The sequence below is a fragment of the Phalaenopsis equestris genome, unplaced genomic scaffold, assembly GCF_001263595.1.
Source record: "Phalaenopsis equestris unplaced genomic scaffold, ASM126359v1 Scaffold000216, whole genome shotgun sequence".
Taxonomy (NCBI): Eukaryota; Viridiplantae; Streptophyta; class Magnoliopsida; order Asparagales; family Orchidaceae; genus Phalaenopsis; species Phalaenopsis equestris.
The window spans coordinates 606,605-678,693 of record NW_018164658.1 but is presented as its reverse complement, the minus strand read 5'-3'; the positions used below and the strand labels follow the sequence as shown (position 1 = coordinate 678,693).

The 72,089-nt window shown below is 34.1% G+C and overlaps 1 protein-coding gene across 2 annotated transcripts; it reads right to left on the bottom strand.

Moving 5' to 3' along the window:
- Window positions 1-40,935: 40,935 nt before the first annotated feature.
- On the bottom strand, window positions 40,936-49,799 carry LOC110023137 (30S ribosomal protein S17-like). Of its 2 annotated transcripts, XM_020722398.1 has the most exons (3): window positions 49,635-49,799; window positions 49,399-49,565; window positions 40,936-41,361 (listed from the first exon to the last, which is right to left on the bottom strand). In XM_020722398.1, the coding sequence occupies exons 2-3, from the start codon at window positions 49,558-49,560 to the stop codon at window positions 41,209-41,211; spliced, it is 315 nt and encodes a 104-aa protein (XP_020578057.1). In that variant the 5' UTR covers window positions 49,561-49,565; window positions 49,635-49,799; the 3' UTR covers window positions 40,936-41,208. The 2 variants fall into 2 exon arrangements, with proteins under 2 accessions (XP_020578057.1, XP_020578056.1); XM_020722397.1 differs by having other exon boundaries at window positions 49,399-49,799.
- Window positions 49,800-72,089: the final 22,290 nt, after the last annotated feature.

Below are 72,089 nucleotides of genomic sequence, written 5' to 3'. Positions count from 1 at the left end.
GAACTGATTACTAGTTTAATAGTTATTCTATTTTATCCAAAAAGTTAAATTATGAAAGAGTTTCTAAAAATCCTAAATGGTATAAGGTGAAACTAAATTTTCTTTTTGGTTATAAATTAAGAAACTCCTTTTGAATTAGTTATTTTGAAAATATTTTGTTGATCAATAAAGTTCTTCCAAGTTTGTTGATAATCTGGGATGACAATCTTTGCAAGACTTAAGAAACATTGGAGTCTTATATTATTTCTTAGTTTTTCAAACTTTTCTAAACCCTACAAAGACTCAGAAGCTTGCCTATTCCCTTAATTGATTACAACACTTTAATTGAAGAAATGACTACTAATAATTTTCAATGGCCTTATGAGAGGGTTAATCCTAAGAAAGTAACCAACATGCATGAATCTGATGCATTTATCATGTTAGCAAATCAAGTTGCTGCAATTTCAAGGAAGTTAGACCAATTTGGAATGAATTTTTCTCAACCAATTTCCATGATCAAACAGAATTCATTATGCCAAATGGTAAATTCTCAAGCATCATTAGAAAATTTGAATTCCATAAATAATAAGCAAATTAACCCATATTTTTATTATTATAACCCAGGTTGGAAGAACCATCCCAACTTTAACTGGAATAACAATTCGGGTAGTAATAATCAGCAACGGGGGAACAAACAAGAAAACCCATTAGGAAACTGGAACAACCAAGGGAATAATATTTATAGATCTACTTATTCTCCAAGTTTCAACAGTAATACACAGTTTAAAGAGAAGAAGTTATCTATAGAAGAAGTGGTGTTACAAATGGGAAATCAATTACAAAGTCAAGAAGGTATAATTAGAAAGAACGGTAATCAACTTGGGAAAATAGAAAATTCATTAAGTAATAGATCCCAAAGAATACTTTCTAGTAATAATGAATCAAATCCAAAAGAAAAAAAGAACAAGTAAAAGCCATTCAACTTAGAAGCGGAAGAGAGTTGGAAAGTTGGGTTCAAAAAGAAATTGAAGTAGAGAGAGAAGAAATTGAAGAATCAAAAGAGGACGCTCCAAAAGATTTTGAGAGACCCATTTCTCCATTGAAATTTGATTTGGAAAAACCACCACCTCCATTTCCTTAGAGAATTTGTCAGCAGAAGTTGGATAAGCAATTTTCAAAATTTCTGGCAATATTTAAGAAGCTTACAATTAATATTCCATTTGCTGAAGCCTTAGGACAAATGGCGAGATATGTAAAGTTTATGAAGGATATTCTTAACAGAAAAAAGAAGTTTGAAGATAATGAGACTATTAAACTTAGTGAGGAGTGCAGTGCGATAATTCAGAATATGCTTCCTAAAAAGCTTAAAGATCCTGGTAGCTTTATAATTCCATATGCAATAGGAAACATATTTTATGGGAAAGCTTTATGTGATTTAGGTGCAAGCATTAACCTTATGCCATTATCAATATTTAAAAAATTTGGATTAGGAGAAATAACCCCTACTACTATAACTCTGCAGTTAGCAGATCGTTTGATAACATACCCTAAAGGAGTTATAAAAGATGTCCTAGTGAAAGTGGATCAATTTATCTTTCCTGTTGATTTCATTGTGCTAGATATGGAGAAAGTTAAAGAGATACTTATCATTTTGGGGAGACCTTTCCTAGCCACAGGAAGAGCAATGATAGATGTGCAAAAAGGGGAATTAACAATGAGCGTCAATGATAAAACTGTTACTTTTAACATTTCAAGATCAAAGAAATACCCTGCAAAAGGTAAAGATGATGAATGTTTTAGAATGAATATTATAAGATACCTAAGTGAATGTCATTTCAAGACTACTTATGAAGAAAAATTTGAAGAAAAAGATTTGGAATACGAGAAAGAAGAGGAATTAGATCAATATGAAGATCTTTTTAAGGATGATTCAAACTATGCTCGAGAAGGTTTTGAAATTCTGGACATGGTAGACAAAGATAAATCATTTTGTCCATCTATTAAAAAACCTCCAGAACTTGAGTTGAAGTTACTCCACGATCATTTAAAATATACCTTTTTGGGAGATGTTACTGTACTTGTTATAATTTCCTCAAAATTAACAATATAAGAAGAAGAAGGGTTGATGGAAATTCTAAAAAAATTTAAGAAAGCCTTTGGATGGATAATTGCTCATATTAAAGGAATCAGTCCTTCAATTTGTATGGATAGAATTCATATGGAAAAGAACTACAAACCCAGGGCTAATCCGCAAAGGAGACTGAATCCTGTTATGAAAGAAGTTGTTAAGAAAGAAATTTTAAAGTTGTTAGATGCTGGAATTATCTACCATATTTCAAATAGTGCATCAATTAGTCCAATTCATTGCGTTCCTAAGAAGGAGGAGTAACTATAACTGTAAATGAATATAATGAGTTAATACCTACTAGATAAGTTACAGGGTGGTGAATATGCATTGATTATAGAAAATTAAATCTTGCCACTAGGGAAGATCATTTTCCATTACCCTTTCTAAATCAAATGCTGGATAGACTAGCTGGGCATAAATACATTTATTTCTGGATGGATATACTGGTTATCACCATATCTCCTAAATATCTCCTAAGAATCAAGAGAAAACAACATTTACTAGTCCTTATGGTACTTTTGCTCTTAGAAGAATGCCCTTTGGCTTCTGTAATGCCCCTGCTACATTTTAAAGATGTATGATGACATTTTTTTTGTGATTTAATTGAAAAAGGGATTTAAGTATTCATAGATGACTTTTCAGTGTTTGAAACTTCATTTGACTCATTTCTAGAACATTTATCTAAAGTTCTTAAGTGTTGTGAAGAAACAAATTTAGTCCTTAATTGGGAAAATGACAATTTATGATAGCAGGAGGAATTGTATTTGGTCATCAAATATCAGAAAATGGTATGGAAGTAGATCCTGCTAAATCCAAGTGATTGCTAATTTGTCTTATCCAACAAATGTAAGGGAAATTAGGAGTTTTTTTAGGACATGCTAGATTCTACAGATGATATATTAAAGACTTTTCAAAGATTGTTAAGCCTTTATGCCATTTACTGGAGACAAATGTAATTTTCAATTTTGATGAGGAATGCCTAAAAGCTTTTAAATTATTAAACGAAAAATTAATCACTGCACCAATTATAGTTTCACCAAACTAGGAAAAACCTTTTGAATTGATGAGTGACGCTAGTGGTTATGCTTTAGGAGCTGTTTTAGGATAAAGATATGATAAAATTTTCAAAGTTATTTACTATGCTAATAAACTCTTAATGAAACTCAAATTAATTATACAACTAAAAAAGAGTTATTAGCAATAGTATATGCTTTTGATAAATTTAGATCATACTTAATTGGAACTCATTGTATAGTGCATACAGGTCATTCTGCTATTAAGTATTTAATGAAAAAGAAGGATGTCAAACCTAGACTTATAAGATGGATTCTTCTTTTACAAGAATTTGATTTTGCAATAGTAGATCAGAAGGGGTTTGAAAATCAAATTGCTGATCATTTATCCAGGCTTGAATTAGAAAACCACTCTGTTTTGAAAATGAAATTAATGAACATTTTTCAGATGAAAAATTGTTCACTATTAATGAGTGGCGTGTTCCGTGGTATGCCGACATTGTGAACTTTATTCTTAGTGATATTATACCCTATGGAATGACATACCAACAGAAGTGGAAATTTATTTCTGAAGCTAAGACTTATTTTTAGGATGACCCATTTTTATATAAACAAGGAAAAGATCTGATTATTTGAAGATGTGTATCGTTAGAAGAAACTTATAATATTATCCAAAAATGTCATAATTCTAATTTTGGGGGACATTTTTGTGTTGATAAAACAACATACAAAATTTTACAATCTGGATTTTATTGGCCTACAATTTTTAGAGCTGTTAATGCTTATATCAAAACTTGTGATAGATGTCAAAGAGTAGACAATATTTCTAGAAGAAAAGAGATGCCCCTCAATTATATGCTATAAGTTGAAATATTTGATGTTTGGGGATTAGATTTCATGGGACCATTTATACCAACTTTCAAAAATTTATATATTTTGTTAGCAGTAGACTATTTATCCAAATGGATAGAAGATGTTGCTTTACCTCAATGTGATGCTCAAAGTGTTGCAAATTTTTTTTAAAATGAATATATTTTGTAGATTTGGGATGCCAAGAGTTATCATTATTCATGGGGGAGGTCATTTCAAAAATTCCATAATGGAGAAGTTATTAAAGAAATATCATATAAATCACAGGATTGTTATAACTTATCATCCTCAGATAAGTGGTTTGGCTGAATTATCCAATCGAGAAATTAAAAAAATTATGAAAAATCTGTGAATCCAACAAAAATAGTTTGGTCAATCAAACTTGACTATGCTTTGTGGGCTTATAGGACTGCATATAGAACTCCTATAGGAATGTCCCCATATAGGTTAATATTTAGGAAAACTTGTCACTTACCAGTTAAACTTGAGCATAAAGCATATTTGGCAATTAAAGAGTTAAATTATAATTTGAAAGATGCTGGTGAGAAAAGATTATTATAATTAAATGAGCTTGAAGAGATATGGAATGAGTCTTATGTAAGTGCCAAAATTTATAAAAAAAAGATGAAGATGTGGCATGATCGAATGTTTCTTACTAAAAATTTTAAGCCAGGACAACAATTTTTGCTATATAATTCAAGCTTAAGATTATTTCCAGGCAAACTTAAGTCCAGGTGGATGGGTCCATTTATTGTGATTAAAGTTTATCCTTATGGTGATGTGGATATTAAAGATCCTAAGTCTGAGAAAATATTTAAAGTGAATGGGCATAGACTGAAACCTTATTATATAGGGGATCAGTAGAAGTTTAATTATGGAATGATGTTGGGTCAATCAGAGTAAGCATTGGTTACGTCGGGCTGACGACATAAAACCAGGTTGTTACTAATGATTTTAAGACTTTATTTTGTGATCTAGACATGCTAGAATGAGAATTTGGACGTTAAGTTGAATGGTGCAAAATTGAGCACTGGTGTTTAAGCTCTAATATTCGATGCTTAACTGCAGGAGTTATAAACCATGTATGAAATTAATGTTCTAGAATGTTTAACAGCTAATTGGTTGACTAAAACATGCCAAGGCTGTTTTAGAACGTGCCTAGAAGTTATTGGAAGGATTTGGGCCTATAAATATAAGGGTTTTGTGATGGAACTTCACCCCAAAAATATTTTCATCCCTAAAGTCTAAGAGAAAGAGAGATTTAGAGAAAATGACTTCATGGGAGATGGATTTGAAGAAAACAGGAAGAGGTCATGAGGAAGAAATTTATTAGTCAAAGTGCACAAGAGATGTATAACAGTTTCTTAGTCGTTATTATTGGAGGAATAGCGGAAAAGATCAATAAAATTGAGGCTAGCGTGGCTTTACTTGAGACAAAGGTAAATAAAATTAATGCCCATCTAGAGCATATTGGATGACATTTAAAAATGTAATTTAGCCACACTATTTATATAGAAGAAGCGGATAAGAAGATGTTTATTAAGCAAAAGTGGATTGAAGAAGATTGCATCAGCGCACATCACCACCGTCCGTTTTATCAACTTTATATTCCAGTTGCCCCAGGAGAGACTAATGAAAGACCTGAATTTGTTCATTCTAATGAAGAATGGAATTAAGTTCTATGTTTTCTCTTGTGTGATTAAAGTTGTTGTCTTCAAGTGTTTTTAGTATTTAAGACATGTGTTATTGTTTATGTTACTTATGTGTGTAATTGTGAATGTGTGTTAAGTGTTTTGTACTTACGAAAATTTTCTCATCCGATACTATTTGGAGTGAGAATTAAGTGTCAATAGTATTTGTACTTTTCTGTGAATTAATATAAGTTTGTTTTAGTGTGAAATGTTGTGTTGTTTTAGCCTCGAATTGAAATAGTTATTAAAGAAAATTTTGAGAGAGAGGGGAGTTATAGGAAGTTGAAAATATTCAATGAAGTGCTATGAGACCATTTAGGGGTGGTTTACTTAGGAAAATAGTGCATTTTACTTAAATTTGAAGATTTTAAAAATAATGCACTAGTGCCTAAGAGCCACATCTCTTGCTTAAGCGTGAGCTAACCCGAGAGGCACGCGCCTAAGAGCAACTTACCCGCGCTTAAGCGCCAGTTCACGAAAACCAATTCACTAATGGTTAAAAGTGAAATTTCGGTCCGACAACACCATTTTTAAAGCCTCCTATCGTCTTCTACCTCTCAAAATCGTGATTTTAAGGGCTAGGGCACATCTAAAGTTAAGAATTCTTGGTGGAATCCAGTGAAATTTGCTAGATCCGAGTTCCTTGAAGTAAGAGCTTTATTCTATGCAAAAATTTTGGATTTTCACCATGTATTTTGAGCACATTTGGAGAAATTTGAAAATTCACTATTCGGAGAAATTTGAAATTGGAGAAATTTGAAAATTCACTATTCATGGTGAAAAGTGAGGAAAAATCTATGGAAATTGCATAGGAAGTGTAGTTTAAGCTTTTGAAAGTTTACTTTAGTGGTTTAGACTTGATTTTTGAAGTTATTTTTGGAATTTTTAAAATTTATAGAGTGACTCCAAGAATGAAGAGGAGTAAAGGAAAAAAGCTCGTTTGATTCGAGCAAATTTGTTAGTTAAAAAGCTCAAGATCGGTATAGTGATGCATTGTAATCACACAAACTGATTCAGGAGCAATGTTTTAGAAATTAGAGTGGAGACGTGGAAGATTAAATTATTCGCCGACAGTGGGAACAATTTTGTTATTTCTCTACCATGGCAGTTATTTCTCTTGTGAGGGAGTTTTATGCAAATCTCCCTGAAGTTGAAGACAATCAAGTTATGGTTCGAGGAAATTTGGTACCTTTTTCATCAGAGGTAATCAACTTGTTTTATCATTTACCACCAGATATGTTATGTTTTTATGCAAATTATAGCTCAACTGAAGTGGAGTTAAACGAGAATATCTCTTACTTGACAGTTGGGAGAGGACTTTAGAAGATTAACAATGAGAGGAGAGTAAATTTCCCAACTTCAAAGTTATGTGCACCTTCAAAGGCTTGACACTATTTCATTTATGCTCATCTGCTTCCATCCAATCATCTCAGTGAAGTGACCAGAGAAAGAGCGACGTTGAACTATTGTATTGAAGAGGGAAAGCTCGTCAACATTGGAGCTTTGATCTGTCAGACTATCATCAGTTCTGCTACAGCAGTTACAACTACAGATATGGGATTTGCTTCCTTGATCTTTTCTTTGTGTGAGCAGGCTGGAGTTAAATATGATAGCTGAGAGGAAGTACTATTACCTCTAAAGCACATCACTAAGGTGAATGTGAAGACTTATTCTGAGCATTCAATTTTTGGATGGAGAGGAGGATTATCCAGGAGCTATGGAATGGAAACATCTACTGCGTCTACCTCTACTGCTTTTTCGTCTAGACCATCTACTTCACGTGCGTCTACATCTCGAGGTGAGTCTACTAAGACCCATAATCAATTATTGCAAAGGATGATGGATAATTTCAATGTTACCGCTGATAACGTACAAAATTTAGAGATTTTTGCAGTGCACACTGATATGTATAATAGGAGAAAAAGTGATTATGAAAAGAAATTTTAATCATCTATGGAGAGCCTCATTAGGGATAACCAAGGAGTGCAATTTCCTCCATATCCTAGATACCCTGATTATGAGCCTGTAAAATTTTGGGATAGCGGTGATTCAGAGGATGAAGAGTAAAGCTGAGAGATTTATTTTATCATTGTAATATGATATGAACTATGTGATCTGGGCTTGCTACATTTGCATCTGTATGGTGATTTGAACTATGTGATGTGGTTTGGACTCTTATGTTTAAGTGAGAATTGTGATGTGATGTGTTTTCATGTTTTGGACTTAAGACATCTATGTTTGTGTACTTGTTTAGACATTGTGATGTGTGAGACTTTTATTTTTAATTGTATTGTAATGTTTGTGTTAGTTAGTAGTTTGTTTTAAAATTCTAGGGTAGTAACTATTGTGAGTTTTATGATTTAGTTAGTTCAGAACACAACTTAATTCTATATTTGTTGTAAAGTTGAAAATCTTGTTAACTTAGATCTTAAATTTAAATTTTTGAAACTTCTACCCTATAATTTTCATTTTATCATGTTAGCGTGTTTGTTTTTATGCTGAGATCATGAAATCAAGTTAGTGTGTTAGTTTACTTTTATGTTTATACCCACTGCTTAAAAGTCTATTGCCACTGTTTACTTTTATGTTTATACCCACTGCTTAAAAGTCTATTGAATCTCTACATGTTAAATTGAAATGAAAATATAGAAAATTTGATCAAAAATAAATTTTACTCCTATTTTTTAGTTTTATACGTGTACATTAAGGTTTAAAATTCTTGTTGGCAGGTTATTTTTAAATTATGCTATTTTAAATTTTCATTCCTGCTTATATATATCTGATGCTAAACTGTTTAATCTGCTAAAAATTTAAGTTTGGGGGGATGAAAAATAGTTTTAAAAAACTGGAATTTTATTTGTTTTCAAATGTGCTACAAGTGAATTTGATTTGAAAAGAAAAAAATTGATTATGTATATGAAGTTATATTAGGGAAGTAAAATTTGATTTTAGAAATGAGTAAGAAAATTTAGTTAAAATTTTTAGTCAGGAAGAAAAATTTGAAGTTAAAAGTTTTTAGATGAGAAAATGATTAATATAAGTAGCTATCTTTAGTAAGAAAAATAGTATTTTTGAAAAATTTAGATAATTTAGACTTTTATTTTTTTTCAAAACTATTATTATATTTATAAGTAAAAGACTTATATCAAGACTTTACTTTAGGAAAGGAGAAGTGGAATTCAAAATCATTAAAGGTTTATCCAGATATAGTAATCCTTGCCTGAAAAAGAAAAGAAAAAAAGAAAGAAAAGAAAAAGAAAAGTAGAAAAGGAAAATAATGGATTAAGAGAAAGAAAAGAAAAAAAAGAAAAGAAAAAGAGAGAGAGAAAAAAAATAGGAAGGAAAAGCTTGAGGATTAGTGCCTAATCAAAAAATTGGTTCTACATTTAATCTTTTTAAAGTATAAGACTTGAGAAACTCTTATGCTTATAGATATAATATAGTAAGTAAAATTTTTTTTAATGAAAATTTTTAAGTGGAGATAATAAAAGAACTAAATTCTAAATTTGGAAAATCTACAATTTCTGAATTAGATAGAAACTCATATTTTCATCTTTCTTAACTTTAAGTTGGTCTCATTTACTGAATTTTTTTGAAAATTATTCTGCTATATTTCTAAATCAAAATTTTAGTAACTCCTAAAAAAACTCATATACATATCATACATATGTAGTTTTTAAAGATTGATATGTCACGTGAGGACAAGTAATATTTTAAGTTTAGGAAATTTGATACACCTAAAATATATAGCGTTTTAGACACATTTTTATACCTACTTTTGAGATATTGCGCTTTAATGAAAGAGATATTTTATACCTACTTTTGAGATATTGCGCTTTAATGAAAGGTATTTTTATGTTTTTCTTGCAGATACAAATAAAAAGGTGAAAAATGCTTAAAAGAGTGAAAAAGGACTAAATTTTGGGTAAAAGGTGAAAAATGTGCAAATGAGTTTTGGCGCCTAAGCGCCAGATCTGGCGCTTACGCGCCGGTTAAAAAGAGAAGGCCACCCTAAGTGCCAGAGGTCCCGCGCTTAAGCTCTAGTGGCAGTTACTAGACAAGTAAAGTCGGTTTCTGCGAATTTCGAAGAGGTTTTTGAGGCACACATAGAGTTTTTTGAGGCCCACATTGGCTTAATAGGTGGTTATAACCACCATGGACGAAAATTGTCATGAAAGGATGTTTCAGGTTAATCTAAAAATAATGACTTAACATCGAATTGGGACACATTTTGAAGAGTTTCCAAAACACCTCTTGGAAAACTATAAAAGAAAGAAGAGATGACTTTGAAAAGAGTCCTGAAAATACTTGGAAAGTTTTGAAAGTTCATCATTTAGGGAGTTAGTTCGGAGAGATTTTCAGGCACCACTTTTGCTTTTATTTTATCCTTTTTGTTATTTTATTTTGACTGATTGTAAAGAGAAGAGATTCAAAGAAATTTTATGAGTTTGGTGGAGGACTTGAGATAAGTTTTCATCTTTCTGTTTTGAGACTACTTTTGGTTTTACTTGAGACTTATTGTTGGTTTGATACTCATTTATACTTTTAAACTAAAGTGTGGTTTTATTTTCGTCATGGATTCTGAGTGGTTTTCTTCATCTTTCTTATTAAAATGATAAGTAATTAAGTTTTGGATGGAAATTGTGCAGTGTATTGATCTTTAATATTGGAAGTAGTTGTGATGATTTAAATCCATTCACTTCATTTATTTCTTGGTTTGGCCAATTCAGATGTTAAAATTTGTTGTGAGAACATGTAAGAACCGGGTTGGTATTGTCTCAGTCAACAATTGGAAAGAATCACATGAGGTTGTACGAATGAGAATGTAGTTCATATGATTGAGTGCAACTAGATAGAGAAATATTCATTGAAGGGTATAGAGTTAGAGGACTTTAAAGTGACAGGTCTTCAGAACGAGAGTGAGAGCTAGTATCTTCCCTTCCTAGCCGGTCTTCAGAACTATTCAAACTTTAAATTAGCCAATATTCTTTATAGCAACTCTAGTAAGGGTAAAGAATATTATTTCTCCTATTTGGCACAACACAATTTGCATACTTTCACAACAGAATTCCTATACTTATTACTGATTCATGATAAGAAGAAAGATATTTTTCTTATTAAGTGCTTTTCATCTACAAAACTCTAGTTATCTTTTTAAATTGTTACTGTTTTGTCAAAATATCAAAAATACCAAAAATATTTGAATTTTTATTACTTCAAAATATATTCAGTTTAAGTATCTGTCTTTTTAAAAATAGAAAGTTTTCTAAAAGTGCATATTGTATAAATTCCCAGTAGGTTCGATATTCAGGTCTTAATCAAAAAGTTCTATATTACTTGATAACGATACATATACTTGAGTAGTATTCCAATAAATATAAATTAAAAGTTAAATTCTTATTTTTCTGCAGAATCAAGTTTTTAGTTTTATTGCAAAGTAATGAAATATAAGTGAAATATAATTTGAATTACTGTTGTACTTTGCATATTAGCAGTATCAAGGGATCAATAAGCATGTGATTACTTGGGGAAGAAGGTGAGCAGCTCATGATGGCTGGAGATAAGTTTCTGGCTAAGGATAGCCATGGTTGAGCTTCCCTAAGTCATATCCATTTTGAGCTTCCATTAAGGTGAAGATTTGGCCATGGATTTGGCTTCCTTCCATTGAGGGGATGGTGAGTTTCAATGGGGCCCATAGATGAGTTGGATTGAACCCATCAACATAAGCTTAAAATATATGATAAGGATTTGAGAAGGAATGACACATAGCCCTCCCATCATGATGGTCTTTGACTTAGGTCAACAACTATGGCTTGATGCATTTAATGGGTTGTCCATGGGTCTTAGGTATGCCATGATGGGTTTCATGGGTCATGGGTGACTCATTAACAATCATTCATGGGTAGGATTTGGGGTCTAAGTTCAAAACATGGACTTAGAGTTGTCATGGCTTATTTTGCTATGAACTTAGGCCATGATTTTGGTCTTAAGTCCTAGGTCTAATAACCTTTAATTTCACTCTCTTCAATTAATTAAATGATTAATTAATTAAAAAAATAAAAAAAAAAATGATTAAAAGGCTATGTTTTGACCAAAAATGGTGGAGTTGACCAAGTTTGACCAGTTGACCAAGGTTGATCAATTTGACCCAGGTTAACCATGATGACTCATTTGAACATGTGATAGTTGAGTTTGTTATGGGGATATTGAATTTGATAATATAGTTTGGTTGGGCCATGTTGACCAAAAGGTTGACCATTAAGGTCAATTTGACCATATGGTGATTGGAATAATCTTAAGGTTAATATGGTGATCATTTGGGTCTAAGGTTGACCAAATGATCAATGTGGTGACTATTGGGTCTAAGATCAATCATTTTGACCAAAGTTTGACCAAGGTTGACTAATTTGACCAAGGTTGACCAATTTGACTATGGTTGATCAATTGAATCAAAATTGACCTCGGTAATGTAGTGTTGACCATGATGGTCTGTGGTTGACCAATTTTGACCAAGGTTGACCAAATTGACCAAGATAGATAGATTTGACCAAGGTTAACCAAATGGATCCCAAGGTTGACGAAATGGTCAATGTGGTGATCATAGGATCTAGATGAACATAAATCAGGGTTTGTTGTAATTTATGTAACCACCGTAGAGTGTCACCAAGATTTTGGCTTAAAAGAGCACATTAAGATTTTATCCTAAATATTAGGGTTTAGGGACCCGTGATGAGATTTAAGGAGTAAATGTTGGTAGACTTCTTTCCTAAGATGGATCATGAATTTCATTCAAAATGGACCTTTACAAAAGTGAGGGCAACAATGCCTAGTCGTCGTGATTGCAGTGCCAAGGCCCTACTTGTCTGAGTGAGCAACGCCTTGGTGCTTGACCTAAATTGGCCTGATGACTTTTATTTGCAATATTCATCCCCCCTAAGTCCTAAATTACACATAATACCCGATAATTAAGGATAAATAAGGTCACTCATCCTCTTTCTCATCGCATTTCTCTCTTCTATTTTCTTAGCCTCCAATAAGATTTTCCTATATTTACTCTCAGATGCTTTCACACATTTTTTTAAGAAAAATGTTCTAGAACAAATAACACATTAACTATTCAAATTGGCTTACATGTTCCCAGCCTTTAAGTACTATTCTATCTGATAAAGTATACATCTTGAACTATGCAATGGAGGAATCATCCACCAGCCCATCTAATCTATGGACACAAAGACCAGCTTAATAGAAAAACATGGTAAAAAATAAGAAGTATCAACGTGAGATGGACCCGTCCCTTGTCTAAAATTAGTTTGTCTTGTGCATATCCTTATGTTCGATTCATAACTAGGCTGTAGAGGACATAGTTGCTCCTACTACCACAAAAAGACACATTGAAGTCCAAACACAACTAAAAAACTAAGGATTCATCTCCCTCAAATCACACAATTCTAATCATAGCAAAGCAATCACACGAACACACCGATACAAACACTCAATACAACAATAAAAACAACAAACACAAACACAAAAACAAACTTAGGTTGCCTCCCAAGAAGCGCTTAGTTTAACATCCTCAACTCGACGAATCCAGATATTTACTTAGGATGACCTAACATTACAACCTCATTTATCAAAGTTCTCTCACCACCTAAGTAGGTTTTAATCTCTGTCGATTAACTTTAAAAACTCTACCACTCTTAGGATCTTTAATATCAAATGCACCAAAAGGATAAACCATTACTACAGTAAATAATTCTGACCATCTGGATTTAAGTTTTCTGAGAGATAACTTCAATCGTGTATTACACAATAAAACATTCTTTCCAGTTTTAAAATTTTTCTTAAGAATTATTTGATCCTATCATTTTTTCATTTTCTCTTTATAATTTTTTTTCTTTTCATAAGATTCTTGTTTAATTTCATCAAGTTCATTTAACTTTAGTAATCTTTTCTCACCAACTTCTTTCATATTATTATTGAACTCTCCAACAACCCAACATACTTTAGACTCTAATTTAATTGTTAAGTGACAAGGTTTTTCAATAATATGAGCCTATATGGAGACATTCGTATAGGTGTTTTATATGAAGTCATATAAGCCCACAGTACATCATTTAATCTTAAAGTCCAATCCTTTCTACTAAGATTGACTATTTTTTCCAAAATCCTTCTGATTTATCTATTAAATACTTCTGCTAAACCACATATCATGGAATGATATGCTATGGAAATCCTATGTTTAATTCCATGTGTTGTAACTAATGCCTTCATCCTTCTTTTCTTAAAGTAGTTCCCCTCATCACTAATGACCACTCTACGCATACCATATCTGTAAAATGTATTATTTTCTAAGAATTTAGATACAATTTGAGCTTCACAATTAGGCAGGGCCACTGCATTTATCCACTTTGAGACATAGTCCACAACTATCAGAATATGCAGATTCCCTAATGAGGATACAAATGGTCTTATGAAGTTTAAACCCCAAACATCAAAAATTTTAATCTCCAAAGTCAAATTCAAAGTCATTTCATTTCACTTGAAAATATTACCTACTCTCTGGCATCTGTCATAATTTTTGATATATCCATTTACATCCTTAAATAGAGTAGGCCAATAAAATTGAGAGTGTAAAATCCTAGCAGCAGTTTTATAAACTCCAACATGATCCCCAAATTCAGAATCGTAACATTTCCTAATAATTTAAAAGGTTCTTCTATGGGTATACATCTTCTAATCACTCGATCCTTATAGTTTCTATAAAGGTGTGGGTCATCCCTAAAATAATATCTACAGTCATGTATGAATTTCTTTCATTGATGGTATGTCAGATCATATGACATAATATCACTAACTATGTAAATTACTATGTTAGCATACCTCAAAATATGTCATTCAGTAACAACAAACAATTGCTCATCAGAAAAATTCTCATTGATTTACTCTTCATAAACACATGAATTCCTCTGATCTAGTCTTGATAAGTGGTTCGTTGTTTGATTATCACTACCTTTCTTATCAACTATTTTAATATCAAACTCTTGAAGCAACAAAACCCATCTGATCAAACTTGATTTTGCATCCTTTTTCTACATCAGATATCAAATAGCCGAATGGTCAGTATGAACAATACATTTAGTTCCAATCAAATAAAGCCTAATGTATCAAAAGCATATACTATAGCTAATAGCTCCTTCTCAGTAGTATAGTTAACTTGAGCTTCATTAAGGTCTTATTGGTATAGTATATAGCTTTAAACAACTTATCGTGTTGTTTTCTTAAAATTGCCCCAATAACATAGTCACTCGCACCGCAAAGTTATTCAAATGGTCTCCCTGTTGACCTCACTTTTGTGAGGCCTCACTCTACCTACTTTATTTGTAATCATAGACTAGGATTATGCCCTTTTGGGATCTTATGAAGTCATGATTTGGGCCCAAAGCTTATTAGTTTAATCAAGTAGAGAACCTAAGTTGACCTGCATTGGTAAGACATACCCCAATTCACTTACATCTACCTAGAACCCTAAAATCCTTCTTAGGGGAGGGTTCTACCAACATTGATCCCTAACCTCACCAGAGGTCCCTAAAACCTAAAAATTAGATCAAACCCTAAAGTGGCTCTTTTTGATCCAAAATCTTGGTGACACCCTAGATTGATCAAACCAACCATGCCAAACCCTAATTTAGACCAAAATTGACCAAATTGACCCTTTTTGACCAAATGTTCAACCCATGGTCAAATGATCGACTCTTAACCACCATGAGCCATCCATGATCATGTGATACACCAATTCACTCTCCTAATTAATTAATTAGTTAATGAATTATAATGATGAATTTTGAATCCTTGGACCAACACTTAAACCCTAAAACCCTAGCCTAAAACCTAAGGCCCATTCATGGCCTGGTTTAGCCAATTTATGGCCTATTCATTGTCCATTCATGGCCCATTTTTGGCCCATTTATAATGAGTCATCCATGACTCAAATGACACTCATGGAACATACTGAAACTCATGGGAAACTCACCAAGCCACCAACTTTGACCCAACCCATGCCATCATAAAGGAGAATGTTTACATGGAACTTCATATGGATTCCACCTCAATCTTCTTTAGCTAGTAGGAAATGGCCAAGCCAAGTTGGCTCTGAGTTCATCACTCACCTCTCCTTCCATTTAATGGATTCTAAAGAGAATGCCCTAATCCACCATAGCCTACCTTCTTTTCCATGTTTAGGGCCATGATGAGCACACCATGGGAAATGCAAGGATTGACTATCCATGGGCAAATTTGATCTTATTGGATTCTCTGAGCGACCACCCATCTAGTCCAATCAAACTAGAGCTCCTCCATAGCCTCTAATGGCTATTTAAGCCTTGACCCAAGAGCTCAAGTGCAACAATTAACTCCGCAGAGAAGGCCCAAACCCTATCAAACCCAAAAGTAAATTTACTCCTTACCTTCTATGAGATTGATTCCCCATAGTCTTAGCCTCTGAAGCCTGTTAGAGAATCCCAATTTCAAACCTAAAAACCAGGAAAAAATTATGGGTTAACACGAACCCTACCAAAACTTCAAGCCAAACTTCCTCAAATCTTTCTAAGACATCCATGACACTTGTCGCGCTATTTTTGGTTGGAGGAGTTGCCTGTAAGAAGCTGTCGGTCACTGGAATCAAAATATTATCGCCCGCTTCAGAAGGACATTTTAATTTACATATACATTTAGTTTTAGAAAAATATGAAATCAAACTGACCCCATATTTTTCATAATTTAAATGAAAGAGCGTTATACCTCAAATCCTATATCTATCCCGAAGGATTAACACAAGACTTGAGGATGAGGCTCGATCAAATAAACTAAGGAATATATGACATCTGTTTGGTCTGCGAAACCTTTGTATTTGCCGACAAGTTCCCCTATTTACTATAAAGAATTAAATAGGGTTTACATTAGCTGGGTTCGGACATGCTTCCTATAAGGGCAAGCCCCTATAGTTAATTACATCTTAAATGACCAAAGTGACATAAGAAAACTCTTGATAAAAATCAGGAAATATTATCTTCAAGGAGTTTCAAAGGGTAGGACTTTTCAATGAGATTGAATGTAGAGGTGTGAAAGGGGATTGGTTCAAATTTTGTTGTAGAGTCCAAAAGAGGAAGAACTAGGGGATGTCATGGATCCAGAGGAGAACATCGGTGACTTCCCAAGCTATCCTAATGTTTGACTTCATTTCTAAGGAGAAATATTTAGGTGTTTCATCCTATCCTACTAATTTTAACAGTTTAGGACTTATATTTATGTGAAATGATCACACAAATAGCCTGAAAGATGTGATTTAAGTCGGGACAAACGACAACCTCAGAATCCTAAGATGAGTTAGGGCTTATATTGTATAGCAGTGCTATACAAATGCCTAAAGATAAGGTGAGGATTTATGTTGCATAAGCAAACAACCTCGAAGTCATATGGCTTTGTTGCTTATATCTAAGGAAGGAAGATTGGTTTAGCTGGGGAAGACAGGTTTTGCTGTTGAAGATGGTCGTGATGCCCATCATGCTAGCTCCAAGCTCCTTGCCGCGACGAATTTAAGTTATCTAGTGTGTCAAGTTAAGATGTTAAATCAAATGGCCCTATGGTTGAAGTTATTTAAATTTTATGGGGGCATATTAAAGTTGATTAGAGCGACACCGGTTAGGATCCTACGGTTCCCTCATTCCCGCAGCACTATTTTCTATTAGATTCACTTTGTTCAATGAACTTACTAAACTTAGCTTAATGAGTTTCATAATTTCATTTAGACCGTGGGAAGTCTCGTTAGCAACAGTAGGTTACCTCCTCCGAATGATACCCGATCATTCGATAGAGACATCTTAATTTAGTTGCAATTTATAGTTTTGTGTGATGTTTGTGATTAAATTTTGAGTTGTTTTATATTTTGAATGTTGTGGCGGTGAATTTTATCTGGGTTGATTTTAATTTTAGTTTTGGTTTTGGTTTTATGGCTATCTTGATAGTTTTAGTTTTCACGTAGGGTGACATCGTTGTTTAGCATGCAAATTTTTGTAAGCATAAAAGTATAGCATAAAAGTACAAGAAAGATGATGTTGAAAACTGTAAAAGCATACATGACGAGTCTTCTCGTTCCACCACCTGAAACTTAAAATGCATGTGAGGGCGGTTCATGTAGAAGCAAAAAAAAGTAAGGTTTTGGTAGTTTTTCTAACCCTATGTAATATCTTGGTGGGTCCTTAGGATTTTAATTAAGAATGATTTTGTCAAGCAAAATTGATGTCTCAATTATCCCTAAGAATAGGGTACTTATCACTTGTAATTCAATTTAAGAATTATGTGGGTGAAGACCCTTAAAAAGACAAGCTTAAGAGACTTAGCCAAATTTTGACTTGGGTTTGTAGTGTTTGAAAGGTGTTTTAATTTTCAATGAAGTTTACTTTTATAATCCTTATTTAAATGAAACATGATTTAGCCTAAGTCACTACTAAGCCCTTAAGATTTTGGTGAGTGTCTTAGTCATTGCAAATGAAATTGACTTATAAGTGATGGTGATGATTCATGTTTTTGTTTTTTTTTTGTTCATCAAATAAAGGTATTAAATTACTGAGTTATTAACACCCAAAATCATACCCCTAAATCTAGGATCATTTAATCAGCTAGCCTCCCAAATTTATGTAATTTAAGTAAATTGCAAATTTATCCTTTTTAATTAGGAAAAGTGAGGTTGGTTTCTACTATTTAACTCCTTGTGTTTCAAACATCCAAATATGTTAATTAGAATCAAAGATTTCCCATTTCCCTTTCTGAAATTTGGCCTAAATGTTAATTAAAGCTAAATTTCTAAAATTACACATTTGCCCCTAAGGCTCTATCACTTCATAATTCATCAAATTTAATCCAAATGACTTTGGAATTTTTATCCTACTTCACTTAAGGGTCAATTGAGACATCAGAAGAGAAAGTGCTATTTTCAAAAATTTAATTTATCTATATAATTATTTTTAATGCAAAAATAGGATTTTTCAAAGAAAATTCGTAACTTGACCAAGGTAAATCCTAATCCCTTAAAATTTTTACTGGAGGTAGGCTTGGATCAGAGAAGCCTCTGGAACAAACTTCATGATTTTTTAAAATTTATTAGAATTTTACGAATTATTTTAAGTTATAGGGTGTTTATTAATTATAAAATATTTTAAAGGTGGAAAATTAAGTTTTATATTTTTATTAAATATCACTGATGTCAAGGGATATAAAGAAATAAATTTCACATTTTTCTAATTTTTCTTTGAATTATTGGAATTATTTTAGTAAAAAAAAGCATTTTTAGCCTTTAAAAATTATTTTAAGCTTCAAAATTCAATATCTTTATTTAGAAAATCAAAAAAAATATTCCATTTGCATCTAAATGCTTAGAAAAAAAATTTAAAATATTTCCATGAATTTTATTATTTTTGTGATTTTTATTAATTTTTAATTATTTAAATATTTTAAAAAAATAGGCTAAAACTCATGTTTTAATTTTAAATACTATTTTATTTTTAGAAAACACCCCTGATCACAGAGTACTAAAAAAACAAGCTTTTATAATTTTTTTAGTTATATTTTGATTTTTAAAAATCATTTAAGTGCAAAAAAAAAGATATTTATCTTTAAAAATCAACTTAAGTTTCCAAATGAACTCAAAATGCTTTGAAATTTTTACGGTAAGTTCTATGGACCCTATACAACAACGGAGATGAAAAATAAAGTCATTTTGATGTTTGTATTTTCCAAAATTAATTATCTTAGTGATTTAGGGTTTGTAAAGATTAGGTGCATTTTAAATGACTTGACTCATGAGAAGTTTTCGTAAGGGTTCTCTGGTCATAATAAACTTTCCAAAATTTTCTTGGATTTTTCTAAGCAAAATGCTAATTATTATGATTAATTTAAGCAAATAATGTGCATAAACTTGAAAAATATGGATCTCTGTCTAGAGGTCTCCTCCAACTTTGGAAAAATCAGGGAAAGTTCTGCTTGACAGAGGCTACAACATGTCAAAAATTCAAGCCATGGTGAAATGCCTATATGCATGGAGAATCAAAAGACTCAAAATAATGTTTAATTAATTAAAAATAAAGCATGTGTCAAATGGCCTTCAAATTATTTTCACATTGTTCTCCTCTGTTCAGTGAGCAAGAGGGTATTTTTATTTTATTTTTGTGATTTTTCTACACCAAGTTATGGATTTTTGAAATTAAGGGTCATTTTCAGAATTATTTAAATCCCTATTTATCTATTTAAACGTGCGGTGCCAAATCAGCCTCGGCAGCTCAGAAGCTCCACACGGCGCGCTCTCGTTTAATGCCGCCATCCACTTCAGTGCTGACTCGACCCGCGGCTAATGTCACAAGGCGCTGTCCGGCTTCATCTTAACCGTCCATCCGATACACGCTTGAGCAAACGTCGCTCTGTCATCTTCCCCGATAGCTTAGCCCGAGAACCGTCCATCTTTCAAACTTGATATCTCTCTCGTTTTTCAACCAAATTGAATGAATTTTTTTTTAAAATGTTCGTCTAGACTAGAGGAACATATCTATATGGTTAAGATGCCATGAAATCAAGCCCAAGAAAATGGAGAATAAAAAGAGGCTCGGGATGAGGAAGAGTTTTATACCTTTGCTCTGAGAAGGGAAGTTTCAATCAGAGATGCTTGGCACATTCGTTGGAGTCCAAGGAGGCTAAAGAGTAAGCCTCTGGTCTTGGTATAAGGCCTAAGTATGATTTCAATCAAGCCCACTTTCAGGTGTTGATCTAGAGCAATGTTAGGGGCTCTTTCCGAGGGGAATTTTTTGGGGCTTTGCCTTCTCTTGCTGTTGTGAAGGTGTGGGCACAAGTAATTGGAGTTTGGTGGAGTTTTAAGGGATGTCTTGTTTCTGCCCTAATTTTTAAGCTCAAAATTAGGGTTACACAGGAGGAATTAGGCAGTGAAGTGATTGGATTGCACTGTGGAGATCTCAAAGAAGCTCTATGAGAAGTTTGGGGGGCTCTCTCTAAGAAATTTTCAACACAACTCCCATGGCCGTGGAGGTGAGTTTTTTTATAAAAATGGTTAAGGGGTGGCTCTTAGGGACAATGTTTGGGTGTATTGTGATGCTTAGATGGAGGGAAAAGGAGCTCTATCATTTGATTTCAGTGAGGTGGCCTCTAGATTTGATTTGGGTGAAATTCAAGAGGGGGTGGCCCTTAGTTTTAGCTTCTCCAGTGACTAGGCCGGCCGAACATGACAAGGGGAGGTGGCTAGGAGGTCAGGGCACCCAGGGGAATATGTCACAGCAATTTAATGCGCTGAGGTTTAGTTTTGGAAAAAAGATCGTAAGCCTAAGCAAATATGGAAATCAAATCCCTTAATTTAGGAGACCATTGGTCCATGATCACTTAACTTGGATTAGGTGAGTTTTGGCTCAGTGTGAGGGTCCAACTAATGGTTGTGGTCGAGCTAATTTGATGGCTTTAGGGTGGTTAGGCTACATTTAATGCATGGGTCCAAGTGGGTGAAAATGACCAATATGTAGGTTTGGGTTAGGCTGCCCAATTGATTGATGCACTTGATGTTGGCCCAAATAAATGTTTGCCATGTTAATTGGCCCAAATAAATGTTTCATTTGGTGTATATGAGGTGAAGGATGAAATTTGGTGAAGGATGAAAATGGTTTTGAGTTCAATTGGATGGTCAATTTGGAGGAATTTTGAAATTTGATTAATTTGGGCATATTGGGCTAGGTTTGGATCTTGGTTGGGCTAGCCTTGGGTCAGGTCCAAATTAATTGTTGTAAATGGTTAGTAGGGATCTCATGAAGAGTTTTCAACATAAATTGGGTGCCAATTTTAGGGTTAAGACATTCAATTTGATGAGTTAGGTCATGTGATATTAGGTCATGTGGTCAAAATTGGGGCTTTTATCTAAATCAAAATTGGGCTCAAATGATGGACAAATTGGGCATGGATTTTGTCTAGATTGGTAATATCAAGGGTGAATTTGAGTTTAGAATTGAAATTGGGGGAAATTGAGACCAATTTGATAGACATTTGAGGTAGATTTAGGGAAAAATGGGTCATTAAAAGGCAATGTAGGGGTTTTGGTCAAAGATGGTCAAATTGGCCAAATTGGGTAATGTGGTAGTTGAGGAAAATAAAATTGGGAATATTTGGGAGGTTTTGCGAATTTTTGGGATTTTTTTGGATTTTTTGGAATTTTGGTCTAAGGAGGAGTATTTTGGTAATTTGGCAAATTTTGGTGATTTTGGGTTGTTTGGGTGTTTTCAAGGTGTTTGAAATGATTTTTGAACTAATTTAGGTATTTTGGGTAAATTTGGGAATTTTGGCCAAATTTGGGGTCCCAAGGGTATCTAGGTAATTTGGGGGAGTTTAGGGGCAAAAGGCTAGTTTGGGTATCTTGGTAGAGTTGTAGTGCCAAACACCATTAATAAGCCATAGACCAACGAAAACCCCATTTTGGGTCCTCTATGTGGTGGTCTTAGCTAAACCCTAACCTAGGGCTAGTGGGTTTAGGGGACCACCTACATGAGTCTCCCAAGAGTATCAAGGGACCAAAGCCTAGAAGTTTAAGTTTATGATTGTGAGTGATTGTGAGTGCAATTATGCACCTTAAGCCCTAGACCAACACCCAGGGTCAACCCTAAGGTCTAGCAGTTCTAAGGGTGACTCATCTTGGGTTTCCGTAGAATGACCCCACCTACTAAGTGCTAGAGGTTAGGATCAATATGTGGAACTTCAAGTTGAGTAGAGAAGAGGGTAGAATTTCTAGTTGTTAGGGTTCCTTTTCCAGTTTTCTAAGAATAGTCAATAGGAAAGTCCTATGGCTATACCTTAGGCTACTAAAGCGAAAAAACTAAACATCAACCAAAAGTGAGGTCAACAACACTTTTCTAATTGAAATTTTGCTACCCTTAGGCGTATAACCTAGTCCGAGGTGAAACTGAACCACCATCTCATCAAGGATATACATCGGCCCAATTTCGCTTTAATTTGTACCAAGGATAAGCTTTGCAAGGACCGGATGAACATTTACATTAAACTAAATCGAGGCTACACCTCTTAAGACTAGGTATGTGTCGTAAGCCCTAAAATTTGGCTCGAGCTTGGATCTTTATGAAGACTTAAACCCTAATATGGTCTAGCATCAATTGGACCTAATTAAACCCTTAAGCCTTACTTAAATTATATTTAAGCATCAGCTTAAACCCTAATTAGGTTTAACCCTAATTAGACTTAATTAAACCCTTAAGCCTTACCTAAATTTAGCTTAAGAATCAACTTAAACCTTAATTAGGTCTAACCGTAATGAGACCTAATTAAACCCATATGCCTTACATAAATTACGCTTAAGCATTAGCTTATAGACTTCTTGATCTGATTATCAGTCACAGCTATTACAGAGGATTTTGGACAACGTTAACTACACTACAGATAAGGTATAAAATTTAGAAACTTTTGTAGAGAATATGGATGGGTATATGAAGAGACATAGTGATTAGGAGGGTGAATACAACTTAGCTACGGAAAACCTCATGAGAAGGAATCAGGAGGTATTTCTTCAATATCCTAGATATCAACCATATGAGCCTGCAGCTACTGACATAGTGATGAGAGTGATGCAGAGGATGAGGATGATTAGCCTGTATCTATATTTTTTTTTGATTTTTAATTTATGTGTTGTTGTGAACTGTTGATGCTGTAGTTATTATGTACTTTTTGTTGTGTTTAGAAATGTATTTGTTAAGAATGTTAGTTTTTGTTGTGCCTTATTTAATAGACACCATTGTGAAGTATTTGAGTTTTTGTGAGTAGTTACTATGTATTTGTGGTAGTAATTGTGTTAGCTATGTTGTGTAGTATATTTAATTAGTCTGTGCTGAACTTAATTCTGGATTTTAGGAAGGTTTAGAATATAACTAACTTGTCACTTAAAGCCTGCATGTTTTAAATTTGCAATGTACTACCAGATATTTATCTTTATATTTCAGTCACGTATGTTTGTTAGTGTGTTTGTTTGCTTTTATTTTATACTCCACTGCTTAGAAGTCCAATGAATCTCTACATGTTAAGTAAAATAAAATTTGATCAATTTAATTTTTACTCATGTTTTTAGTATAGTGTAACTATCTATAGTAGGAAAAATTGTACTTTTGAAAAATTTAGAAGATTTAGATTTTTATTTTCAAAACTTCAATTTCTTTTATTAAAAGTAATTTTAAAAAACAATAATTATGTTTTTAAGTGAAAGAAAAATATCAACTCTTTGCTTTAGGAAATAAAGAGTGAGATTAAAAATCATTAAAGGCCTACCCAGATATAACGATCCTCGACAGAAAAAGAAAAAGAGAAAAATAAAAAAAGAGAAAAAAAAATGAAAAAGAAAAAGAAAAGAAAAATTGAAAAAGGGAGGAGAAGCTTGAGGATTAGTGCCTAATCAAAAATTGGTTCCACATCTGATCTTTCTAAAGTATAAAACTTGAGAAACTCTTAAGCTAAGGATAAAATATAGTAAGTAAAATTATGCTCAATAAGAATTTTTAAGTAAAAAAGATAAAATGCCTAAACTCTATATTTGGAGAATCTACAATATTTATGAATTAGATAGAAACTCATATTTTCATATTTTTTAAACATTAAAAATTTCTAAACTCTAAGTTGGACACATTTACTAATATTTTTTCTAAATTGGACTACTATATTTCTACATTAAAATTTTAGTAACTCCTAAAGAAACTCATACACATCATCTACGTATTTAGTTTTTAAAAATTGAAATGTCAATTGAGGACAAGTAACATTTTAAGATTGGGGGATTTTGATACACCTAAAATATATAGTGATTTTATATACATTTTATACCTATTTTTGAGATGTTGCGCGTTAATAAAAGATATTTATGTGTTTTTCTTTCAGGTACAATCAAATGGATGAAAAATGCTAAAAGGAATGAAAAAGGGCCAAATTTGGAGAAAAAATGATGAAGATGCAAAAATGAACTAGGACGCCTAAGCGCCCAGCATAGGCGCTTATGCGCCAGAGAGCGCGCCTAAGTGTTAGGTACCCCTTAAGCACCAAAAGTAGTTATTTAATGATTAATTGAATTTAGATACATTTTTGAAGAGTTGTCTGAAGAAACCCTTGGTAAAAACATGGGAAATAATCCATGAACACAAAAATTCATTCACTTGGCTTTTGAAAGGAGGAACTTCTAGAAGATTCATTAAATGGAGACACATTTTGAAGAGACACCAAGACACCTTTTGGATTTTTATAAAAGAAGACTTGGATCATCAAAAGAAAAGGCCAGCCATTAGACGTCCATAGCCATCATTCATCCAAGTTACCGCCGCCGTCGCCGGCCATTTTCTTTCTATTTTGAGTGATAATTTATTGTGAGTGAAGGAAGAAAATTCAAAGAAACTTCAAGATATTTGGTGGAGAGAGGAGAGAATTTTAGATAAGTGTTTATCTTTGTGACTACACTTGATTTTAATTTAGATTTCTTGTTTGTATGCATGATTTCTACTTTTAAACTCATGTGTGGTTGTGTTTTCTCAATGGATTCTGAGTAGTTTTCTTTATCTTTTTCCTTAAAATGATAAGTGATTAAGTATTTAACGGAAGTTGTGTGAAGTAATAGACTTCATTATTAGAAGAAATTGTGATGATTTGAAACCTCGCACTTCATTTACTTCTTGATTTGTCCAATTAAGATGTTAATACCTGTTGTGAGAACATGTAAGATCTGAGATAACATTGTCTCAGTCAACAAATGGTTAGAATCACATACTGATTTCATGAATTTGAATTTTAAAAATTATTTTAAGTTATGGGGTGTTTATTAATTATAAAATATTTTAAATGTGGAAAATTAAGTTTTATATTTTTATTAAATATCTCTGATGTCAAGGGATATAGAGAAACAAATTTCACATTTTTTCTAATTTTTCTTTGAATTATTGGAATTATTTTAGTAAAAAAAATCATTTTTAGCCTTTAAAATTATTTTAAGCTTCAAAGTTCAATATCTTTATTTAAAAAATAAAAAAAAAATATTCCATTTGCATCTAAATGCAAAAATATTCCATTTGCAATTCCATTTGCATCTAAATGCTTAGAAAACAATTTAGAACATTTCCATGAATTTTATTATTTTTGTGATTTTTATGATTTTTTAATTATTTAAATATTTAAAAAAAATAGGATAAAAATCAAATTTTTATTTTAAATACTATTTTATTTTTAGAAAACACCCCTAATCAGAGAGAACTAAAAAAAGCAAGTTTTTATAAATTTTTTAGTTATATTTTGAATTTTAAAAATCATTTAAGTGCAAAAAAAAAAAGATATTTATCTTTAAAAATCAACTTAAGTTACCAAATGAACTCAAAATGCTTTGAAATTTTTACGATGAGTTCTATGGACCCTATAGAACAATGGAGATAAAAAATAAAGTCATTTTGATGTTTGTATTTTCAAAAATTAATTATCTTAGTGATTTAGGGTTTGTAAAGATTAGGTGCATTTTAAATGACTTGACTCATAAGAAATTTTCGTAAGGGTTCTCTGGTCATAGTGAACTTTCCAAAATTTTCTTGGATTTCTTAAGCAAAATGCTAATTATTATGATTAATTTAAGCAAATAATGTGCATAAACTTAAAAAATATGGATCTCTGTCTAGAGGTCTCCTCTAACTTTGGAAAATCAGGGAATGTTCCCCTTGACAGAGGCTACAACATGCCAAAAATTCAAGCCATGGTGAAATGCCTATATGCATGGAGAATCAAAAGACTCAAAGTAATGTTTAATTAATTAAAAATAAAGCATGTGTCAAATGGCCCTCAAATTATTTTCACATTGTTCTCCTCTGTTGAGTGAGCAAGAGAGTATTTTTATTTTATTTTTGTGATTTTTCTACACCAAGATATGGATTTTTGAAGTTAAGGGTCATTTTCATAATTATTTAAATCCCTATTTATCTAATTAAACGCGCGGCGCCACATCAGCCTCGGTAGCTCAGAAGCTCCACACGACGCGCTCCCGTTCGACGCCGCCATCCACGTCAGTGCTGACTCGACGCTTACTCGACCCGCGGTTTATGTCCCGAAGCGCTGTCCGGCTTCATCTTGACCTTCCATCCGATACACGCTTGAGCAAACGACACTCCGTCATCGTCCCCGATAGCCTAGCCCGAGAACCGTCCATTTTTAAAGCTTGATATCTCCCTCATTTTTCAACCAAATCGAATGAATTTTTTTTTTAAAATGCCCGTCTAGACTAGAGGAACATATCTACACGGTTAAGATGCCATGAAATCAAGCCCAAACAAATGGAGAATCAAAAGAGGCTCGGGATGATGAGGAGTTTCATACATTTGCTCTGAGAAGGGAAGTTTCAATCAGAGATGCTTGACACATTCGTTGGAGTCCAAGGAGGCTAGGGATTAAGCCTCTGGTCTTGGTATAAGGCCTAATTATGATTTCGATCAAACCCGATTTCAGGTGTTGATCTAGAGCTATGCTAGGGGCTCTTTCAGAGGGGATTTTATGGGGTTTTGCCTTCTCTTGCTGTTGTGAAGGTGTGGGCACAAGTAATTGGAGTTTGGTGGAGTTTTAAGGGATGTCCTGTTTCTGCCCTAATTATTTAGCTCAATATTAGGGTTACACAAGAGGAATTAGGGCAGTGAAGTGATTGGATAGCACTGTGGAGATCTCAGAGAAGCTCTATGAGAAGTTTGGGGGGCTCTATGAGAAGTTTGGGGGGCTTGAGAAGTTTGGGGGGCTCTCTCTAAGAAAATTTTAGCACAACTCCCATGGCCGTGGAGGTGAGTTTTTAATAAAAATGGCTAAGGGGTGGCTCTTAGGGACAATGTTTGGGTGTATTGTGATGCTTAGATGGAGGGCAGAGTAGCTCTATCATTTGATTTGAGTGAGGTGGCCTCTGGGTTTGATTTGGGTGAAATTCAAGAGGGGGTGGCCCTCAGTTTTGGCTTCTCCAGTGACTAGGCCAGCCAGCCATGACAGGGGGAGGTGGCTAGGAGGTCAGAGCACCCAGGGGAATATGTCACAACAATTTAATGGGCTGAGGTTTAGTTTTGGAAAAAAGATCTTAAGCCTAAGAAAATATGGAAATCAAATCACTTAGTTTAGGGGACCATTGGTCCATGCTCACTTAGCTTGGGTTAGGTGAGTTTAGGCTCAGTCTCAGGGTCTAACTAATGGATGTGGTGGAGTTAATTTGATGGCTTTGGGGTGGTTAGGCTACATTTAGTGCATGGGTCCAAGTGGGTGCAAATGACCAACATTTGGGTTTGTTCTAGGCTAGCCATGTTAATTGGCCCAAATAAATTTTGCATTTGGTGTATATGATGATAAGAAACAACTTTGGTGAAGGATGAAAGTGGTTTTGAGTTCAATTGGATGGTCAATTTGGAGGAATTTTGAAATTTGATCAATTTGGGCATATTAGGCTAGGTTTGAGTCTAGGTTGGGCTAGCCTTGGGTCAGGTCCAAATTAATTGTTGTAAATGGTCAGTAGGGATCTCATGAAGAGTTTTCAACAAAAATTGGGTGCCAATTTTAGGGTTAAGGCATTCAATTTGATGATCTTAGGTCATGTATGAGATTAAGTCATGTGACCAAAATTGGGGCTTTGATCTAAATCAAAATTGGGCTCAAATGATGGACAAATTGGGCTTGGATTTTGTCTAGATTGGTCATATCAAGGGTGAATTTGAGTTTAGAATTGAAATTGGGGGAAATTGAGACTGATAGTCATTTGAGGTAGATTTGGGAAAAAATGGGCCATTAAAAGGCAATTTAGGGGTTTTGGTCAAAGATGGTCAAATTAGCCAAATTGAGTCATGTGGTAGTTAAGGAAAATAAACTTGGGAATATTTGGGAGGTTTTGGGAATTTTTGGGAATTTTTTGGATTTTTTGGAATTTTGGGCTAAGGAGGGGTATTTTGGTAATTTGGAAAATTTTGGTGATTTTTGGTCGTTTGGGTGTTTTCAAGGTGTTTGAAATAATTTTTGAACTAATTTAGGTATTTTGGGTAAATTTGGGAATTTTGGCCAAATTTGGGGTCCCACGGGTATCTAGGTAATTTGGGGGAGTTTAGGGGCAAAAGGCTAGTTTGGGTATCTTGGTAGAGATGTGGTAGTGCTGTAGTGCCAACCACCATTAATAAGCCATAGACCAACGGAAATCCCATTTTGTGTCCTATATGTAGTGGTCTTAGCTAAACCCTAGCCTAGGGCTAGTGGGTTTAGGGGACCACCTACCTGAGTCTCCCAAGAGTATCAAGGGACCAAAGCCTAGAAGTTTAAGTTTAGGATTGTGAGTGATTGTGAGTGCAAGTATGCACGTTAAGCCCTAGACCAACACCCAGGGTCAACCCTAAGGTCCAGCAGTTCTAAGGGTGACTCTTCTTGGGGTTCCCCCATAATGACCCCACCTATTAAGTGATAGAGGTTAGGATCAATATATGGAACTTCAAGTTGAGTAGAGAAGAGGGTAGAATTTCTAGTTGTGAGGGTTCCTTTTCCAGTTTTCTAAGAATAGTCAATAGGAAAGTCCTATGGCTATACCTTAGGCTACTAAAGCGAAAAAATTAAACCTCAACCAAAAGTGAGGTCAACAACACTTTCCTAACTGAAATTGTGCTACTTTTAGGCCTATAACCTAGTCCGAGGTGAAACTGAACCACCATTTTGTCAAGGATATACATCAGCCCAATTTCGCTTTAAATTGTGCCAAGGATAAGCTTTGCAAGGACCGGACGAACATTTACATTAAACTCAATTGAGGCTACACCTCTTAAGACTAGGTTTGTGTCGTAAGCCCTAAAATTTGGCTCGAGCTTGGATCTTTATGAAGAAAACTATTACACCATGCCTAAGTAACCGTAGCAATGCATTCTACTAAGCAAAAAGAAGCTTTAGAAAAAAAAATTGTGAAATTTGGTGCAAGATCCGACAAGGTATTACACCTTAAACACGAATGGCTCTCGGTTAATCATCTCACGAAGATGATGAACTCATGCCGTCCATTTCCGTGTATGGCTTCAATTAAGACAGATCGTTGATCTGTCCATACAAAACAGACTGAACTGCAGAGCCACCACAACAACCACGTGTAAAGTCCCGTGAATCGGACCCTGCTGCATGGCACTTCGATGACTTCGAGGTTAAGCTGGCGTCACATCAGATTAATAGAAAAATAGGATTATCCTATTTAAATAAATTCATAAAACTTGAAAAAAATCATAACTTTGTAAAGAATAATTACAAAAATAATACAAAAATATCCTTGAACTCAGCAAAGTAAGGGGAATATAAAAAAAATAAAATCAAGAGTTAAGAAACTATATATTTAATTTTTAATTATTTAATTACTCTTTGGAGTAATCTAATTATTAAAAATTAATTATAAACCCAAAAATTACAAAATTCACAGGGATTATTCCTTCCATCTTTAGAGACAGTCCCTGATTTTTCCAAGGATATGAAAAATCCAAAAATTGAAATTGACCAATTTTTACCAAACTTTGTAATTATTCTCTAATTAATTATAAAAGATCAGAAAATTAGAAATCAAGGTTGAAATTTCTTAGGAAATTCTAAAATGATGAACTTAATCCATTTTGGACTTGACCTAACCCAAGCTTTAGGTTCATCCCGACATAAAACCTAATGGTGGAGTCCAACACCCTAGACTTGGCCCATTCGTTAATGGTAAGTCCAATTACCTTAAACCCAACTGATTCCTTTCTTAGGGTAGGTTTAACCAACTTCAACCTAAACTAGACCCTAACTATTGGATTTAATCAACTTGAAGCTAATTCAAATTCTGGCTTTGGGTTCAACTAAACCTGAACCAAATCTTGTTTATTGGTCCTAACCACATTATACCTAATTAAACCCTTAAGATCATTTAAAACCTAATTAAGAATAACCCAGTTAAACCTAATTAAACCCTTAAGCCTTTCATAAATTAGGCTTAAGCACCATTCAAAGCCTAATTAGTTCTAACCCCAATTAGACCTAATTAAATCCTTAAGTCTTACCTAAATTTGGCTTAACCACATTTTAAACCATAATTAGGTCTAATCACGTTGGACCTAATTAAACTTTAAGCCTTACTTAAATTAGGCTTAAGCACCATCCAAACACTAATTAGGTCTAAACCCAATAAGACCTAATTAAAACCTTAAATATTACTTAAATTAGGCTTAACCACTTTTTAAACCCTGATTAGGTCTAAACACATTAGAACTAAATAAACCCTTAAGTCTTACCTTAGTTAGGCTTAAGGATCAGCTTAAACTATAATTAGGTCTAACCAAAATAAGACTTAATTAAACCCTTAAGCCTTACTTAAATTAGGCTTAACCACATTTTAAACCCTAATTAGATCTAACCACAATTAAACCTAATTAAACCCTAAAGCCATACTTAAATTAGTCTTAAGCATCAGTTCAAACCCTAATTATGTCTAACCCCAATTAACTCAATTAAACCCTTAAGCCTTTCTTAAATTGGGCTGAAGTATCAGCTTAAACGCAAATATGGTCTAGTACTAATTGGACCTAATTAAACCCTTAAGCCTTACTTAAATTATGTTTAAGCGTCAGCTTAAACCCTAATTAGGTTTAAACCTAATTAGACTTAATTAAACCCTTAAGCCTTACCTAAATTAAGCTTAAGAATCAGCTTAAACCTTAATTAGGTCTAATTATAATGAGACCTAATTAAACCCATATGCCTTACATAAATTACGCTTAAGCATTAGCTTGTAGACTTCTGGATCTGATTCTCAGTCACAGCTATTACAGAGGATTTTGGACAATGTCAACTACACTGCGGATAAGGTATAAAATTTAGAAAATTTTGTAGAGAATATGGATGGATACATGAAGGGACATAGTGATTAGGAGGGTGAATACAACTTAGCTACGGAAAACCTCATGAGAGGGAATCAGGATGTGGTATTTCTTCAATATCCTAGATATCAACCATATGAGCCTGCAGCTACTGACATAGTGATGAGAGTGATGCAGAGGATGAGGATGATTAGCCTGTATCTATATTTTTTTTTGATTTTTAATTTATGTGTTGTTGTGAACTGTTGATGCTGTAGTTATTATGTACTTTTTGTTGTGTTTAGAAATGTATTTGTTAAGAATGTTAGTTTTTGTTGTGCCTTGTTTAATAGACACTATTGTGAAGTATTTGAGTTTTTGTGAGTAGTTATTATGTATTTGTGGTAGTAATTGTGTTAATTATGTTGTGTAGTATATTTAGTTAGTCCGTGCTGAACTTAATTCTGGATTTTAGGAAGGTTTAGAATATAAATAACTTATCACTTAAAACCTGCATGTTTTAAATTTACAATTTACTACCAGATATTTATCTTTATATTGCAGTCACGTATGTTTGTTAGTGTGTTTGTTTGCTTTTATGTTATACTCCACTGCTTAGAAGTCCAATGAATCTCTACATGTTAAGTTAATTAAAATTTGATCAATTTAATTTTTACTCATGTTTTTAGTATTGTGTAACTATCTTTAGTAGGAAAAATTGTATTTTTGAAAAATTTAGAAGATTTAGATTTTTATTTTCAAAACTTCAATTTCTTTTATTAAAAGTAATTTTAAAAAACAATTATTATGTTTTTAAGTGAAAGAAAAATATCAACTGTTTGCTTTAGGAAATAAAGAGTGAGATTCAAAATCATTAAAGGCCTATCCAGATATAAGGATCCTTGCCATAAAAAGAAAAAGAGAAAAAGAAAAAAAAGAGAAAAAATAATGAAAAAGAAAAAGAAAAAGAAAATAAAAGAAGAAAGAAAAGTGAGGGAGGAGAAGCTTGAAGATTAGTGCCTAATCAAAAATTAGTTTCATATCTGATCTTTCTAAAGTATAAGACTTGAGAAACTCTTAATCTAAGGATATAATATAATAAGTAAAATTATGCTTAATAAGAATTTTAATGCTTAATAAAAATTTTTAAGTGGAGATGATAAAATGCCTAAACTCTATATTTGGAGAATCTACAATATTTATGAATTAGATAGAAACTCATATTTTCATATTTTTTAAACATTAAAAATTTCTAAACTCTAAGTTGGACACATTTACTAATATTTTTTCTAAATTGGACTACTATATTTCTACATTAAAATTTTAGTAATTCCTAAAGAAACTCATATAAATCATCTACGTATTTAGTTTTTAAAGATTGAAATGTCACTTGAGGACAAGTAACATTTTAAGATTGGGGGATTTTGATACACCTAAAATATATAGTGATTTTATATACATTTTATACCTATTTTTAAGATGTTGCGCTTTAATAAAAGATATTTATGTGTTTTTCTTTCAGGTACAATCAAATGGGTGAAAAATGCTAAAAAGAATGAAAAAAGGTCAAATTTGGAGAAAAAATGATGAAGATGCAAAAATGAACTAGGGCGCCTAAGCGCCCAGCATTGGCGCCTATGCGCCAGAGAGCGCGCCTAAGTGTCATGTACCCCTTAAGCACCAGAAGTAGTTATTTTATGATTAATTAAATTTAGATAAATTTTTGAAGAGGTGTTTGAAGCAACCCTTGATAAAAACATGGGAAATAATCCATGGACACAAAAATTCATTCACTTGGCTTTTGAAAGGAGGAACTTCTAGAAGAATCATTAAATGGAGACACATTTTGAAGAGACACCAAACACCTTTTGGATTTTTATAAAAGAAGACTTGGATCATCAAAAGAAAAGGCTAGTCATTAGACATCCATGGCCATCATTCATCCAAGTAACCGCCGCCGTCGTCGACCATTTTCTTTCTATTTTGAGTGATAATTTGTAGAGTTTTAGTTTGTATTGTGAGTGAATGAAGATAATTCAAAGGAAATTTCAGACATTTGGTTGAGACAATTTTAGATGAGTGTTTATATTTGTAACTACATTTGATTTTAATCTAGATTTTTTATTTTTGTGCATGATTTCTACTTTTAAACTCATGTGTGGTTGTGTTTTCTCAATGGATTCTGAGTAGTTTTCTTTATCTTTTTCTTTAAAATGATAAGTGATTAAGTATTTAAAGGAAGTTGTGTGAAGTAATAGACTTCATTATTAGAAGAAGTTGTGATGATATGAAACCTTGCACTTCAATCACTTCTTGATTTGCCCAATTAAGATGTTAATACATGTTGTGAGAACATGTAAGATCTGAGATGACATTGTCTCAGTCAACAAATGGTTAGAATCACATATTGATTTCATGAATGAGAATGTTGTTCATGGGGTTGAGTGCAAATAAATATGAAAATAAACTTTTTAAGGGTGTAGAATTAGAGAACTTTAGAGTGGGAGGTTAAAGCCCCCAATTTTATTTATAGTTATAGGTTTTGAAACCAGCTGTTAGCCCCCAAGTGGAGGGAGAAGAGGGAACTCTAGAGTGAGAGCTAGTATCTTCTCAGAGCTAGTAAGTGAGAGCTAGTATCTTCTCTACCTAACCAGTCTTCAAGACTATTCAAACTATAGATTAGTCAATGTTCTTCTAGTAAGGGTACAAAATATTATTGCTCTTATTTGGCACTACACATTTAACATACTACCACAACATAATTTCTTTACTTATTATTGATCATAATAAGGAGAAAGATATTTTACTTATATTACCTTCATCTTGCAAATATTTAGTTAAGTTAATTAATTGCTTACTTTATTTTCATAAATCAAAAATTGAAAAAAAAATCGAATTTTCATTCCTGATATAGCATCTTAAGTTTAAGTAAGAATATTTTGCTAAGTAGATTTTTATCATCTAATATTTCTATTTTTTTAAAGTGCATATTGCAGTGTTCCCTGTTGGTTCGATATTCAAGGCTTAATAAAAAAGTCTTATATTACCTGATAATGATACGTATACTTGCGTAGTATCCCATATTTAAATATTTTAATTGTATTATTATTTGTTTCGTAGTGGAAAACTTACCTAGCTTTTTCTTTGGATCAAGTTTTTTGTTTTGTTGCTAATTAAGAATAATTATTAAGGAAATTAAGCATACAATCACATACATCGCATTTTACATCTATATAAAAAGTCAGGATCAACAGTCTCCCCAACAATGAAAAGAAGACTTCTCATTCAAGAGACCTCCATCCCTCAGAAAATAAAGTCTCCTTTAGAAAGTCAACAAATTGCAACAACTCGGGTACCGAATAAACTTCACTTGGGATCAAGAATAATATATGCTATCATTTCGAAAGCTAATACGAGAAATCATATAGCTTCTTCATCAACACAAACCAAATTACTTGCGAAAGCAGAAAAGATGTCTCCAAAGATAAAAGCCCTTGTACAAATGTTACGAGTTGGAGACCTTTCTTATAAAGATAAAAGCCACAGCACGATGATATGCTTCCAAAAGTGTCCATCCTATACTTAAAAAGAATGTGTGAAAACATAAACCGCGTGAAGAGGTCCCCGATGTTGTGGGCATAAAAAATTTCATTTCTAAAAGCAATTCTCAAGAAGAGACTTATAAAAGGGATCCCATTAGTTCAATTGAAGAAAGACTAAAAAAATTAGGAGTTGGCATTATGCAATTATCAAATGAAAGAAAAGTGAATTCTCCTGATGAATTAGGGGAGAAATCCTTGGAAAAAAAACATGTTAGAGACACGAGCTACTTCATTAGCACGAGAGGTACCATCATCAAATAAAAAAGAAATTATAGAAGAATTACAGAGGGCTATACAACAACACGATGAACAATTTAGTCGCATTAATAAGAAAGTCGAGGAGATGATGACTGCACTGTCAACTCTATGTAATTCACCTCCAGTGATACCGTCACCAGCTGTTGAAATTATTCAACCCAAAATGGTTTACGTTCTTGATGAAAAGAAGAACTAACAAAAGTGGAAGAAACAAGTCAAAGAAAAAAGACTCCCTCTAGAGAAGAATCCCAGAAAAAGACATAACTCAATTAGTGAAACAAAAGGTCAAAGAAACAATGGCGCAGGGGAGGGCTGGACCTTTAATTCCAAAGGTAGACCATACACAAAGGAATATGATTCTGTCCAATATCCTAAAGGTTTTTTTCCACCAATTTTAAAATGTTTGAGAAAATCGGAAGCCCCAATCAGCATGTTGCACACTTTTGTACAAGTTGTTACAATGCGGGGGATAGCGATACACTTTTGTTTCACAAATTTGTTAACAACCTTACAACAGTTGCCTTTGATTGGTGTGCTGACCTCCCTAATGGATCTATCAAAACTTCCATTGAAGTCAGGAGACCAAAAGAAGTTGATAAGAAAGATAACCCTAATTAGTTTTGACTTGGATTGATTTGAGTTGACTTGGGCCAATTTAGGTTGACTTGGGTAGATTTAGGTTAGCATGGGTTGACCTAAGTCTAACCTAGGTTGAACTAAATTGTCCTAGGATGGGTCAAGTCAGACCTGGTTTGGGTCAACTCAAGCCAAGTATGCGTCATGTTTAGGGTTATGATTTGGTTTTGGCTTGGCTTAGGTCAGCTTAGGCTTGAGATGGGTCAAGTCGAACCTATGTTGAGGGATGTTGAACCTTGGTTGGGTTAGGTCGGACCTGGGTTGCGCCAGATTTAGCATTAGGGTTTGGTTCTGACTTGAGTTAGGTCAGGTCGGGCCTGAGTTAGGTCAAGTCGGACCTGGATTTGGTCAGGTTGAACTTAAACTGGGTCAGGCTGGACTTGAGCTGAGTCAGGTTTAAGTTAGGTCTAGGTTTCAGGATTGGGTTATGTTTGGTTAGATTTTCGGTTTAAGGATTAGGTTAAGTGAGTCAGGGTTAGGCTAAATGGATTAGGATTTAGTTCAGGTTTGGATTAAGTTACGTTCAGGGTTAGGTTAGGTTTAGGGTTATGGTTAGCTTAGGTTTGGGTTAGGTTTGGTTTAGGGTTATGTTAGAATTTTCGGTTAGGTTTGGTTTGAGTCTAAGGGAGTTAGGGTTAGGCTGGGTTTGGGTTGACCTAAATCAAACCCAAACCCAAGCCTAATCCAAGGCTTTTTAGTTGACTAGACTAAAACATAGTTATGAAAGCAAATGCTTGAGTTAAAAGAAAAATGGAGAAAAAACTTGCCAGAAAGGAGGCTGGCTGGAAGAGGAGGCTCATTAGGACTTCTTCCTTCTTCTTTCTTAAAGCAATAAAGATTGCAAAGAGTAGATGTATGCACCTGTGTGCATCCATGAGCTTCTCAAAGAGTGGGCATGTGTGTGTCAGTGTGTCATAAACCGCCTATTTATAGGCTGGCAAGATGGTGGAAAGCCCTCCGTTGTTGTCAAATTATGTGGCGAGTCAATGAACATAATTATTGGAAGAGCCACAAATTGCCACTGGTGAAATGACATGACGAATTCTGCTTGGATCCATTGTCACTCTACATGGAATGTTGACTCCAGATTTGCATGTGTGGTCATGCCTAGGGCTAGCGTGACCATGCCAAGAAGATTTTGGGCATGATTACACCTAGGCTAGGGGTGACCACGCTGAGGTTTTTCTGAGCATGGTCACACACAAGCCTAACATGATCACACTAGGCCAAAAAAAAAGGCATGTGCAATTATGGATAATGTGGCTGCACCTGACCAAAGAATGATATTCATGTAAGTCCTATGTGACCAAAAATAAGGTCAACAAGAGTGAGTCAGAAGGATCTAAGATGTGCTTGGGCAGAGCTTTCAGGAGAGGTAATGGGAGTTGCCCTCCTTTTGATTTTTTGAGTAAGGGGTCTCCAACAACCATTAGAGAGAGTGAGGATTCAATTAGGGGAGCTTGACCAATTGGACTGAGCTTGGCATACTTTGACAGATGTTGCATGGCCTGATTTCCTTTGGTGGGCTTGGGGTGACATGTGAAGCATTGGATGGAACTTATCATGAGCACATGTTTTTTTGGTTGGTCAGTATGTCTCAGGGATTTAGTTTCGCGGTGTGCTTAGGATGGTGTTGTGAAAGAATTAGGATTTAGTTTTAAGCTTAGACTTAACTAATGGGTAGTTTTGGTTACCCAGTGGGACCTGAATTTAGATTATGGGTTAGGTGGGTTTAGACTTAGGTTGTGATGATGGGTTACATGTTTAGTTCATGACATGTTGATCTTAGACTTGGACCTTAGTGGTGAGAATTTAGGCCTAGAATTTAGAATGGACTTTAGATTTTTTTTCTTTTAAGGTTGGTAATTTTAATTTAAATTTTGTTTTGATTTGGCTAATTGATTTTAAATTATGATTAATCTGAATTTTCATAATTATAATGAGTGGTGAGGTGATCAAACCTTGATCATTAACAATTAATTTTGGACTTATGAAAATATTAGTGGTGCAATTTTTTATTCAGTTGACTTAATTTTAATAGATTTTGATTTATTTAATTTTGATTGTACCTTTTTAAATTTTTTATGGAATTTAAGTAATTTTACTAAGATTTTATTTTGTTCATTCAAATGGCATTATTTTTATTCGACTTAGGTAGGATTTGATTATGTTGAATTTTATTAACATTGGTTTTAGTGAATTAATTTTAGTGAACTTAGTTGCAGAAATTTGAGATTGATTCTAATGCTTTTTAATTTTTTTGTGTTCAGATTGATTGAAACTAATTTAACTTTATTGGAATTAGATTTGATAAGTTAATCTTAATGGATTTTAATAATTTCAATGGGTTAAATTTTGTTGAACTTAATTTTAATAGGCTTAATTTTTTGGTGAAATTGATTTTAATAGGTTTATATTTATTGAAATTTATCTTAATTGACTTCTTTTTTTTTTTGAAATTGATCATAATGGATTTAATGGATCCTGAGATTTTAACTTTGAGATTATATTTCAAGTTTTAATTCATGATTTTTTGAAGTTGATATTTAACATTTTAACTTTGATTTTGCTTAATTATAATTTTAATTTGCATTTTGAACTTAATTTATGTTCATTTTCAATTTATCTTTTTTTAAAGGATAAGCCCCACCTTAGCCCAAGGTGAGCCTCATACTCAATATGCTCTTTTATGAACTAAAGAAAGGGTTACCCAACGAGTTGGGAAGGCAAAGTGCAAAGTATCTAAGATACAAGTCTCTAGGATCAATGGGTTGCTTAAGGCATTTCCAATCTTACAGGTGCTCAACTTATGTCTCAATGACTTTGTTTTAATCAGCTCAACCAAACATTAAGAATTTGAAGCCAAGCATATGAAAACCTAAGGAATGAAGAAATGTGGAACTATATTTTGGTTTTGGTTTCACCATTAGACTTCTAGGAGAGGCTTTAAGGAATCCCTAAGATTAAATCCTAAGCTCTAGAGAGAGGAAAGGTAGGAAGGACCTCAGGTCAACAACCATGACTCTATCTGTGCAAGAATAAATACAACACTTATTCTTTTGAATTTGTCTAATTTAGTTTAGAAGGTGGAGGCTTTACAATTGATGAAGTTTTACCACGAGAATAGTAGAAGAAATTCCCTCATTGGAAGCTTCAACTCTTTCTCTTTCAATTCTAATTATATCCTTTTTCTTTCTTCGATGTATCCTTCATATGTTTGCCAAATAGAGCAGCCACAAGGTAAGATCAATCGAAGCGTCATCCATCCTTCATGGAAAGAATACAACCAAAAAAAGCAGAAATGAAAAGGGAAATTACGTCAATAATAAAGAAAAAAGAGCCCTTATATTCTTATTTATAAAGATAATGAGGTCACAAAATTTAAAAACAAAAATGGGTCAACATTAAAAAAATAGGATAATGTCGTATTATAAAATTTTTACTAGCTTGTAATGATATATTTATTCTTTTGTTATTATCATAGTAAAAAATTAAAAAGATAAGAGACTCGAAAATCTAGACATATTATCTGATTACCTGAATTAAACCCATAGAAGTTCACACCTAAAGTGTGACTCAAACTCGAGTTGAACTAGAAATTTTAAGCTAACTTCTAGACTAAGTGGCGAGCTCAAGTTGAATTAGAACTTTTCGAGCATACTTCAAGACGAAGTGGCGAGCTGGCTCCTCTAAACTTGATAGGTCAATTCAACAAGAATGTTTCGATCATCAAATTAGCTTATTAGTTTGGTCTACTAATTTGACAAGCCAATTTGGTTAGTCAGTGCAGCCAATCAGTTTGGTGAATTGGTTTGGTAAATTAATTTACCAATTCAACCTGACATCATCAAATAAGGTAATGTAGAGCAAATCATCAAACAAATGAGTAACCAGGCAACACATCCAACTACTTCATTTATTTAAGGTTAAATATTTGTTGATTTTTCATGCACTGTGATTTTGTAGCATGTCCTAAGCCAGCCCAAACCTACAAATAGATTGAAAAAATCCCAGTGTAATGGGAGCAAAAGGAAGTAATAATCACTCCCTCTATGATCACACACTCTCTCTCTCTTTCCTTTTGCTTGTCTAAGCGATGGGTTTCCACAAACAATTAGTTATTCAACAATAACTAATCATTATGATTTCACATATTCTTAGATGTATGTGTTACCTTAAAAAATAAATTCATTATAAACCTATCGATTTTGTAAAAATTCTAAGAGAATTTTAATTTTTTCTAGCTTTTCATATTGTCCGCATAAGCGTCAATATTTCATATATAATTTTTTCAAAATAATTTTGAGCATGCACATACATATTTTACTTGAATAAACTTACCATTATGCTAAAGATGACATGAACGAATAGTTTTGGCTGAAATTTATATCAGCTTTAATAGTTAATTCACAGTTCCAGTTAGTAGCGCATTTAATGGAAAACTGTACTCAGACCAGCAGATATTGGTAACCTTATATTTTAAATATACATACAAAATACCTATAATATAAAATAAACTTACATAATATCATTGTCTAACAAATTGGTTAAGTACTTTAATTAAATTGAATTGTTATGTGAATATATGCCAACTTTGTTAACATAAATCTTACAATCATGTATTTTGATTCGGCTTACATTAGATTTGTGCACAGCTATTCCCCAGTAGAATAAATTTAATTAAATCAGTTATCACAGAACCTACTGTAGCATTGACATCAGCCAGCAACATCGTTATTATTTGGAATAATCGCAAGTGGAAAGAATTTAACTTATTACATTAATGACTATATATTTTAAATGAACGTTATAGCCTAAAAGAAAACGGAATTCGAGTGGTACAAAAATATGGTAAAAAAATTACCATACAACGCAATATAAACAAAAACACTTTCTTTTAGGGTTCATTCCTTAATTCTAAACAGCAATAAGCCAACGGCACCATTCTGCCAACAAAACTTTTGCATTATTTACAGAGATTGTAAAAAGAGAGGAAGAGGAACAACAAGAGCAAGTGAAAGCAGATGAGACAAAGAAATGGTAAATGCGCTGACTCCAAATATTAAACAGAAAGATTTCTCTCTAAAATGCAACATCAAAATGTATATAAATCTAAGATGACGATTTCTCAGGATTTTGAGAAAGGTTAATGGACGGACCATCAGTTGCAACTGGGGGTGGAACGTATACCTTAGCACGGCGAACGATCTCCGCCACAATCCAATGCTTGTGCCTGCTAAGAGGCCTTGATGGATCCAATCTAACCTGTAACACAACAATGAAATCAAACATCACATCAAAAAAATAAAAGTAAATGATGTAATTAGTTTATGGCAAACACATGCTAATGCAGGATCAAGAAAGGGATTGTGCCAAGAAATCTTAACCATAGAGTTTTAGGAAAATTATTTTCATAACTTGTACCTGAGATCTTAGAACATAATAGAAACGCTTAACAACCTTCTCAAAAGAAGCAAAGAAATGCCTACAGAAAAAAGGATAAATATAATTCAACATGAAAAAAAGGAAAATTTACGATGCTGGCAAGCTTAATAAGAATGACATGACAAAGAATCAAAACAATGAGATTCAGGTTGCAGTTCGTGCAGTGTTAGCATAAAGTGTAGCGGCGAACCAGAGAAAGGCAATTTGGGAGAAAATGGTGAGAGTAGTTCCAAAGCACAGCATGAGAAACAAAGATATTTTTAGAAATCATTCCTAAGAGTCATCATTTGTAAGAAAATTATTCTTGATGTACTTACAAGCAAGGCAACGACCACAGCTGAAATAAAACCTTGGTGCCTAATGGAGACCAACTTTCAGCTTTGCAGCTGCAACACAAAGAACCCATGGTCATCTAATGATGATAACCAATTAGTTCCTACATAATCTCTTTTATTTTGATCATAAGCTCATTTCATTTGATGCATCTAGGATAAATTTCATAATTTTTTTGACACTTGCAAATATCTACATCTACAAGCCTTTTGAAAGCAATGCACCAGGATTTACCCTACAAATAGGCCCTGAATGGGTTTTAAGCATTAATGATGAGAAGATTTTTAATTCTTGACGTTTTATTGAGTCTAATGCATGGGTTGGACAATCTCTAACCTTTCTTCTCATCAAAGTTAAATAATTCTCTCATATGGCTTTTCCGTCTGCTCATCTCTCAACCATACCAATTCTCTCCAAAGATTATAAAAAAGTTCTATATAACTCTTTTAAAATTAGTCTCTCCATTTGTGCATGCCTTCTCTTAATCACCTTCTCCTTGCTCTCTCCCTATTATATTGCTCCGTTTGTTCAACCATTCTCTCTCTAAATTGCTACCTGACAACTTTTCTCTAGTTAACACCATGAGCTTCAGCTTATATTAAAATAGTTTAATGATGACGAATAAAATTCAGTATGAGCTAATAATATTATTAGAATATTTTGAAGATCGTAAAAATAATTTAGTATGACCTAATAATTTTTAAACAAATTTATGCATGTCTAAGTACTAATATTTCAGGTACAAGGTATTACAAGCGATTCATGCGACAAAAAATACTTAGAAACAGATAAATAACACAAAATAGCACATAGTTCATACAATTCAAGTTATCCAACGGTTCAAATTATCGTATTATTTGAGTAATTAAATTTAGTCAATATAGATTTCAAGATTGACACTTCAATGCCTTGACTTTTGTATTATTATAGTTTTCTAGATGTTTAAGTTTGCCAAGATGAAAAGCATGCAAACAATTGAATTAAGTGTAAAGAAAAAAAGGATAAGACAAACAAATACATAACTCAAAGAAGCTAAAAGTTCATAAAATTCAAGTTAGCCAATGGTTCAAGCTATCCTATTATTCGAGTAATTCAAGTTAATCCATGAAGATTTCAAGGCTGACAAATCAAGTTCCTGAGTATCATTTTTTTTAGAGTCCTGCATTATTATTATTCTTAGATGTTAAGTTGCCTAAGATGGCAAGCAGACAATAAAAAAAACAACAACAAGCCTTTATCCCACTAAGTGGGGTCGGCTAAATGATTCTTGTTTCTCCATTGCGTCGCATTGAGTGTCATATTTTCATTTTCTAATAAATTAAGATCATTTTTTTACCCAACTCCATAAAATTTATCCATGAGATTTTTCTCTCAAAACTTTGATCCACATAATAGAGTTGTGGAAGTCATTCCACTAACAAACGCCCAATCCAAGGCTAATTCTCCCAGATTGATTAATTCTCAATCCTACAGCATTTTGTAATGACATGGAATGTCAATCACATTTAAGAATGAGTCAATTATAGGGGAAATATTATCACAAGAAATGCAAGTTATAAGTCGCAAAGAGGTGTCATCAATTTTGGCACCAATTTCATGGACCATTCAAGCTAGCACTGTAACTGTAACTATTCAACCACAATCTTTTTAGTTAACAAGTTACTAGAATCTCAATTTAGTTTTAAAATATATTTCTTGAGTTCCTCTCAACATTGTCAATCCTTTTCCGCTTCAGATTGTTTTGGCAGCACACGTATCCTCTCAAGATACCTCTCTATAATATCATAGGCCTCCCGAAATTTCCCTCTACAACTTTCAAATCATCTTGGCATGTTCTCCACGTGTCTTTTAAAAAAGTCAACTGTTTCTTTCTAAGAAGTGATCTGCTCAAATAATTCAGCTCTGAAAAAGAGGGAACAAGTAGGTTTCATTCATCCGAGTAGACCAAATTGCTTTAGAGATCACCTGCCTTTCATTTCTGTCAGATCAAAGAAATTTAGTATCGCAGTGGGACATCATAGTTCTATTTGCTAATAATTTGCCTTCATTTAGTTGATCGTCTCTGCCTAGTTTAGTAGGTCTTTAAGAAGAGGTTGGACTGCTCAATTTCATCATCCAACAACAAAGGCTCAAATAGTTTCAAATTCTCGATATTAACCATAGAGTAAATATTCATATAGACTAGAGAAGCCAATTTGCAAGTGTTATCATCAATCATCATTAGAACTTCAAAATGCCATATACATAATTAGTTTGATCTTCGAACCATGTTCCTTCAATCTCTCCTTGTGGATGTAGAGCCATATGACATCTCTTCTAATTTCTTCCTTACTCGGTGTTATCAAACTAAAACTTATAAATCTTTGGCAAGTTATTTCTATGATTCTGAGTGAATTATTGGGTTCCAGCTAAAAATATTTATGTTTTGAATTATATACATTAGGTTCATATTTGTTCTTGAAGGAGATGCTATATATTAGGAATGGTTTTGTTGAAGACAAACTAATGTACGACAAACTTTCAACAAGTCTTTATGTGTCACGAGTTCAATCCTCTTGAAAGATGTACAGTAGCCATTTTAATATCCTTAGTATGGTCAGCAATTTGAGACTAGCAGATATGCTTCCTCTTTAGAGCAGCATTCATTATAGCCCAAAATGATTTTGAAAAGGCTCCTGAGGAAAAGATTCGAGATAGTTTATATAAATCAGCATATCCCTTGTGTTAAAAAAAATGAAATTGCATTTTTACCTACAAAATCATTTGTGGTCGATGAGCATTCCATCCATCTTATTTACCATCATCTTCATGTACCTAATGAACAAGTTGAACTATTGTAGGTACAATATCTACTTTATATGCCATGCTTACTTAAGCATTGACAATGTCCAATAGTATTAAATTAATTTATGTTCTATATGAAAATATAAAATTCATAAAAATTCTTAATCATATGCTAGATACTTCTTCTAAACACTTTATAACAACTCAAAGTAATATGCCACAAATCTCTCTTCAAGCATTAGAACCACTAAATGCATATTCGAAAGCATCAAACTTGACTTCAAATACAACAACAACAACAACAACAACAACAAAGCCTTAATCCCACTATGTGGGGTTGGCTACATGAATCCTTTTTCTCCATTGCGTCCTATTTAGTGTCATATTTTCATTTAGTTCTAGTAAATTAAGATCATTTTTTATACAATAAGCTCAAGTCTTCCTAGGTTGACCTCTGCCTTTCTTAACACAAGTCAAATCTAAAACATCTACTCTCCTAGTCGGATCATCAGATGGTCGACATTTAATGTGACCAAACCATCTAAGACGACTTTCTCTAATTTTGTCCGTCACAGCAGCTACACCAACCCTATCACAGATATATTCATTTCACATTTTGTCTCTAAGTGTAAAGCCACTCATCCACCTAATCATTCTAATCTCGACAACACTTAACTTATTATTATGCTTCTCTTTTAAAGGCCAAAATTCAGCGCCATAGAGCATTGCAGGTCTCACCAACGTCTTATAAAATTTTCCTTTCGGTCTAAGCGGTACTTTTCTTTCACACAAAAGGCCCTAAGCATTCCTCAACTTCAACCAACCAACTTGAATTCTACTATTAACATCCCCATCTATATCACCATTGCTTTGAACAACGGACCCAAGATATCTAAATCGTTCACACCTTTTAATAATTTGATCATCCAAAGTCACACTTCTGTCACTAGAGCTACTACTACTAAAATTACATTCCATGTATTCAGTTTTAGTTCTAGTTAAATGAAGGCATTTAGAATCCAATGTAGACCTCCATAATTCAAGTTTCAAATAGTTTATAAAAAATTGATAAGGTTAATAATAGCATCTAGCTTATTTTTCTTTCAAGAAGAAAAGCTATGCCCTTGTGTTTCCTCTCCTAAATGAATTTCTAATTAATCTTTGTCAACAAAAGTAATGGTGCAATGAAACAATACGTTATGCAAGAATCTTCTCACAGAATAAAATGCTCTAATGTATCTTTACACATTGATTAAGTTCTATGACCAAGGATAATCACGTAACATTTTGATCTTCTCAGGGTCAATCCTAATCTTCTCTCCACCTACATCGAACAAAAATAGAGTAAAGTCTTCCTCCAAAAACTTCATTTATTCATATCCAGAATAAGTTGGTTCCTCTTCAAGAGTTCTAACACTTTTGCGCATATCCAATATGTTCCTCCCATTTTTGGTTGTAGATGAGAAAATCGTCAAGATAGAGATAACAAATCCTATAAATGATCTCAAAATTTCAATCATGAAACACATAAATATTGACAGAGCATTGCAAAGATCAAATTTCATCCCCATTTACTCAGATAACTTTGCCTTGTTTTAAATATAGTTTTTTGCATATCTTATTCATGTACTAGAACGTAATGATAACTTGATTTTAGAATTAACTTTGCGAAGATTGTAGTATTCTCCAATTGGTCCAACAAGTCATCCACTTTGAAAAGGGGACATTGTTACTTCATAGAGATTTTATTAAGTATTTAGCAGCATACAAACATCTAACCATCATCTTTCTTTAACACCATCATAATCTACATAATCCAGATGGTGAGCTTTTTGGCTTATTAACGCCCTGATAGCTTTCTGAGAGGAGGTTGATCTCATGCTCCACAACTCGTCAATCCTCACAGCCCTAAAGAAAGTTCAAGGTATCCTACTATGTGATGCAATCCCAGCCTTTAATCCCCTGAGGACTAAGATCAGCAATTTCCCTTTCTTCTTCTCTCAAATCTTCATGAATTCTTCTCTAAAAAAGGAAAATATAATTTCATTAGCCTTCTCATGTGAATAAAAGTAAAATTAGCTATCAGAAAATGTATATCATTTTCTTCACTAATGTAGCTGCCACCATAACCAAGGATTTTGCTCATGTTCACATTGCAACTCACAACAATCTTAGAGAGATGGTATTATTGTGCCAACTAGTAGAATACAATGTCATAGTCCCAATATATGGGCTTTCAAAGACGATCTAGCAAATGTTGAGAAGAACAACTGCACACATCATATAATCAATGTACTTCAAAATTATGAAGTTAGCATGACACATTTCATCAATCAGCATCCCTTTCCATTAGAATCCATCAACGTGGGAAAGGAGGTGGTGAGTAATCATCTTAAGGCCCATCATTTTGATTAGACTTGTTGAGTCAAGTTATTTTAGCTCCTTCAAGTTATTTTAGCTCCTTGAGTCAAAATTGGCATAAATCAATTATTGTGTCACTTGGATCTACAAAATGAACTACCCATACTCATTAGGGTTATGTGTCGTACATGACTCTTTCCCCTTTAGCACAGCCATATAGAAAAGCTCGAGTCAAGCTAATTTGCTAAATCAAATGTTTAATCCTAATCCATTATACTGGCTACCGTCTTCACCTTGACATCTTTTGTGAACTTATCCACAAAGACACTAAAATGAAGTTTCCAGCACTTCCCTCTATCATTTCCCAAAATCAAACAATAATCACAATAAAGGGTATCTCCAAAAGAAAAGTTTGGTTTGGGATGACCCAGGTAAGTTGAAGTTTGAACTGGGTTGACACGGATTGGCAGGTTGATTTAAGTTGACCTGTATTGATTTAGGTTGACCCGTGTAGATTAGGATTTGATTTGAGTTGTCCCGGGTTGACTTGGGTTGACCCGGGCAGGTTAGGGTTTGATTTGGTTAGCCCGGGTAGGTTAGGGTTTGATTTGGGTTGACCCCGATATACTTGAGTTAACCCAAGTAGGTTTGGGTTAAGTTAGACTAGACCTGAGCCTAAGTCAGGTTTAAGTTGGGTTGGGTTTGGGTTAAGTTAAGCTAGACCTTAGCTAGGTCGGGTCTAAGTTGGATCTGGTCTAGGTTGGATCAAACTTGGATTAGATTTGGGTTGGTTAGGCTGAGTCAGGTCTCGGTTGGGTAAGACCTAGGTTAGCTTTAGGGATTAGGTTAAGTTAAGTCAGGTATGGGTTGGGTCAGACATGGGTTAAATTTAGGGTTTAAGTTAGATTGGGTCAGGTCTGGGTTGGGTTTAGGGTTTAGGTTAAGTTGAGTTAAGTCTGGATTGTGTCAAACTTGGGTTAGTTTTGGGTTAAGTTTAGTGTCTGGGCTAAACCATTTTAGGGATTAGGATTATATTCGTGTTCGAGTCAACCTGAGTCGAACCCAAACCCAAGCCTAACCAAGACTATTGAGTTTACCTAACCTATTCTTAAACTTAAAACACTTAAACTTAAAACTTAACTTAATAATATTGAAATAGAGTTAAAAAACTTAGAAAGGAGGAGGCTGATCGGAGGAGGAGATGGTTCGCCGGAGAGAACAAGAGGAAGACACTTTGACAATGCACCTTGCACTACTTTCTGCCCTCTGCACTGCACTGTCGATTGCACTCTACTGTCCCTTTTGGATGAGGCACAAACAACTGTCGTTTATAGGCTGAGATAGCTATCCTGAGCCGTAGATCAAATGGGAAATGGAGGGTCAAGATTACTCTGGCAGTTTCCTCAACCGTGGACGGTTGTCGGCTATTATAAGCCATTCAATTGAATGATGGTCGTGAGGTTGATCCATGGATGGAGGTCACATATCAGTGACAGGGCAGAGAGATAAATGAAAGAAGTGAGGTAATGTGACCATGCCCGGGCTAGGGCGCCATGCCGAGATAAAAGATAGGTGACTTTTTCTTAAAGTTCAAAGGCACTGGAACTTTTTTGAAAGCTCTATATGACTCTGGAAGTTGCATACGACCAAATGAGTTCAACAAAGAGCATTTAAACAAATACTATATAGTTCTTATTTATTTGCATATCTAACACCTCTACTTTCATATTTACAGACATAACGCTCTAATTTTTAATATCGCATATAAAATACTACAAGCACTAACTTTGTTTAAAAGTGAAGTACACCTTTTAATGCATAGATTCAAGACAACAAAGTGTAGAAATGTAAGTAGCAAACCTTAGGGGTTAAATATGTAAATACAAAGGAATTGTGCGGTATGTTTAAATTTTCCAAAACAAAAACAACCGAGTTCCAAGTGGGGAAAAATTATTGCATGTGGTGTTCGATCCTGACCATAGATCACGGTGATCTACGGTTATGATATATTTCGGTGAGTCTCACTTAAATTTTTTTTAAAAAAAAAACCTAAATAGATGATGCTCGTACATCACGGTGATCTACGGTAAGGATCGGACACCGCATGCATGTGGTGTCCGTATGCAATAATTTTTCCCAAGTGGGATACATAATCATTATCAGTCGGCATTTAGAAGAAATTCCTTATTGTAGAAATAGCGAAGATGACTTACCGTAGTGCATAGGTTGAATTGCAAAACAAAACCAGACATTAGAAACGAGTAACCTCAAATAAATCAGGAAAGCAACAAAGGCAAATCATTAACTATTATAAAACCAAGAAAAAAAGACTAATAGCCGCAAAAAACTATCTGTATGTTTTCAATTGCGACTAATTACCCGGTCGCCGATGCTGCATTCGTTGTGCTCGTCGTGCGCCATAAACTTGCTGGTCCGCTTGACGTAGCGGTTGTAGAGCTTGTGGCGAAAGAGCCGATCCACAGCAACCACCACGGATTTCTGCATCTTGTTTGAAACCACCATTCCAACCACCGATTTCATCTTCTCTGTTTGTTCAAAAGGAACAGGTAAATAACAATCGAAACAGAGATACTTATACAGCGGGGGTAAGAGACTTTCGCCACAGTTGAATACGGCAACAGCTGACGATAAGTGCGGGCGTAGCGAAGAACAAAAAATCGGGAAGATATGTGGATGCCTGCAGTGTGGCAGCGTGGCAGGGGGGAACAACCGGAAACCCTATTCGCGGGTGTTTGATGGCTCCCTCCTAATATGCCCGGATTTATTGAATCCACACAGATACAAAAAATAAATACAGTTTAATAAATTTAGGAAATTTTAAATTTAGGACCCATATTTTAACTTCAATTCATATTAAATCTGAATTTAATAAATCTAACAAAAAGATGAATTTATTAAATCCGAATTTACTAAACCCTTCAAGCATTGAAAAAAGAAATACAAACAGTTTTGAATATAATCGTTTTGAATGGAATTATAGAGGTTGAAGATATGACGAACAATTAATTTTGAATGCTTCATCTTTACCTCTTTACAACCTCTGAACGGTTATGACAAACGGTTATGAATTTATTCAAAGATATTTACAATTTTGAATGCAATTATAGAGGTTGAAGATATGACAAACAGTTTTGAATATAATCATTTCTTGGGATCATTCATAACTATGATTATAGAGGTCTCATGGGCTACTAATTAATACAAAATCAAGCATTTCAAAATCAAAATTTGAAGAACAGAATGATCCCAAGAAATGATTATATTCAAAACTGCCCAAACACACATGAGTGGGATGATTGTGTTAATTTTGATGGGTCACTTAACGACACGATATCATGTGAAGAAAGTCTTATCCCAGTTGATTTGATGGAGGATATTTTTGGATATTTTTATTATCGGCTGCACTACAAATTGCTCAATGGGGATGTTCCATAAGAAATATTGTAGAGTACAAGACATTTTCTTCTAGAAAAAAGTTGATATTGTTGCACCCTTTTTGTTGCGCTTTCCTCAATGCTTGCCTCTTCTACATTCCACTTCTCAACATCCTTTATTCCAAATGAGTAGAGCAAGAAAAGGAAAGAATTAAAATAGGAGAATAGTAAAAAAAAAAAAGGGGATGGATATAAAGACAACTTAAAAAGTGGTTCTCATAGCTTAAATTGGAGAGGAAAAGCCCAAAATAAAATGAATCATGCTCAACTCAAAAGAATATATGAGAAAAGACTTACAATTGCCTTTATATTAAAAACTAGAGTAAAAGTGAAATTATTTTTATTATGGATTTAATGAGACCACCCACAACAATATAATATCATGATCAATTGCATACTAGGGATACACTGGAAGACTATAGATAAAAATTTAGCGCTTGTTTTTTTATAAGAACTCTCATAATAGGTCATCAAAGTGGGTTTCTCCACTACAATAGGGGAAACCTCCTACTATCAAGGCTAAACTAGACTATCAAGTAGAGAGTCAATCAATGTAACATATAGGTAGCCATCTCTTAGTAAATATGGGCCAATATAGTGACTATGAAAAGATTCAATAATGAGTATGAAAGGCGTAAAGGTGGTGTTAATATGTAGGTAAGGAATTTCTAAGCATGTAGGGATATCATAGTTAGAACTTTGTGGAAACATTATCCTAAGCTATTAAAATCCCAAGTTTATTGCGTCATGGAGGTTATCAACCCAACATGATAATGAAATACTTATTAGCAACCCAAGTATTGTGCCCTCCAAAGTCGCTGGGTAGATATAAAGTCACATGAAAAAAAAAGTCTAGAATTCTATTACTCTCCTTGGACAGAAAAAGAGATCATAGAATTTTTTACTGACTGGGGGACACCATAGACCTTGAAAAACTTCTATCTAAATGCTCTGATGTGACATTCTAAGAATAGAATACTATCTGTAAAGATAGAAATATTATCTTAGAATGGATTTAATCATTCAGATGAGGAAAATCTTTGAGCTTTATGGATCTACGAAATCAAAATTCTTCTCTTACCAAATAGGGTGTAAGATAAAGTTTATTTTAAAATGAAGACTCCCTCATAGTAATTTCAACTTAAGAAATGCTTGTGAGAAAACTCTCAGTTAAGCTGTCTTATATCATTCATATTCATTAATGAATGTTTATGGATTAATAATTTGAAAACTGTTATTAAGTGGATAAGATTAGATAGGTTTACTTCACATAAATTTCAACATGGTTTACCCTTAGGTTTGAGTCCAATAGTTGATAGTTGAAGTGATGATATAGAGCTTGAATCAATTGATCAAGTTTAAGAAACAATATGAATTTGGATTTTAATTAGACTGGATTTGGTATTTGTTTTGAGTCAAATTAGAATTGGATTGAATTGGGCTTGAATTAGATTATGTTGAAATTAGATTAGATTTGGAATTGAATTAAGGTTGGGTTTGGATTTGAAATTAGCTTGGATTTAGATTATATCAAGATTTAGTTTGCATTGAGTTTGGATAGAGATAGGTTTAAAAGGATTATATTGGATTGAAAATTGGATTGATTAAGTTGATATGATTTAAAGAGAATCCTAGTTGAAGGAGTAGAGAGAGGGACAATATTTCTAAATGAAGGTGATCCCCTAATCTAAATACCTCTAAACAAGAAACTATAAGGGACCTAATCTGAATTTGGGAATAATGCCCCTGGTCAAGATGCTCATGACTTTCTATCATCTTGAGATATTGGTAGCATCAAACTGTTAACCAATAAACTAACAGGAGTTCTCCCTTATCATCATAGCAATAAATTAAGGTAGTCATTCTAGTTATAAAGTGCTTGTGAGTATGTTCATCCATAGCGTGGGCTATTTCATTTTAGGTACTCATTATCTTCGGGGGTAGGTCAATTTATTTTATAAGCCCTATTCTTTATTTCGAATTTAATGGAGCAACTTAGAACTAACCTAGGGCTCTAGACTAGACTAATCTAGGGTATGTGTATGGACCAAGTTTTTCTTATATGTTTGCTATCCTAGGAGCAAGTTAGGAACTATAATAAGGTGTGTTTATAAAAAATAGAGTTTGTCAATTTTAATTATTTTTAAGGTTTGATAATTAATAATGACTTATTTTCTCCTAGAAATTGTAATTCCTGCCGAAAAATCAATATTTTAAAGGAAATCTTAGGTTATTTTTCCCTTCTAGATGAATTTATGGTCAAATTGTCAATCAAGCATTATTTTTTCAACCTACATTTTTGTTTTCTTCCTAAGATTTTATTCTCCTTCCTAGGTTTTAATTGTGGTCGAGAGATATATTCCAAACAAATGAAGTTAAGTTTCTTAATTTAAACTCTCATAATAAAGATTTACTTGTATTCCCATCAAAGTAATAAAAGTATTATTTTCATACAAAAATACTTCTATCATTCAAAAATATTTGGGAATATAAGTTTATCTTTATTAAGGGTTATTTAAATTAGGATAACCCAAAACTTATGTAATCATATGTCTGATGCTACGAAATCATATGTTTCCAGGGGAGACACATTCAATCATCTAGTCACTCAATGTAAGTGAATATATAAGTCTTGCATAGGCTAAGCAAGTGAAAGGAGCCTGACAAGCTTTTAGATTCTTAAAGCTTAAGGGTTTTAAGAAAAAGTAGTTTGACTTTTAAAGAAGATATATGTTTTGAAAGTATTTTAAGGATTTAATTAATCTCGACTAATCTTTACTCTTTTATAAAGACAAGATTTTTTTTCAAAAAAGGATTCCTAAATAGAATAAAACTCTTTAAAAAAAATATTTAAAATAGATTTTCTTTTTTGAAATAAAATTTTTTTATTTTTTTTAAGAATAAACTTCCCAAGAGATTAAGTTCTTATGAGAACTCTTTCCAAAGAGAGTCCTAAAGATTTGAAAATATTTTTTTTTTATTTTGAAAAGAAAATTCTTAAGGAAAAATGTTCTTGAAGAAGATTGAAACCCATCTCCTTAAGTTTTTAGAAATTTGAAAAGATTATAAATTTAAATCTTATTTATAGTTTGATTTATAATTTAAAAGAGGTTTTCATTTTCGAGTCCTTTAGTTAATGTAGAAAAACATTTTTGGTGAGTTTTTTTTAATTTGAAAAGGCTTTTAAATATTAGAGCACTTTTAACTACAGTAGAAAATCTTTTCATGAGTTCTTAAACTCTTGATGGCTTTTTAATTAAAGTAAAAGAAATTTTTTAATGAAAATATTTCTTTTGGAACACCTTTTATTTACATTATATAAAAATAATTAATCTCTAAAAAATTTAAAGGTATGTACCATACTTCCTTTAATTTCATTAAGCACAGAGGAATTTCATTTTTTTTTTCTCCTATATCTCTCATCTATCAATTTGAACCTTTCTTTTTATCCAATCTATTCCCAAAAAAGTGGTAAATAAACATGAAGTCAATCTCACATGCATGGAAAACAATTAAACACACATTCACATGAAAATCGTGCAATTTATCAAAATCACAGAGATTCTACTAGTTTCATGTGTTTACATATACAAATACATTCACATTAATTTAAAGAGAATAAACCTACTTAAGAGAACCTAAGCATGAGGTTTTTATATGAATGATTCATAGGGCTTTTCTTAAGTCACTTAGATGCATAACTTATACATATTTAAAATATATGTGCTGATATATTATTGGAATCAATTTTTGATGTCGCATAAACAGGATGTCTGTTGAAGGATATGAAACAATGTTTATCTTCTTGTCTTCCAAGTCATCTTATCATAGCTCTTGGTATGTGCCCTGAGCACGAAATCAGGATCGATATTGACTTAACTTGACATGGGAAAATTCACCATGAGGTGGTGTTGGGCTTATATCTAGTCGTATTTTGCATTTGCTCTGATGTTGAGAGAACCAATCCCATCATTCCGACGTCTTCTGACTTCAAGGATAGATGCCAGGATCTCCCACTAACATTTTGGACAAAGTTTGATCAGGACAAATTTTACCTCCAGACGGGGTCTGAGAAGCCCTTCGGCACCAAAACCCTTGTTTGGAACCCCTAGAATGTTCATTTTTTAGTTACAGGGTCTTATTCTATTGATACAAAATTTTTTGTGGGTTCTGGATTAACGAGGTCATCTGAGCAAAAATTAGCGCAGTCCAAGAATATCGTCGGTGATGATTTCCCTGATAAACGACTAATCAAAATACTCATTTTTGAAGTTAAAGGACCATATTTTAGCCATACATGATTCCTTGTAGCTTGCAGATCGAACAAACCCTTCGTCGGACAATCTACGCGAACATCAAAATTTTCAGACCAAACTGGTACATAGGAGCTAATCCCGAGCACCTAGGGTCTTCCAACTTCTTCTTCATTTTCATTCTCTCTCCTTTTCTCTGTCAAACTCCTTTTATGTAACAAACTCTTTTCTCTCTAGAAAGCTCCGGTGGACTTGGTGTTCTCTCCTACAACAAGGAGAGCTTCATCCTTTTTGGAAAAGGAGAAACTCCGACGAGCCTTACCATCCCTCCGAGATGGAGAGTTTCCTCCCGACATTGGAGAAGGCTTCATATGACTGTGGCGTTCTCTCTAACAAATTAGAGCTTACTCTCTATATCAAAGAAGGAATCCAACCATCATCTCTTTTACTTGAGGAGGGCTTCATCTTTACAACCAAGGACGTCATCAAACATCGCATAAGTGATACACTTGTTTCCTTATGTTTTCCTTTCATTAGCTAGCCTTAGGATTGTGTTAGAGAATGATTAGCGCTATGTTGTTGTTTTCCTAGAGAAAGTCGCTAGGATAGGATTCTATCATGGAAAAATCTTTTATGATTCTGAGTGACCTTCCTTATAAAAGCTTTAACCCTAATACTAAATGATTGAAATTCATATTTCCTCTAGTTTTGATGGTTCCTACCTTCCATGTATGGTTTGAAACACTTGGGATTTGAATGATGAAAAAAGCTTTATAACCAATTCATCCTAAAAATTGTGGAGAATTTCTCATTTGAGGAATAGAAGAGCGAAAATCCCCAAACTCTTCACCATAGTTAGAGGCGGCTCCACTGCACATCCATTCATTGAAACCTAGGTACCCATGCAAGAGCGCTAGGAATGTATGGCTCGCTATTAGGAATTAACATTTGCATTGCATCATACACTTTGTCATGATGAAAGACTCTACATTTTGCATGTTGTGTGTAGCACATTGGTTTGACTGACCACTCTGACCCGATCAACAGTTTGATCGGGCACTCCAACCTACTTAACCAACAATTTAGAAATGAGTGAGTGGCCCAGCTTGGTCGGCTGACAATTTTGGTCTGACAGGTCATCCCGGCTTGGTTGACCGACTACTTACGTCTATCCGCTATCTCGGCCCAGTCAATCAATCACTTTCATCTAGTTGGTCATTGTTGCCCTCACTTTTGTGAGGACTCAGCCCACACACCTATACATAACCCTAAACCAGAGTCATGCCTTCCTTGACCGCACTAGTCTAAGCTCAAACCCCCAACCCTTGGTTGAGTGAGTTTAGGGTTTTGATCATATGAGAACCTAAGTAACCACTAGGAGCTAGACATGACATAGGTGTTGTTGATCTTACTTTTGGTTGAGGTCTAGCTTTCTCCTCTTTAATAGCCTAGGGTCTAGCCACATGACTTTCCTGTTGACTATTCTTAGAGGACTAAAAAAAGGAACCCTCACCATTAGAAATTCTAAACTCTTCTTTGCTTAACTTGAAGTTCCCCTTACTGGTTCTGACCTCTAGCACTTGGTAGGTGAGATCAATATGAGGGAACTTAAGGGGAATCCCCATAGGACTGCTTGGCCTTAAGGATGACTCTAGGTGTTGGTCTGAAGCTAGTTCACTCACTTACACTCACTTTCACTCACATTCACTCACAACCCTAAAACCAAACTTGTTGACTTTGATCCCTTGATCTTTTGGGAGACACAAGTAGATGGTCGGTCCCCTAGACCCACTAGCCCTAGGTTATGGTCTAGCCAAGACTAGTAAATAGAGGATCCAAATAGAGATTCCATTGGGCATTCCATGTGGCCATGGCTCAAATAGGGTGATTGGCACCCCACTTTCACCAAAATATCAACCTTATTCTTTTGCCCCCAAATTTACCCAATTCACCAAAACACCCCCAGACCCCAAATTTGACCAAAATTCACCCACCCAAACCCCAAATTTGACCCTAATTTCACCAAAATGACCCAATTTTGTTCAAAATCATCTCAAACTATTTAAAACTACCCAAATTGCTCAAAACCTCCCAAAATTGCCAAAATTACCAAAATTTCCCTCAGATTTGCCAAAATTACAAAAATACCCTTGGTGGCCCAAACTTTCTCAAAACCCTCGAAATCATTTCAAATGTCTCCAAAACTAGATTGGACCCTTCAATTAATCCCATTTTGATCAACTTGACCAACTTTGACCAAAATCCCCAAATTGCCCTTAAAGTTCATTTTCCCTCAAATTCACCCTAAATGTCCATCAATTTGACCCCAATTCCCCCTAACCTTAATTCTAAATTCAAATTCATCATGATCAAACTCAATTCAAACCAAATGCAAGCCTAATTGACCCACATTCAAGTCTAATTTCAACCCAAATCAAAAAGCCCCAATTTGGCCTAAAACCAAAATCTCACTTAATTGAGCCCCCAAATCTTTCCAATTGCCCCAATTATACATCATAAACTGTTTGAAACATCTCCGCACATCAAATTGAACTTCACTTGACCTTGGTCATGCTTCAATTTCACTCAATTTCGACCCAAATCCAAAATTTCTAAATTTGCCCCAATTTAGCTATGTGCCCAAATTCCATCAAATTGAATAACCAAGCCCCAAAATTGATACCCAATTACTGTTGAGGACTCTTGATGACATTCCCATAGACCATTTTAAACTCTTAATTTAGACTTATCACAACTCTAGCCCACCCTCTCAAGTCTAACCCAACATCCCCAAATTGACCAAATGCCTAAAATCCCTCAAATTGAACCTTCAAATCAATTCAAAATCACTCCAAATCTTTTATAAATCCCTCAGGACAATCATCCACACAAAATTGATCAATAATTTGGGCTCAATGTCATGGATAGCCTAAACCAAATCAAACTTCAAGACAATTTGACCCAAATTGAACCCATGCACCAAAATTGACTAAGACATGCCTAAGTGGCCAAATTAATGACACCACAGCCACCAAATGTATCCTAGTGACCAAGCTTGAACCACCTAGCCCACCAATTGGAAGCCATGGACCAATGGTCCCTTAATTTAGGAGATTTTATCCTTTTTTGGGCCTAAACCAAGAAATCCTTTCCATCATACCAAACCATTAGGGGTTAATTATCATAAACCCTCTCCTGGCTCCCCTAACTTCTCTAGCCAGCACCCTTGGCCTTGCCGGCTAGCCTAATGGCTGAAAAACCCTAAAACCTAGAGCTAACCCCCTTGAATCAAAACCCATTACACCCATCCAATGTGCCTAGCCTTGATTGGCCTTTAGCATTCTGTAGCCCTCCACCTCAACTCCATATTGCACCTGAATTGAAGCCTTGGTAACCACCCTAAGCCATTCTATTTAAAACCTTCCTCCATGGCCAAAAAAGAGGGCAATCCAATTTCCTTGGGGAAACTCTATCAAATAGCTCTCAGAGCTCCTCTAAGACTCCTTAAGCTCATTGCAACCATCTCTTAGCCATTTTCCTCACCAACTCAGCTCAATTTTTTGAGCTCAAAATCAAGGCATATTTTAGCCACCCTCAAAACCTCCCCAAATCTCAAATTGAACTACCCTTAAGCTTCCCAGAGTAAGAAAGGAAGATCCCCATTGAAATCCCCTCTTTTAAGCTTTCTAAACCACTCCTAGACCAAGGCCACACCCCATTTCATTGAATTCCTACTTGGAGTATACATCAGAGGGAACCAACACATCCAGAAGGTTCATTGGACTCCACTGATACTTCCACAAGCATCTGACTGAGGCCTCCCCTCTCAGACAAAGGTATAAGCCATTAACCATAATCTTGAGCTCAGTTTTCATCAAATGTGAAGTGAAGTTTAATTTCATAGCAATGTAACCGTATGGATGTGTTCGTCTTGAGTAGATGAAGGTGTAGGAACATACTCCATGTGATTTGGTTGAGTATCAAAAGAGATTTTAAGGTTTGAAGTTGAACGGCTCTTGGGTTAGTGAGATTAGGGATGATGAACGGATACCGTCCATTTTCATGTTTATTTAAAGGAAGGTCGTGATAGAGCCTGTCGGTCACCAAATTTTAAGATAACATGATTGATGGTTAATACATTTTTTCACTACAAGTCCGATTTTAAAATTTTGGAAACTAAAACCTTTACTTTAATTTTTCTTAGAGGCATACACCCACAATACTCTTAAATGAAATATTGATTGATTAATTCAGTGTTCTCGCCTTGGGATAAATAAAACATCAAGTTTCCTTGAGCAGTGAGATAACCTTAGCTTAACCTTGGATGATTAATAAAATAACATGATAAGTTCAAAATGCACTCAAAATATTTCAAGAAATCTTTAAAGTGGTTTAGGGTTATGCTCCAAGCACTTTAAAATCTCTTGGATATTTTGAAGGGCAAATTGAACTTGCTATATTTTGTTCTAAAATCATCCACTAAGATCTTTTGAGACACAATAAATTTATAACTTGAGGTTTGTTAGCTATACCTTCATCTACTCCTGCAATTTGAATTCCTTGCAAAATTATATACATGTCGCCAAAGCTAACCTTTCAGGTGGAGGTGCATGAAGAATCGACATATATGCTTTTAAGTTATTGCATTTAATTTTTTGTACCTTAATCCTCATATTTTATAGGCTATTTGTGTGATCGTTTCACACAAATGTAAGCCACACAAATGTAAGCCCACAAATGTAAGCCCTAATTAATAAAATTGGTATGATGAAACATTTAAATATTTCTCCTCTTAATTGAAGCCAAACCATATGATAGCTTGGCAAGTCGTTGAGGTTCTCCTCAGGTCTGTGACATCTTATAGTTCTTCTTCCTTTGGATTCCAAATATAAATGTTTCAAATTCAAACCATTACCCTTGCACACCTCCTTGTCCGATTTCTTTGGAAAGTCTTATTCCTTTGACCTCTTTAAAGACAATATCCCTTGATTTTTATCGAGAGTTTTCTTAGATGACATCAGTTATCTTAGATGTAATTAACTATACGTTCTTGCCTTTATAGGAAACTTTTAAAAACCAAACTTAATATAATCTTAGATGTAATTAACTATACGTTCTTGCCTTTATAGGAAACTTTCAAAAACCAAACTTAATATAAACCATATTTAATTTTCCATATTAAAAAGGGGAACTTGTCAGCTTATAAATAAAATAGTTTTGCAGACCAAATGAAGGTCATACATTTCTTAATTTATTTGATTGAACCTCACTATCAAGTTATGTGTTTATCTTTCAAGGTAGATACATAGATTAAGGTGTGGCGTTCTTTCATCTAAACTGTTAAAGATATGGGATTAGTTTGATTTCATATTTTTATAAAATAAAAAAAATATATATTTAAATTAAAATATTCCTTCGAAGCGGGCGACGAGATTCTGATTGCGATAACCGACAGCTTCCACAAGATGTTCCCTTAAAAATAGTGTTGTCCAACTTTTGGTGACTCTGCTAGGGACCCATTTCTCTCTCCATTTAAAGCAAAGAATATTGTCTTCATACATCGGTAATGTTTCCATGCCCCTTATGGACCAGATTACCCTTCTTCAGTTGACATACTTCACCCATTTCTTTCTTGGGTAAGTACGGTCAACTCTTTTGGACTTCAAGACCGTCTGTTCAACCACCTTTGAATAGAGAGGTTCATGAGTTTATTAGGACTTTTAATCTTTGTGTGGGGTCGGATCCCCAATAGGCGTGTTGGTGGACTAGTTCCGCCTAGGCTTTGTGCGTTGAGAATTTGATCGCACACTGGGTCCTAAACTTTACTTTCCTTCTTGTTCCCTTTCAAGTTTAGTTTGCTATTTTGCAAATTAAATCAAATTATTTCATGTTGCACTTGCTCTTTAAATCTTATTTATATAATTAATTAAATTATCCTATTTTCAAAGTTACTTTAACTAAATTTTTAAATATTTTTCACTAAAAATAAAGACTGCCCAGTCTATAGATCGACCTTTGTTAATTATTAGTGCTCACACTAGAATTACAAGGAATTGGTCAAATAATTAACCCCACAGCTTTCTCTTTTAAGCTACTGCAATGGCGTTCCCTACAATCACTTTCTCGTATAACTTATTGACAAGTCGTGATGCCCGCAACACCGCCCCTACCATCAAGTTTGGAGCCGGATTCGATGAACTAGAAGCTGTGCTTGGAAAGGCTCCCTTTGTCATAACAAAAGTTACCGCTCAGCTGAGTTCATCTTGAACTGTGCTCAGGATTTCCTTTCCTACTAGAAGGTAAAGACTACTGCCCTAGCTCCTGCTAAGCATATTGTTCCCACTTTTGCTAAGGGAAAAGAGGTCATGTTCATTGAAGATATAACCAAAGGATTCACCATCCCATCATCAGTATTTGAAATTGGATTGAGTTTGAGAATTGTGCCATTAACTTGGTCATAAAGAAGAAACTGCAGCCAAGAGATTCAGAAGGTTACTAAAGCCCAGATTTCTGAAGAAATGTCTGTTGATGAAATTCCTCACCAGGAGGAACTAGGATTTCCAGAAACCTATTCACTTTATCAAAGGAGTAGGTTCCATCCCTTAATGGACACCAATGTGTATGAAAGTTTCTAGAAGATTTATGCTACTTTACTGTTACTTCATGGACATGGTTGGGAGAGGAAGAAGCCCACTCCTATCACCCAAGTCAGTACAGTATTCAAAAGACTAGCTACCAAGGAGAGTTGTTCAGTCGGTGAATTACTTAAATGAGTGGGATATGTAATATCCCCTCACATGAAGAAAGAAATTCTAAGAGATGTCAGATCTGCCAGACGAATTCAGAGATCAACTAAAATTTTGCCTGCTAGCATTCCCGTCATGTTCCACTTAGGAAGTAGAGTTGATACCACCATCATCACAGTCAATTCTACTGTTGCTACTCCAAGACTTGTAAGTTGTCAACCGTCTAAGTCACGTTTGGGTCTGAGGATTCTACCAGTTACCAGTCATAAGGATGTCTCTAAGGTTTCAAAGGAAAAGATGATGAGTTTACCTGATACTGTATATGGTCTGCACGTTGGGGAGCATACCTCTCTTCGGCTTGCCGATACCTCTCTCGAGACACTCTATCTCAAGACATCACCGTCGAAACATCAAAGAAGAAGGTATGGGTACCTAAGGTTGTCGTACCAATACAGTTCAATGAGCCCATAGGGCAGGATCATGGAATGAAGAAAGGGTCCAAAGTATCCGATTTTGTCACAGCTACTGCTACTGAGTTGGATGAACAAATGGAGGAAGTTCAACAGAATCACCCAGATCTCAAGACAATACAAGAATCAATAATTAAAGAAATGGTTAAGAATTTCTGAGTTAGTTCGAGAACATGGAGTTTCCATTGATGATGATGATGAAGATTTTGACTTTAATGATTATCTCAATGAAGAATTCATGAATATTCATGTCATTGAAACCAGAGCTTTTGCATTTGTGCACGAAGCCCAACCTCTCATTGAGGGGAACGTCGCAGATAATATGCGCAGGGTTGTTCTACTAAAGGATGAACAAATCAAACAAATGGTGAAAAAGATGGAAGAGATTGCCACTTTCATGGCTGTCATGGCTACAATTCATGGACAATATCAAGCACAATAGCTAGCTTCTCCAGAAGTCAATCAGCCAGAGATTGTACATATCACAGATGAAAGGAAGGAAGTTTCCTCGGCAAACAAAGATGATCAATAGAAGAAGGGTTCTCCATCGAGTGTCATACCAAAAAGAATTTAAAAATATGGTCGAACAAGTTTGAGAGGCCTTAAACCAATCTAAGGGTGGTGCATTGATTTTAAATGGTAAACCCTACCTGGATTAGTTCGATGTCATACGCTACCTTAAGGGTTTTCTCTCACCAAACTTTAAGTTATTTAACGGGACTGGAAATCCCAGACAACACATAACACATTTCCGAGCCAGTTGTGGCAATACTGGAGGCAACGAAGCCTTGCTTTTCCATCAATTTGTCAGTAGCCTATTAGGAATTGCATTTGATTGGTATGTTGAGTTGCCTAACGGATCAGTGAAGACATTCACCAAGTTAGAACAGCTGTTTGTAAAGAGATTTGCCGGAGTGCAGCATCACGTTTCTATTGGAGATCCATAGTGGAGAGACAAAAGCCTAACGGACTCTAGTGGATTATATTTTGAGGTAGAGAAACCTTAACATGAAGTGCGAAACTCAATTACAGGAACATCATGCAATTGAGATACTACTCAAAAGCATCCATGGGCCAATAGCTTTCATGCTTAAGGGACTCACCATCAAGTCTTTCGAGAAGCTACTCAGCAAAGCGAGCAATCTATAAGAAGAAGTTAAACACATGAACTCTTAGGAGAAATCAGAAAAGACCATAACAGCCTGAATATTTAAGAAGAAGTCCGAGATAGTAGCAACAATTTATAAGGGAAAACAACCGATGAAGATACATGCTGAACATTCTCATCAAAGTTCCCAGTCATCATCATAGCATGCTTAGCGAGGAATGTAACAATATGGCCAGTCCAGCTAGCAGTCACACCAAGGAGGATCATATTGAACTAAAAATAAGAAGGGTCTGATCCTTTTGGAATGAAAAAGCATGGTATATTCCTTCAAAGATGAAGTTGTACCCAAAATGTTCAGAAGTCTAATGAAGAAGCCTGAGTTCAGAGTGTCAGATCCAATGAAACCTGAGGAAGTTGACAAGAAAGATCAACCCAATTATTGCCCATACCACAAGATGCTTGGACATACTATAGACATACTATAGAGGAATGTTTTGGGAATGTTTTGTCTTCAAGGATTGACTTGAGAAAAATCTTAAAGAAGGGAATATAATGATCCCAAGCAAAAATTTAAAAGAACCTGAAAAAGGTTCTGTAAATATGATTTCGGCCAAGCCAATCATTCTGATAGCTCCCTATTCAAAAGAAGTTGGATGGAGTATAGTTTGGAGCAAATCATCTAAGAAGATATTGGATCAGATTCAGACCACTTCAGCTCAGGAAGCCGTTCAGACTTTACAACCTGCTCAGCCCAAGATGGAGATTTCACTAGAGAAACCACAACAACCAAAAAATAAAGAGAAGAACGATGTAGCGAAGACTGATAGCGCGGGGGGTAGGATAGGGGATGTTTCTGTTAAAATTGGTTGTCTCGGATTCAGGGAAGAAAATACTCGAACTACTGACCGTGTATGATTATCTTTTTGCCCCACTGGGGTAATATGAATATAATGATTATGATTTCGGCTACGTGTTAACTATTTCTAGTAATAACATAATGATTTTACTCAATCTAAATCCGATCTCGATTCCTAAATTGATCCTCAAATCGTACTTAAGTCAGATGAACCCATTAAACAAAGATGAAGAATATATCGACGATACCAATTACAATAACACCAAGAGTGAGGAGACACTCCTCGAGCATCATGACACACTACTCGCCATTAATTTGGATCTCTCTGATGAAGAAGAAGCAACAAAAAATTTACTTACAACATTGCAAGAAGGAAAAGAAATCACAGAGATAAACCTAAGGAGCGGGAAAGTGTTATTCTCGAGGTCAGCTCTCGTGAATAAAGGAAAACAAATAGTAACTCAAGAAGATATACCTCCAATTTCGCCAGTGGAACAACCAAATAATCAAGTAAAGATGAGAGTATTATATAAAGTGGATTATTACGTGCTAGCTCTTCTTAGGAGGTTGCTGGCTAAACTAGGTATCTACGATGCTCTAATCCTATCAAAGGAGATGAGAGAGTCTCTGGTTACAGCCTTGCTTGACCTGATGATTTTCTTAGCTCAGTTGGCCAACACATCCTTGAATGAAGTTCGTTCATTAAAGGAAAAACCTGGAATAAGTTTCACAGATGAAGACTTGTTGCTCGGTACTGCTGATCACAACTGATCGCTCTACATCTCTATTAATATCGGTAAATTTGTATTGTCCAGAGTTTTGGTAGATCCTGGAGCATCACTCAACCTAATGAGTCTATGAACATTAACATATTTGGATATTGAGGCACAAGAGCTTACAGCTGATAAAATGATGTTAAGATGATTCATCCAAATGGGAGAAAGAGCCATCAAATCAATTACTTTACGTATGTTAGTGAGAGATCTAGCAAGAAAGTTAGAGAACTAGTAACAACCACAAAATTCCATATCATCAACAATGCTCCTCTTTCAATGCTTTACTTGGTCGACCGTGGATTCATGAGCACAACATGGTTCCATCTTCCCAAAATCAATGCATCAAATATTACAAGGAAGGACAAGAACATTGCATTAAAGGAGATTTACAACCATTTTTGGTACATGAAGTTAACATTCATGGTGACGCCACCTACTATGCACCTCTAAAAAAAATATCTTGTCTTGTGAGGTGGTGACAAATAAAAATGAAGATTTATAAGGATCACGAGGGCAAAGCCATTCAACTCCGCTTCAACAATCTTCCACTACTCTTTTGCAACAAGTGGTGGGCTTCTTTTTATTCACGCATCTGAGGTCAAGGCCAGGGACGTGGATAGGGAAGAACCAATATGATTACTGAATGGACTAAGCTGACCATCAATATTGATGATGAAGAAAGCTCCGAGGAGGAAATGATGACGATAAAATAGAAGAAACCACAGTACGGGATATTCTTGAAAGATGTTGAGAAAAGTGAATACGAATTGATGTATGATCGGATCAACCACTATGTGAATGCCATGACCCTTACTCTGATTCTCTGTCAAAAGGTTGAGAGTTTAGAGGTCAAGAAAGTCTGTAGCGCTAATTCAAAGATGATCAAGTTTTATCATGCTTTTACTTCTACTAATCTTGAAAATCATGTAAATTTGGAAGAGGATTCTAATAAATTAATGGAATTACCTTTTAGTTACTTTTCTCTTTTTGTACAAAAGTTGATTCAACAAGGATGTTTGCCAAAAAAAATGCCAAAAGATAAGTTACAGCTTTTTAAAAAATTGTGAAATGTTAAAATTCTAACTCCTAAATCGAAAGAGGGTCTCGGATTTGGTATTGTAGGACCAGTCGATGATTCAGAATTTTGCATGGTCATTATTAACGGGTCGGAAGATGATTGCCTTGATGTAGAGGATGACTCTCAAGATCAGTTAATAGAAGATGCCCTACCAGAATTTGAGGAGGAAATTAAATCAACTATTGATGAACTAAAGGAAATTAATATCGAGACTGAAGAACATCCCCCAACCTAAATTTATAAGTTCTCTACTCAGCAATGAAGAATCTTCAGAATTGATCAAGTTATTGTCAAAATTCAAAGATTACTTTGCATGAAGTTATGATGAAATGCCAGGATTATCCCAAGAAGTTGCAGTTTATAAGGTTTATAAGCTCCAGTTTATAAGCTCGGGGTGGACAAAGATATGACCCTTGTAAAACAAGCTCCCAAAAGAACGTGCCTCGAAATAGAGCAACAAGTCATTGCCGAGGTGAAGAAATTAATAGATGCTAACTTTACGTGAGATGAGGAATACCCCACGTGGTTAGCTAACATTGTACTAGTTAAGAAAAAAAAAGGATAAATCCATGTATGTGTTGACTTCAGAGATTTAAACAACGCTTTTCTAGAAGATGAATTTCTGTTGATGATACCAGAAATGATGATGGACATCACTTCGACACATGAAGATTTCTCCTTCTTGGATAGGTCGTCAGGTTACAACCAAATCAAGATGGTTCTAGAGGATGTAGCACTTACAGCCTTCATGACTCCGATTAGAATCTTTCGCTACACGGTGATGCCATTTGGGTTGAAGAATGCCAGAGCAATATATCAACGAGAAATGATGAAGATCTTTGACGACCTCATTCACAACCAAGTGGAGTGCTTTGTGGATGATTTGGTCATCAAGAGTAAACAAAAAAATATACCATTTATACGATTTGAGAATCGTGTTGGAACGATTATGACAAAATAATCTAAAGATGAATCCCTTAAAGGCACCTTTGGTGTTACCTCCAAGAAGTTTCTAAGATTTATTTTCCTTCATCAGGGAATTGAGATCGACCCGGATAAGATTAAAGCTATCTTGGAAATGCCTCCTCCCAAAACCTTGAAGCAACTACTTTCCTTCTAAGGGAAGTTTACAAATCTGACACACTTTATTTTTAATCTCTCAGGTAGGTGTCAGCCCTTCTTGACATTAATGAAAAAGGATGCCAAATTCATTTAGGAAGAGAAATGTCAGTGGGCCTTTGAGGACGTTAAGCAATACTTAATGAAACCTCCTGTTTTGGCAGCTCCTTTCCCTGGACAGCCGTTGATACTTTATATCATTGCCTAAAACAACTCTCTTGGAGCCCTGTTGGCTCAGGTCAATGATGAGGGAAATGACTCTACAACTTAAGTAGACATCTAATAACGACGGAAGCAAAATATCCGCCTATTGAGAAGCAATGTCAGACTTTAATTTTCGCCTCCCAAAAGCTTAGGCATTACATGCTCTCCTATAAAATAACCCTTATTTTGAAGGTTAATTTGTTGCAATATTTGATGACTCGGCCAACACTTTCCTGATGTATAATAAGGTGGTCGATGATTTTATTGCAATTTGTTGTAACTTTTGCTCCCCTCCGCGCTATCAAGGGATAAATTTTAACAGATTTTCTCGTAGCACACTGATATAACTAAAATATATAATATTTTTAAACACATTTTTATTTCTATTTTTGAGATATTGTGCTTTAATGGAAGGTATTTTTGTGTTTATCTTGCAGATACAGGTAAAAATGGTGAAAAATGCTTAAAGCCATGAAAAAGGATCATATTTGGAGCAAAAAGGTGAAAAATATGTAAAAGAGTTTTGGCACCTAAGCACCAGATCCAACTCTTAAGCTCTGGTTAAACAGAGAAGGCTGTGCCTAAGTACTAGAGACCCGCGCTTAAGCGCCAGTGATAGTTATTGGACGAGTAAATTCAGTTTCTGCAAATTTTGAAGAGGTTTTTGAGGTACCCACTAGCTTAATAGGTGGTTATAACCACCATGGATGAAAATTATCACCAAAGGATGCATCTCTTTGGAAAATACATTGAATCTAGACATATTTTGAAGTAAAACCAAGGTACCTTTTAGAAAATTATAAAAGAAAGAAGAGAGGACTTAAAAGAGTCCTGAAAGTAATGGAAACTTTTGAAAGTTCTTATTTGGGGAGTTAGTTCGGAGAGATTTTCAGGCACCACTTTTACTTTTATTTTATCCTTTTTTTATTTTATTTTGAGTGATTGTAAAGAGAAGAGAATCAAAAGAACTTCAAGAGTTTGGTGAAGGACTTGAGATAAGTATTTATCTTTTGTTTTGAGAATTCTTTTGGTTTTAATTGAGACTTATTGTTGGTTTGACAATCATTTCTTCTCTTAAACTAAAATGTGGTTTTGTTTTCTTTATGGATTCTGAGTAGTTTTCTTTATCTTTGTTCTTAATTAAGTTGTGGACGGAAGTTGTGGAAAGTTTTGATCTTCAATGATGGAAGAAATTGTGATGATTTAAATTCATGCACTACATTTACTAATTGATTTGACCAATCCAGATGTTAAAATTTGTTGTGAGAACATGTAAAAACTGGACTGGTATTGTCTCAGTCAACAATTGGAAAGAATCACATGAGGTTGTATGAATGAGAATGTAGTTCATATGATTGAGTGCAAAAAAATAGGGAAATATTCATTGAAGGGTGTGGAGTTAGAGGACTTTAAATTGACAGGCTAAAGCCCCCAACTTGGTTTATTGTTTTAGGTTTTGATACAAGATGTTAGCCGTGAGGTGGAGGGAATCGAGGGAACTCTAGAGTGAGAGCTAGTATCTTCCCTGCCTAATCGGTCTTCAGAACTATTCAAACTTTAAATTAGCTAATATTTTTTATGACATCTCTAGTAAGGGTAAAGAATACTATTGCTCCTATTTGACACACACAATTTGTATACTTCCACAACAGAATTCTTATACTTAATACTGATTCATAAAAAGAAGAAAGATATTTTCATATTTAGTGCTTTTCTTCTACAAAAACTCTAATTATCTTTTTAAATTATTATTGCTCTATCAAAATATTAAAAATACAAAAAATATTTAAATTTTCATTACTGCAAAAATCATCTTTAGTTTAGATAATTATCTTTTCATTAAAAATAGAAAGTTTGTTGTTCAATAGTGCATATATTTATTCTCCTTGCGGGTTCGATATTCACGTCTTAATCAAAAAGTCCTATATTACTTGATAACGATATGTATACTTGCGTAGTATCCCAATATATATAAATTAAAAGTTAAATTCTTATTTTTCTTCAGGATCAGGTTTTTGGATTAGTTGCAAAGTAAGGAAATATAAGTGAAATATAATCTGAATTATTATTGTATTGTGCATATTAGCAGTATCTAGGGATCAAGTTTTTGGCACTGTTGCTAGGGAGAAATTGATTTTAAAAGTAAATTTCTATTTTTAGAAAGTCTTATTTAAACTTTAAGTTATCTTATCGTATCTTATTTTGTTTTGTTTATTTTATTTTATTTTATTATATGTTAATGTATGCGTAGTTCAGGTTCTGAGGACTAGTGCCCTACGATTCTGAATTAGAAAAAACTATTAGAAAAATCATAAAAACTAAAAAAATTATAAAATTTTAAAAATCCAAAAAAAAATATGGAAATGGCACACTAAAATAATCAAAATGCTAAAATTCATCAAGAGTTTAGACCTTTAAGAGATTATGCCAACCCTACTGTAGATGAACTTCATTGTAGTATTCCAAGACCTACTGTAGTGGCTAATCAATTTGAGCTTAAACCAGCTATTATCCAAATGGTATCAAATGATCTATTTGGGGGATCACTAACTAAAGATTCAAATTTACATCTTGCTAATTTTCTAGAATTGTGTGCTACATTTTAATAAGATGGTGTATCAGATGATGTCATAAGACTTAGGTTATTTCCTTTCTCACTGCGGGATAAAGCTAAGATGTGGTTGAATTTATTATCACTTGGATCTATCAAAACTTGGGGTGATTTAGCACAAAAAATCCTTGCTAAATATTTTCCACCATCAAAAACTACAAAGCTTAGAAATGATATTACATCTTTTAATCAGTTTGAAGGGGAATCTATTTATGAAGCATGGGAAAGATTAAAAGAGCTCTTAAGAAAGTGTCCACACCAGGCTATACCCAATTGGTTAATAATTTAAACTTCTTATAATGGATTAGTTAGATCTCTTAGATGGATTATCGATGCCGTTGTTGGTAGTTCATTGATGTCAAAATCATTTCATGACGCTTATGCTTTAATTGAAGAAATGGCTACCAATAATTTTTAATGGCCTTCTGAAGTGTAAATCCTAAGAAAGTAGCTAATATTCATGAAATTGATGCATTTATCATGTTAGTAAATCAAGTTGCTGCAATTTTAAGGAAGTTAGACCAGTTTGGAATGAATTTTTCTCAACCAATTTCCATGATTGAAGAGAATTCATTAGTCTAAATGGTAGATTCTCAAGCATCAGTAGAAACTTTGAATGCCATAAATAATAAGCAGAATAAACCATATTCAAATTATTATAACCCAGGTTGGAAGAACCATCCCAACTTTAACTGGAATAACAATTCGGGTTGTAATAATCAGCAGTGGGGGAACAACCAAGGAAACCCATTGGGAAACTAGAACAAACAAGGGAATAATAATTATAGATCTAATTATCCCTCAGATTTCAATAGTAATACATAGTTTAAGGAGAGGAAATTGTCTATAGAAGAAGTGGTGTTATAAATGGAAATCAATTACGAAGTCAAGGATCTACAATTAGAAATATTGAGAATCAACTTGGGAAAATAACAAATTCATTAAGTAATAGATCCCAAGGAACACTTCCTAGTAATACTGAATCAAATCCAAAAGACTAGAATAAAGAACAAGTAAAAGCCATTCAACTTAAAAGCGGAAGAGAGTTGGAAGGTCGGGTTCCAAAAGAAATTGAAGTAGAGAGAGAGAAGAAATCGAAGAATCAAAAGAAGATGCTCCAAAAGAGTCTAAGAGACCTATTTCTCCACTAAAAATTGATTTGGAAAAACCACCACCTCCATTTCCTCAGAGACTTTGTCAGTAGAAGTTGGATAAACAATTTTTAAAATTTTTGGAAATATTTAAGAAGATTATAATTAATATTCCCTTTGCTGAAGCCTTAGAACAAATGCCGAGCTATGTAAAGTTTATGAAGGATATTCTCAACAGAAAAAAAGGAAGTTTGAAGATAATGAGACTTTTGCACTTAGTGAGGAGTGCAGTGCAATAATTCAGAAGAAGCTTCTAAAAAGCTTAAAGATTCTGGTAGCTTTACAATTCCACGTGCAATAGGAGATAGATTTTATGGGAAAGCTTTATGTGATTTAGGTGCAAGCATTAACCTTATGCCATTATCAATATTTAAAAGATTGGGATTAGGAGAGACAACCACTACTACTGTAACTCTGTAGTTAGCAGATCAATCAATAACATACCCTAAACGAGTTATAGAAGATGTCCTAGTGAAAGTAGATAAATTTATCCTTCCTGTTGATTTCATTATGCTAGATACGGAGGAAGATAAAGAGATACCTATCATTATGGGGAGACCTTTCCTAGCCACAGGAAGAGTAATAATAGATGCACAGAAAGGGGAATTAACAATGCATGTTAATGATCAAACTGTTACTTCTAATATTTCAAAATCAATGAAATACCCTGCAAAAGGTAAAGATAATGAATGATATAGGATGAATGTTATAAGATATCTAACTGAATGCCATTTTAGAACTACTTATGAAGAAAAATCTAAAGAAAAATATTTGGAACACGAGCAAGAAGAGGAATTAAATCAATGTGAAGATCCTTTTAAGGAAAATTCAAACTATATTCGAGAAAGTTTTGAAGTTTTGGACACGATAGACAAAGATAAATCATTTTGTCAATATATTGGAAAACCTCCAAAACTAGAGTTGAAGTTACTTCCTAATCATTTAAAATATGCCTTTTTAGGAGGTTACTCTACTTTACCAGTTATAATTTCCTCAAAATTAACGATGGAAGAAGAAGAAAGGTTTATGAAAATTTTGAAAAATTTTAGGAAAGTCTTTGGATGGACAATTGCTGATATTAAAGGAATCAATCCTTCAATTTGTATACATAGAATTCATATGGAAGAGAACTGCAAACCCAGGGCTAATTTTCAAAGGAGATGGAATCCTGTTATGAAAGAAGTTTTAAAGAAAGAAATTTTAAAGTGGTTAGATGCTGGAATTATCTACCCTATTTCAGATA

Excerpts from the sequence above, each read along its gene's own strand:
- LOC110023137 (XM_020722397.1), bottom strand. The coding sequence starts at position 49,560 with ATGAAATCGGTGGTTGGAATGGTGGTTTCAAACAAGATGCAGAAATCC. Across the intron at positions 41,362-49,398 it reads AATGCAGCATCGGCGACCGG|GTTAGATTGGATCCATCAAG; the intron begins GTAATTAGTCGC and ends GTTGTGTTACAG.